Raw genomic sequence first — 72,089 nt, 5'->3', positions numbered from 1 at the left:
GCCCAGACTGAGACATTACATTAACCCTGAGAGATATACATCAGCTTGCGAGCCCCACTTCTCTAGTTTGATTTCAGTCAGGTTGGTGCCTCCCATCACAGGCAGTGCCTTCACTTGAGGCCACAGCTTGGGAACTGCTGCTCCAGGCCTCATAAAGGCTTGAATAAAGCGTATATAGTCTTTTCCGGATAAGACTACGTGGTGACATACTAATCTAGTTTCCTTCTGCAACAGGGTAACAGATGGGAGAAGCAGGAGGTGTCATAGCTTGACTGTTTTTGACACTGACATGTATTATTCTTCTACCTAAGACAGAGAAACACAGTTTAGCGGAAACTAGTATAGGATGAGTACAAACTGCCTGGGAAGTCATTCACTAGAAGCATTTACCAATGGTTAGTTATTGAAATGGAAGGATGTAGAGAGTGGGATTCCCCAGGAAACTGTGCTAAATTTGGGGCTTCTCAATATTTCCATTAACAACCTGAATGGGGGAAGATAAAATACACCTATTCATTACTGCAGATAATCCCATGCTAATAGAGGCGGCCAGCTCACTGGAAGATAGGACTGAAATTCAGATTACCTTGACAAATTGGAGAAATGGTCTTAAAAACAGGTGGCAAATCAATAAGGACATAGGCGAAGTCCTGCACTTTCACACTGCACAAATACAGGCTAGGCAAGAACTGGTAAGACAGCAGCCCCGTAGAAAGGAACTAGGGGAGCACAGCCAGCATACAACCAACTGCACTGCTGCAATTGAAAAAAAAAAAAAAAGAAAAGCAAACCCCATAGTGGGACATGTAAAGCGTAAGACAGCCTTTAGGAGACTTGAGTGGTCTGCTTCCTCAGCAGGGCAAGCTCTTAGGTGGAATACTGAGTCTAGTTTGAGATATGACAGAAGAGGAACTGGACAGAGTTCAGAAAAGAGAGAGGAGAATTGTCAGAGGTCAAAAAAAAAAAAAAAAAGACACCTATAAAGAAAAAGCAACAGGACTGTCATGGTTTAGATAACTACAGAAAACACGCCAAGAAAAGCCTTCCAACATTAAGGATGGTTAAACACTGGCATAGATTGCATGAGGGGTGTGTGAAATCTCCATCCCTGGATGTCTTTAGGAACAGGCTAGACAAATGGAAAAGACAGAGGGATAGCAGATCATCAGGGCATAGGGAGAGGTTCAATGATCTTTGAGGTCCCTTCTAACACTATTTTCTAGGATACAGTCATTCTGCATCTTCTAAACTTTTTGTTGTGAGTAGTTGTGTTTAGAGTAATTGTGCAAAGACCAGCATTTCTCATTCAGCACCCTTGGAGCTGAATGAACCTGAGCTTTTTACTTGTTACAAATTCAGTAAGTCCGCTAGTTCTGAGAGTTCACTGCACTGAAGCTGAGGCAGTTAGACAGCCTGCTTTTATAATGCTTTCATTGAAATTTGCAAAGCTGCTACCTAGAGTCTACATTATTGCTCAGCACCACTTTGTTAATTTGGAATCCAGATCTGGTGACTGATTTAGGAAAACAGTTCAGCTAATCCCTAGTGAATAGAAATCCTCAGCCTAAGATTGTATGGCTCACCAGATTCCCACACGCGCAAATGCAGCAGCTGCCTTGCAAAGGGAAGTTAAAACATCAAGTACAAACTTTAGGGGGTTTTCACATGACATGCTTATTTTCCTTCCTCGAAGATCTAGGGCTCGAAAAGGAAGAAGTAGAGACAATCACAAACTTTCCCAGTAGACGACTTTTGTAGCAAGGTGGCAAGTGCATGTATGTATTCCAGAAAGCTCTTTGAGGGCAGCAATTCTGGCAGGAGAATGTTCAGAGCTACTGTTAAAAAAACCTAGCTCTGCTAATTAGCCTTGCCTCGTTTCTTCAGTCGGCCAATACAATTAGCGTGCATACCCATGTGATATCAATAACCTATATATTTTAAACTATTTCCATGTAATTGCCTTCTGCATGATAAAACACATTCAGGCAGAGCACTACGAATTACAGTTCCTCAGTGAGAACTTCTGGGAAGGCATTCATTGTCATGGGAAGGTCCCTGTGCAGATTGCTTCCTGCCTGATAGGAAGCCCTTGATTGACCCACGATCTGTTGAGCTTTGGGAGACCACACAAGGCCCATTTCTTCACTCAAACTTGGCATGAGGTGGGCAAGGAGCTGATTTTCCTGGGATGGTGGGACAGGCCAGTCGGTCAGACATATGTTATATACTGTACCTGCTCCTGCAGTAGCCATCCAAATTTAGAAATAAATTAATAAATGTAACAATTATTTTAATTATTACAATAATGAAAAGTCATTTCTTCCTCAAAACTATTATGAAGACATAATAACTGCTCTCAGATAAGTCCTTCTGAGTGGCACTGCGTTAGTGAACGGGTCTAGTGCAGCTGAAACTAGTTTCTACTGAAGACAAGCACAAAACTTCCACCTACCCGTTCTTGTGAGACTATCCCGCAACTACGGTTCTTTCTATTGTCATATTATTTACAATATGAGTTTGTAAATATTTGTGAGCATTATGTAAGCTGCCCAGTTATGTGTTGATTTATATATGACCCTGGATATCTCAGACGCATGCCTCCCTCTTCTCATTCTTGCTGTGCCCTCCCACCCCACTTTTTTTCACTTTCCCCCCTCCCATACTTCCGCTGTTTCTGAGATTTCTTCTTTTTCCTTCCAAATGAAGTGGTATGGCGTTAAGCTTGGAGGCTTTAAGTACCTTTTCAACAGACTGATGCTTCTCTCTTATTCTCAAGAGCCAAGAGCCACTTCTACAATACCTTCACCTCCTGCCAATTACAAAATAGAGCTCAGTTCTCTAACAGTGCAGAGCAGGACATGAGACCAGAACAGCTGAAATCCCTTCATCAGAAGCAGGATATTCTTGTCCAGGGTTACTTTCTAGTAAATGTACATTTATGGATGCATGAGAGATCTTTGATATAATGCCTAAGAAAAAAATGAGGCTCAAAATCAAAAGCTACTCAGATACTTACCTCCCATGACCCAACAAGAAATATACTTAAACAGGAGTCAGATGCCCAAGGATCCCAGATGACATTTGAGGATCCAGGCCTATGGTCCCACCTGAGCTACCCAAGCACCAAATAATTCAAGATGCTCTCAGATGGATGAGAGTCTCATGTGGAAAATTTTGCCAAAGTTTCTGAACTAAACATACTTTTGGGCAGTGAATTAGGTGTTGCTGGTCTGTTTCCTGAAATCTGTATCAGAGACAGCCAATGTGTGCTAGAAATGCTTGTGTGTTACATGTGGACAGCAAGGGTCTACACAAAGATGTGTTGATTGTGTTAACTTAGTTACAGTTTTTGTAGTGTCACACGTAGCTGAGCCGCTCACTTGAGCTGTATTAAAAGGCAAGCTGCATTTACTAAAATAAGGGAACTATTTTGTGATGAGCAAATACTTTCTGAATGTCATTTTACACTGACATGCTTTTAATAACTAACAAGACTTCTTTTTCATATAATATTTTAGGATTTTTATCTGTCTTGCTTACATCTTTAGGCCATCGTGGCTATGACATGACTGTCACACTCTCACATTTTATAAGCATGCTACAACTCTCCATAATCACTGTAAGTCAGTATACAGAATTGCTATAATGAGTTAGATGGTTCCTGGACTCCCCAAAAATGATCCTACACAAGTAAGATTGTAAGCCAAGTAGGCAACATACAAACAAGAACAGGGTGTAACAGCTGATAAAATTTTTTTTTAAAAATACCTATTAAAGCGAAAAAATGCTAATCCTGAGGACACATTCTTCTTCAGATGTCTTCCCCAACACCCTTTTACTTCTTTGTGGGGAAGAATGACTGCAATATAAGGAAAAAAGAGACATAGCTGGTACAGTACCTGTAAGCTAGATGCTACCACATCCAAACTTCAGGGGCCTAGCCTCTAAGGTAGGATACTGTCCTGGTTTCGGCTGGGATAGAGTTAATTTTCTTCCTAGCAGCAGGCATAGTGCTGTGTTTTGGATTTAGTAGGAGAAGAATGTTGATAACATGCTGATGTTTTTAGTTGTTGCTGAGTACTGCTTATGCTAGTCAAGGACTTTTTCAGCTTCCCATGCTCTGCCAGGCGCACAAGAAACTGGGAGGGGGCACAGCCAGAATAGTTGATCCAAACTGACCAAAGGGCTATTCCATACCATATGACGTCATGCTCAGTATATAAACTGGAGGGGGGTGGCCGGGGAGCAGCGATCGCTGCTCGGGAACTGTCTGGGTATCGGTCGGTGGGTGGTGAGCAATTGCATTGTGCATCACTTGCTTCGTGTATCATTATTATTATTATCATTATTATACTGTTACTATTAGCATTACTATTTTACTTTATTTTCAATTATTAAACTGTTCTTATCTCAACCCAGGAGTGTTTCTCATTCTTACTCCTCCGATTCTCTCCCCCATCCCATCGGGGTAGGGGGAGTGAGCGAGCGGCTGCGTGGTGCTTAGTTGCTGGCTGGGGCTAAACCACGACAGATACAAAGTCCCAAATGAAGTGCTTCCATTTGCTGTGAAATACATGAGAAAATCTGACTCTCAGAAGAGTGACAAATACATAGTTGTACACTAAGTCACGCAGAGTTAGGTGATACAACAGGCCAGGCATGTGAAGCTTCTGAAACCTCATTTCTCTCCAGAGTTTGAATTCTAGGCTGGAACCTAGGATCGTCTTTAAGCACCGAGCATTGCTAGTATGAGTGAGCACTTCCGCAGGAGCAGTACTATTACATTTGCACATCGCAAATCTCCCCGGCCACAAACACATACATTTTGTTACCCAAACTACTTTCATTTCTATCTGTGCAGATGTACATTACAGATACTGAACAAGGTTTCTTCATACATTAGCCCTTTAGTACACAAATCACTTTGGTTACTCTTCCCTGAATTCCCTCTAGAGCACTTATTAATTTATGACTGAGAAGTAATATTAATTAATCTACTAAAATGAGGAAATACACATTCAGATGTATGCAGAGAAACATCTTTTTCCTCTATTTACTCTTCATTTACATCTCGATGAGTCAAATCCCCACTGTTACATTGCCAAGTCAAATAAAATTTCACCGGTGATTAAACTTGTCCTGTGGGATTGCACAAAACACACATCTTAATGAATTTGGTCCGCTAAATGCACACGGCCAAGAAAGAACTGTGTTTTGTATCTCTAAGCAACAGTAATAAAGAAAACATCTTTTCAGAGCCACAGGCATTTCAGAGTGCAGATAATTTGCAATTTCAATAGATGAATATTGGTATCTTTGATAAGGCTCTATAAATAACTCTATATAATAAGTCTAAATTATTTTCCTGGAACTGTTGTCCCATGCTCACAGATGCATAAGGCACTCCAGCAGCTTTCAGCTTGCTTGGGAGATCTAAAAGGCCACGGCCAAGATGCAAACATAACTCTAATTTTAATAATAGTTTTTTAAATAGGGTTTGTTTTTTTTTTTTAAAAAAAAAAAGCTTATGGCAGGTTTTTTTTTATTTTTGTCTTTTGCCCTTTAGTTTCCAGCTAACGGGCCCGATTCTGCCACCACAAAGGAGCGGGCAGAACGAGGTCTGTTCGCGGGAGCGTTTCTGGTGGCCATCGAGCTGGAGGGGGAACCACCGGTGGTGCCGCCCCGGGTTGGGGGGAGGCGGGGGGAAACAAACCAAAAACAAAAACGAGGGAGGAAACCACAAGGTGTATTGGGTGCAGCTGTAGAGAAGCCAGAAGGGGTTGATGTTATCAGCCGTCTTTCCGAGCTCTGGGCTAGGTACTGATTTTGACGTGGAAGGGATGCGGGATGCGGGATGCGGGATGCGGGATGCGGGATGCGGGATGCGGACACTGAGCGCGGCAGCACGGCCGCACGGCGGCCCCGTGTTACCGGAGGGCGCGGGGAGGGGCGGCGGCGGGGAGGAGCCCCGGGGGAGCTGCGGGGGGAGCCCGGGGCCAGCCCCGGCGGGACAGCCCCTCCCGCACCCACGGCCCGCAGCGGCTAGGACGGGGCCGGGGCCGGGGCCGGGGCAGCGGGCGGGGGTCCCCGGTGCGCTCTCCGCTGGCAGCCGGGGAAGCAGAGGCCGAGGCTCAGCCCCCCCGCGGCCCGGCCCCAGGTGCGGCGGCGGTGCCGCAGGCAGCTCCCTGCCCGCCCTGCCCGCCCTGCCCGCCCTGCCCGCCATGCCTCCCCGCTCGGCTGCTCGCTCCTCCCGGCGCTGCCCTCTCGCAGCCTGCCCAGCACCGCCCCAGCTGTCCCAGCACCGTCCCAGCATGTCCCAGCACTATCCTAACTCTCCCAGGACAGTCCCAGACCGTCCCAGCACCATCCCAGGATGTCCCAGGACAGTCCCAGACCGTCCCAGCACCGTCACAGGATGTCCCAGCACTATCCTAACTGTCCCAGCACTATCCCAGCACCGTCCCAGCACCGTCCCAGCACTATCCTAACTGTCCCAGCACTATGTCCCAGCACCGTCCCAGCACCGTCCCAGCACTATCCTAACTGTCCCAGGACAGTCCCAGACTGTCCCAGCACCATCCCAGGGTGTCCCAGCACTATCCTAACTGTCCCAGCACTATCCCAGCACCGTCCCAGCACCGTCCCAGGATGTCCCAGCACTATCCTAACTGTCCCAGCACTATCCCAGCACCGTCCCAGCACCATCCCAGGATGTCCCAGCACTATCCTAACTGTCCCAGCACTGTCCCAGCACTATCCCAGCACCGTCCCAGCACCATCCCAGGATGTCCCAGCACTATCCTAACTGTCCCAGCACTATCCCAGCACTGTCCCAACACCGTCCCAGGATGTCCCAGCACTATCCTAACTGTCCCAGCACTATCCCAGCACTGTCCCAGCACCGTCCCAGCACCGTCCCAGCACTATCCTAACTGTCCCAGGACAGTCCCAGACTGTCCCAGCACCATCCCAGGATGTCCCAACACTATCCTAACTGCCCCAGCACTATCCCAGCACCGTCCCAGGATGTCCCAGCACTATCCTAACTGTCCCAGCACTGTCCCAGCACCGTCCCAGGATGTCCCAGCACTATCCTAACTGCCCCAGCACTATCCTAACTGTTCCAGCATTATCCCAGCACTGTCCCAGCCTGCCCCAGCTTTGTCCCAGCACCATCCCGGGATGTCCCAGCACTATCTTAACTGTCCCAGCACTATCCTAACTGTTCCAGCATTATCCCAGCACTGTCCCAGCCTGCCCCAGCTTTGTCCCAGCACCATCCCGGGATGTCCCAGCACTATCTTAACTGTCCCAGCACTATCCTAGCTGTTCCAGCATTATCCCAGCACTGTCCCAGACTGTGCCAGGGCAGTCCCAGCACCATCCCAGGGTGTCCCAGCACTATCCTAACTGTCCCAGGACAGTCCCAGACTGTCCCAGCACTGCCCTAACTGTTCCAGCATTATCCCAGCCTGCTCCAGCTTTGTCCCAGCACCATCCCGGGGTGTCCCAGCACTATCCTAACTGTCCCAGGACGGTCCCAGCACTGTCCCAGGATGTCCCAGCACTATCCTAACTGTCCCAGGACAGTCCCAGACTGTCCCAGCACTATCCTAACTGTCCCAACACTGTCCCAGGATGTCCCAGCACTATCCTAACTGTCCCAGACTGTCCCAGCACTGTCCTAACTGTTCCAGCACTGTCCCAGACTGTGCCAGGACAGTCCCAGCACCATCCCGGGATGCACTATCCTAACTGTCCCAGGACAGCCCCAGACTCTCCCAGCACCGTCCCAGGATGTACCAGCACTATCCTAACTGTCCCAGCACTGTCCCAGGACAGTCCCAGACTGGCCCAGCACTGTCCCAGACTTTCCCAGCAGAGTCGTAGACTGCCCCAGCGTAGTACCAGCACTGCCACAGCTCCTCCGTGGGCACCCACCTTCCACGCGTCCCGCGGCTTGCCTTAGGGTGAGGCTCGCCCCCCGTGTACCAGCCAGGCGGCACCAAATGGAGGGACCCGGCGAGTGCACCCCTCGGTGACAGTCCCAGGGCCACGGGAAGGGTTAACCGTGCCCCGGGACAGCTCACGGCCACTGCCACAGAGACACAAGACGGGAAAAGGAGCCGGGGGCTCTGCCGATGGGACCCACAGTTGCTGTGCAGCCCAGCTGCGGTGTTTGCAGAGTTACCGTGCGCAGGGAAACGCCAGCAACCCTTCAGCTCCCCCAGGAAAGTCCGAGCGCGGACAAACCCGCGGTTTGGGGTGTCAAGTTTGCAGAAAATGGCCGAACACAAATTTCTTTTGCATCTTCCTCCCGGGAGGAAAAAAAAAAAAAAAAAAGGCAAAATAATAAGCTGAACCCAGGAGATAAATGACTGTCTGGTGGTAAATACTGACCAGCAGCAGCAGCTGGAGACGAGTCACCACACTGCCAGCATTTTAACTGCAGCGTTTAGAGGAGAGGGGGAGAAAAGCAAAACCTCCGGGCTGCTGCAACTGCCTGCACGCCCACTGGTTTCACTGGCTCGAGTGTCTGCGAGAAAAAGATAAGAGGCTGGTGTAAAGAAACAATTAAAAAAAAAATAATAACTAAGAAGGACTAATGACTTGAAAGTAGTTGCAACCCTGCCGAACCGCTCGTCCCGGCTGGGGAGCGCAGCGCGGGCGGCAGCGGGTGCAGCTCCCGGCGCCGGGGGTGCAGCGCCCGGCGGTCCCCGGTCCCTCTGCCCCGCTCCGGGCGGCTCGGGGGCACGGGGGGGAGCGGGGGGAAAACGAAATATCGGCCGCAGGGAGACCCCGCTGCCGGGAGGCTTGCCCGCTGCCCCGCGGGGAAACCTGCGGGCGATGGAGACGGCGCCTCAGCGGGGGCCGGGGACCACGGGGCGGGCGGTGGTTAACGGGGGGCTCCCCCGCTCCCCAAGGGTGACCGAAAAGGAAAGTCTGAAATTCCCCCCCAAACACACCCGGTTTGGCTTCAGCGGGGCGGGATGGAAATGGCTGTCGTTAACTACCAGGTCCTGAAAGTTTTTCTTGCTTTTCAGGGAGTCAGAAGTTAATTTGTCGAGGCTGGTGGCATTATCATTTCTGTCTTTACGTATTTCCAATACACCGGAAAGTTTCCATCCGAGCAATTTGAACATTTTACAGTAACCACTCATTTCCCCGGCAGCCAAAACTAGCCTGGGAAGCAGATCTGCAGCGGGCTGCCAGCGGCTCCCCACCCCGCTTCGCCTGAGCAAGAGCTGAGTGGTGACCCCGTTCCGGTGCCAGGACCCCCCCGCCGGCACCCGGCCCCGCCACTGGGAACCTCCCCGGGAGCAGAATCGGGCCCCTCGGTGTCTTCCCCGGGCGGGTCAATAACCGAGAAGAAGTAACCATCTCAAGTCCAAAAGGCGGTTACACTTGGGGGGGAAGAAAAAAAAAACAAAACCAGTTGTTGCTGCTTTTTTTACAGCGATATTCCAGCCTTTTCCGACTCCGAACTTTTTTGCTTAATTGTACCGTTTGACCTTCTGCTCAAAGGAGGTGATTCTTCGCTTCTTTCTATATGTTAAATAACTCCTTATGCGCCGGGAGAAATAAAAGTACCAACAGACACCCAAGGTGCCGGGCATTTGCATTTGGTATTTTTAACGACCAGATTTAAAATAGCTTAATTTAATTATGCCAAATAGGAAGATAACATAGGCGCCCGTAGAGCTCAAACTACCTGAATTTACACCCAAATCTACGCGAAGTTTGACAAGAAATGAATCCGGTAGCCCCGGTGCCCCTGGGGCGGGAGGGGGACGGGCAGGATATAAAAGTATGGGCTTGGGAACATCTCCGAGGAAAAGGGTGTCCGAAACCAGGACGCTCAGAAACCCGACATCCAGGGGATGAGCTGGATGTTGAGCCTGGCAGGAAAGCGAGCCGTCACACAGAGATTTAGTTATTATCAGCCAAATCTTTGGACTGGGGAACGAAAAGGGAAGAGATATTTAACATTTGCGGCTGGAAAGAAATGAGCTCCCCGTGCCCCCGGCCCCGGTGCCCGGCAGCCCCTCTCCGGCCAGGAGCGGTTTGGGGGCCACGGGGGGCATTGCTGAAATGACACCCCGTGCTCTTGGCCACAGCTCTGAAATAATTAAAGTTTAAAAAAAAAAAAAAACTAAAGAAGAAAAAAAAACTAAAAAAAGAAAAAAAAACACAGGAAAAGACAAGTCGTCGCTGGGACGCCGCTATCCAAACCCACGTTACTGTATTTTTTTCGCTAAGGGTTGTCATTATTTGCTGTATATATCCTCCCGCCAGTCATCCGTGACGAGCACATTTTAAAGCCTCCACTAATTTACACAGAACAAAGACACTTTCCAGCTACGCTAGGAAAGAAAAAAGAAAAAAGAAAGAAGGAAAAAAAAAAAAAACCAAAACCAAACCACCTCGGTTCAATTAAAAATAACGATTTTGTTCTTGGACAGCTACCAATTCTTTGCTCTTACCGTCCCGGGACTTTCATTTAACCTCGGTAACACCCTGAAGGGCGACAATCATTTTGCATACTTCGCATCGTACCTTTTCAGTCCTGCAATACAGAGCAGCACCGAGCTGACCGCAGGCTGCTCAGATAACTAGTTTGTTCGGTAAAAGAAACGTGATGAGGCGCACGGGGTTAATTAAATCTTGCAGAGATCCAGTTGGTATGAGCAAAAATCATCCAGTCTTTAACAACTCGGTCGCACACGCTGGATACAGACAACGATGTCTGAAAAGATAATTACGAAATTACGCAGCTCTAGATACACGCACACACACACACAAAAGTTTCCAGACCGAAAAAAAAAAAAAGAAAAAAAGAAAGCCCCAAAATCTCGGTAGAAGTGACTCGTGTTAACTGCGGCCGCTGATCCTTTGACGCGCAGATCACTTCCATTCCCTCCACAGGTTTCCCAAAATCCGGCTTTTCGCGCCTATTCTGCGGGCTTGACCGCAGGGAGAGCCATTTGGGGCAACGGAGGGGGCTCCGCCGCCCGCCCTCCACCCCCTGCGGGGCCGCCCCAGCCCTCCGAAGCGGTTTGAGCGCCGGGCAGGGGGAGGTCGGCAGCTCCCGGGGCCGCCCCGCAGAGCGCGGGGGGCTGCGGCAGGGCGGGAGCCGCGGGGCTCCCGCAGAAATCCCAAGCGAATCGCCGAGGAGGAGAGCGGGATGCCGGAGCCGCTCCCGCTTGGCTGCAAGTGGAGACGCACCGTGTCAGCCCCGGCACAGCCCAAACCCTTCTCACCCCCTCCTCCCTCGCACCCCTCTCCTCCCCAGCTATAGATGATTTTTCTTAACCCCCCCCCCCCCCCCCCCCCCAGCACAAATGCCTTCTCCCCTGCCTTTGACATTTGGCGCTTGCGAGCAAGGAGAGCTCTGAAGCGGCGGTTACCACCGCTCTCTTTCCGTTGACACCACGGGGGAATTTTGGGGGTTGTCTGAAAAAAAAAAAAAAAAAAAAAAAAAAAAAAAAAAAAAAATCAGGCGGGCGAAGGCGTTGACTTTATTTGGCGAGGGCTGGCAGCACCCGCCCAGCGGGACGCCCCCCCGCAAGCTCCCACCCAACGGGGCTGGGAGAGGTGCCGTTCCCCCGCCGAGAACCAGCCCTTCCCCGACCCCCAAAATCAGAGCCGGCGTTTTGCTGCTCCCCGCCCCCCCGCTGCTTAGGGGCACGGGGAGCCGCTTTCGATCGCCATCTCCAAATTTCGCTGGTTTCTTAAGAAGGGAGACCGAAACATCACCGTTGCAGGAAACGCACGGCTGCTAAAGTTGTTAGTAAAAAGCATCAAATCAACTCCCCCCGAAAGTTTCTTTTTTTTAAAAAAAAAAAACTAAAGGAAAGGAAACTGGATTTGATTTCTCCGTCCCATTTTCAAAGGCGGTGAGTTGCCGTACTTGGCCAACACAATCCTAAAAGTTTGCAAAAAAGCTATCACTAATAATGATAATAACAGCAAAAGCCGTGCTCGGAGCGGTGCGCAAACCCGGTAAACGCCTGACCGGCAAATCCAGGCATTTTGGAGCTGAGTTTTGTCGTTTCAGTTTGCCTGCTGATGTCAACGGCGTGTCGGTAAATAAAAAGTGAGAATTGAGGGGGAGCGGGGGGGGGGGGGGGCGAGGGAAAGGCAGCAAGCGCTTCTTTCCAACAGGCGGAGTTTTTTGAGGTCATCTCATCTCGATTCTTTCGTCATTTTGAATATAAAAGAAAGCTGGCTGCCTGATTTTTCCCAGTCCCTCGCCCGGCTGGGGTGATGCGGTAACTTCGCGCAGGGATTACTTTAATCAAGATGTTTAAAACACGCTCGGTTCTTCTGCTGATGCTGACCGCGCGTTTAATAAAAGGTCGGTGTAACTGTCGGAGGTCGCCGCAAACTGGATTAAACTATGAGTCGTGAGAATGTGGACATTTGGAGCTTAATCGTTGCTACTTTTATATGACATTACAGGAGGAATCCGGAAAGCTGTTTGGTAGGCTTTTGATAGGAACTTCAGACTTTCCTCGTCTATCTTAAGAGCAAAGCAGCGTGCAACACGTAGTAACTTTTTCCCTATAAGGCATCTATTGCCCAGTGCAGGAAACAATCGGTATCCCTTCGGAAAATAAAGTACAGCTTTTAAAACTTGGGGGGAAAAAAACCAAAAAAACCCACTTGGTCCTCCGCTTAAATTATCTTTCCCCCTCACAAACCAGCCGGTAAACCACCACCGAAGCAGGCACGCTGCTCCGTCCGCAAACCTGGAAAAAAAAAAAAAAAAAAAAAAAAAGCCAAACAAAAAAACCCAACCGAAAAAAAAAAAAAAAAACCAACCCCAAAAAAGCCAACAACCAAAACGCGGAGGCATTCCTGACGGCAGAAGTGAAACCGCCTCGACCCAGGCGAGTTTATTAGTAAACTCGGGGAGCAGCGAGCCCGGGCGGCCGCACGGGGGGGGGGGGGGGGGGGGGGGGCGGCTCCGCCCGCGGGGTGCGGGGTGCGGGGTGCGGGGTGCGGGGCGGCGGGAGGGCGGGCGGAGCGACCCGCCGGGGCTGCGGCTGCTGACTCAGCACAGCAATGTAGGTCAGGACGAGTTGCCTTAAGTTACCTAAGTCCGAACAATTCGGCTTTTCTTCAGAGACTTCCAAAGCGCTGTTGCAACACTGCTGAACGCCCGCGGCTCCCGCCGAAGCGCAGCCCCCTGCGCCCGCGGCAGGCGCGCCCGCTTTTCGGCTCTCACACCTTTCACCTCTCGCTTTTATCTTCCCTCGCCCATTTCCATCACAACGCTACTTTATTTATTTATTTTTCAAAAAAAAAAAAAAAAAAAAAAGATTTTGTGTCTCAGAGGAGGCGTGTTTAAAAAAAAAAATAAAAATTGTGCCAGCGCATCGCACTCCCATTTTCTTCTGCATTTTCAGAAAAGCAGCAAGCGAATTGCCTACCTACTCTCTATTCAGTTCGGTTCTTTCCAGGAAGGCTTATTCAGCGTTCATAGTTTGGATCTATTCTTTATTACAGCTATTTACTACTTTCCACCACCAGTCAATTTTTACACCGTCAGTTAAAGGGCTGGTAAAAGGAGTTCGCTTTTGCCACGGGTTTTGTACGCAAAAGACGGTCCGTCTTTTGAGCGACACTGAGCACTGTCCGTCTTCGAACTAGGTGATTTTCGTAATTTTCTTTTTTTTTTCCCTCCCTTTCTTTTTTCTTTTCTATTTTTTTTTTTTTTTCCCACCATAGCAGAGCAGGAAAAGAGTAGCCGCAGTCCCCACGGAGAGCTCACGGAGGACGAGCAAGCGTCGTGTTCCGTCGCAAGAGCAGCGAAGCGGGACGGAGCCCTCGCTGCGAAGCACAAGGTGGTAGAGGAGAGGAAAGCCCGGCATCAGGGGACGCTTGAAGAAAGGAACCACACGAACGGATTTGATTTTATTCACTGGGAGCTTTCCCCAACCATTACCTGCGCTCCCCGCTCCCCAGCGCCGCAGCAAGCAGGGGCCGTGCGTGGGCTGGGGCGGGGCGGGAGGGGGAAGATTTCCGAGGGATTCGCACTTTTCCCCAGAAAATCATCATCGGGAAGGCATCCGTTGTCACGAAGCATAACTAAGAGAGGAAATCATCCGCCCATCGATTTCACGAAAGCAAGGAGCGGGGGGGGAAAAAAAAGATCCAAACCTCGCCCGCTCCGACGGCTGCATTTCTGCTGGGCGCACGCATCGCCCGCGTGTCCTTCGCGGGTGTTTTTAGGGCGATCCCACAAACCGGTGTCACGGCCACGCACGCCTCCAGCCTTCCTCCTCCCCTCCAACTCCTCTCTAACCCCGCAGTGACACCCCGCCGGCCTTGGTGCTAGCAAGCCAGGATTTCCCCGTCTAAACACAGAAGGTTTTGCCAAGGGAGCAGGAGTCCCGTGAAGGTTTCCCCGAGCGTGGCACAAGCAGCAGCGCCAGCGGCTCCACGGAGCCCCGAGGCCGGAGCCGGGAGAGCCCGGCAGGCTCAGGCAAGCCCGGTCCCGGCCTCCGCCCGCCCGGGGCACGGCGGCTCTGCCTCCCGGGGCGGGAGGGGCGAGCCCTTGCTCTCCAAAAAAAAAAAACCAAAAAAAAAAAACCAAAAAACCCAGCAACAACAACAACAAAAAAGAGTTGAAAGCAAAAAAAAAAAAAAAAAAAAAGACGCTTTTTTGCTTGCTTTTTTTTTTTTTTTTTTTTTTTTTTGAGGCTTGCTACCCTGCGCCGTCCCCGCCGGCGGAAAGCTCCCCCCCCCCCCCCCCCCCCACCCGAGGGCGGTGGCCGGGGTGACCGTGGGCGCTGAAGCCGGGGGAGGAAAAAACGAAGGGTTGGGCAAAGCACGGCACCCGTTTGGGAACACGTTCCCCAGCCTCGGCGGCGGTGGAAGGCCCTCCTCTGGTGTTTGCCGTTTTCTTTGTTTACATTCAGTTTAGAAACATTGGCCTGCGGCCAGAAAAGCGCCGGTGTCGTGTGTGCGTGTGTCGTGTGTCGCCGTCGTCCGTCCCCCCCCCCCCCCCCATTCCGTCTCGGGTGGTGGAGGAGACTTCTAACTTTCACGACCCCCGAGTTTTTTTTTTTTTTTTTTTTTTTAAAAAAAAAAAACCACCATGTTTTTCCACTCTGCTCCCCAAAATTAACCCTTCGGCCACCGCGGAAAGAAAAACGGGGCTGCACGGTTGCGTGCACCTGCCCCTCGGAGCTTTTAACCCAAGGGTCGCAACAGGTTTTACCGGGAGATGGAGGCTGTAGCGGGGGATGGAGATGGAGGGTACCGGCGAGGCGAGGAGCGCCGAACCGAGCGGCGGGGCCCCCGGGGCCCCGCCGCTCGGTTCGGCGTTCCTCGCCTCGCCGCCCGCGGGGCGGTGCTGTGCGGCGGCAGCCGGGCGGGGAAGCAGCCCCGGTTCTCCCCGCCGCCCGCTTCCCCCCCCCGTGTTCGGGGCGGCGGGTGGGGAGAGCGCCGAGGTCGCTTGTGCACGCCGGGTTGTGTGTGTGCGTGTGCGTCCGTGTCCCCGCTCCTCCACCCCAATATCTCTCCCCCACCACCACCACCCCCCCACACCCACACACACACACCCCCGGCGAGGAGTAAGTGCCACCGCTCCGCCTTCTCCTTTTCGCAATGTTGACGCAATCTATAAATAGTGGAACAAAAGGACCAACTTCCTCGCAGCTTTGCTGAAACTGCACAAAAAAGGCAACCGGGGGGGGGGGTTGAGGTGGGGGGGGACGACACGGTTATTTTTTCATTTTATTTTTCTCCGGTTAAAAGGCGAATCCTCCCTCCTCCCACACACACACACGCTACTGGAAGATTATTTCTATTTCTTTTTTTTTTCCCTCGCTGTCTCCTATGCTGGCAACGTCCTGCGAGTGGCTATTTTGCTTTTGCACCGAGAGAAGGGCTTTCCCCCCCCCTCCTCTTCTGACAGTAAGTGCCATTTAGCTCCTGCCTTTGCTACGGGGGGGTGGGGGGGGGGGGGCTGCCTGCTCGCCCACCTGCCTGCAGCCCCAGGAGGGGCCAGGCGCTCCGGGGACGAGGGGGGGGGAGTGGATTTGGAGGCGCTTAGTGCGGGGGTGGGGGGGCAGCGCCACGGAGCGAGCGTGGATGCGCACACGAAAGACGGGGCGTGAGGGGACCGGCGGATTTCAGGAGGGAGGGAGGGAAGGAGGCGGCGGGGGGGGGGGGCACACACCGGTGAAATGAGGTGATCGGGAAAAGGGGCCGCTTGCCGCTGCCCGCCGAACAAAAGCTGACGCTGATATTAAACGGGCTTTTGTTAGGGGGAAGTGTGTGTGTGTGGGCGCGGGTGGGGGGGGGGGGGGGGGGCGGGGAAGGACGGACACACGGACACCCCGCCCGCAGCAAGTTGCCGTGCGGCGGAGGGCACCTTAGACTTGTTTACCGCTCGGCGCGGCGCTCACCGGCGTGTTTACCCTGCACACACGACGCGGGGCTACCCCCCCCCCCCCCGCCACCTCCTCTCCCCCCCTTTTCCCTTCCCTCCTCCGCGCCCCGGTGGGAGGCGGGGGGGGGGGGGGGGGGGGGAGATGCGCGGGGTTTAAAGGTGCCGGGGGGGTGCGCGGTCAGGAGATGCTGATACGATCACGCGTAAAACAAACACACAACCCGCACCCCCCCCCCCTCCCCGCACCCCGTTGCCAGTCGGATCGGTGCAGGCGCAGGCAGTTACTGGCCGGAGGGAGAATTACATCATCCCCTGCTCCAGTGATGCTACCTTTCGTGCCGCTACCATGCGCGCAGGGAAAGACGCGGGGACGCGCCTCGCACCCCCCCCCCCCCCCCGGCGGGGGGGGGGGGGGGTGCGAGGCGCGTCCCCGCGTCCCTCACACACACACACGCCCGCCCGAGTGTTTACAGCGCTCACACAGGCGTATTGTGACGTCGCCTGAGTGACAGCCCGCCGCGCCAACGGGGGGGGGGCGCGGCCCCCCGACGCCGAGGCAGAACGCGGCCGCCCCGCCCGCCTTCCCCCACCCCCCACCCCCCCCCCCCCACCCCACGGGGACCGCGGCCGTGAGCGGTTCCGCGGGTGGGGTGGGGGGTGGGGGGGAGGAGGAAAGCCGAGCCCCGAGCCTGAATACTTGCAAAAAGTTCCAACTTCCACGCTCTAGTATTAGGGTGGTTTACACGATGCCGATTATGACGTCCTATGACGTTTCAAGCGCACGCTACACCGCTCGGGGAGCGATTTCTCGGGAGAGAAAGCGAGGTGTATTTGCAAGCGGGGGACGCCCGTGGAATTAAACCGCGGTCTCGAGTCCTGCTGCATCCCCTTGGGAGCAAGCTGGGATGCGAGGGGCCGGTGCCCTGCTCGGCTTTGGCGCAGGGAAAACGTGAGCGTAGAAGCTGTCATAGTCGTGGCCTTGTACACGTCATTGTCCAGAGTGGACAACAAAAAGCTGGCTGTTTTTTTTTTTTGTGTGTGTTTGGTTTTTTTTTTTTTTTTTTTTTTTTTAAACGGGAAATAGATTTAAGCACCGAGGGCAAGGTCTAAATGTCACGCGTCTTACGCTCTCCCCAGTGTTACCCAGTGTAATGTTATACGGTTAGCAACTTGTTGCAATGCTCTACAGGGAGGGGAAAAAAAGTGGCAGAGGGGGGGGTTTTTACTCAGTCTGTGAAAATATTGAAGTAGTACTTACCCACTGCAAAGTCAATAAATCCGTATCACGCTAAAACCAACAAAAAGTGTTTTACAGACTGATACTTGTCAAGAATTGTTTGCCAGAATGCAGCGGTGTAAAATCATTACTAAAACACCAGCATTTTACTCACTGCAAAACTCAAGTAACCGTGAAGCCCTGTTTAGTAGCACACACAGTTTTTAATGTGTTAATGGTTTGGGTTTCTTCAAAGTGCATTACTTTTTGAAGTCTGGGTGTTTCTATTTGTGCAGAAAATAGACTGAGCAGCTTTGAGCTCCTACTGTTACAAAAGTTAAAAGGAAACAAAGTTGAGCTGCTAAGTCGGCAGTCTGGAATGAGTCAATAGTATCTCCTTTGTCCTGCTAGCTTTCTCTGCTGCGGTGTATCTTTGCTCTATTTCCTCTGCACAAGCAAATGAGCATTTCTACCCTCAGTATATTTAATAGACTTTATAGGGCTCCAGGCTTCTAAATATTCTGACCCACCCATAAAATGCAAATGCATCTGCCTTTCCAGGCTGTATGCAACAGTTGTGACACCGTCAATGACAGTAGGCTCACTCCTTTCTTGCACGCTCACTTCTTTAAATGCGTAGATAGTAACACATTTTCCATTATCTATAATTAATGGGGCCAATTATTCTTGCTTTGTTGTAATAAGCCTTCGTAAGGAAACAAATATGCCCTTTTAAGGTATTCCATCATCACTTGTTTTTAGAAAAAAGAAACCCCCCAAAAAGATTGGGACGGAGACACGAAGGAGATGTAAATAACTCCCCCTCTCGTTTACTTGGGGATTCCCTGGGAGTCTCAGAGGGCAAGGAGGTAACATAGCTGGCTTTTACAGCAGGATCACAGGTCCTGACACAGGGTCACAGTGAATCTGTGCTTGGCTAGCCCTGTGCTCCAGTTTTGTTTAGCTGGTAGCTAGTCCCTTGAGGGATCAATGTCAACTTAAGCATGCTAACTTCTACGAGCAACGGGTTGGCCAGTGACCGAGAGCTGTCGCTGGCTCCTGGAGGGCTCCCTAGTTCTGCTGCACTTGGAGCTCCAGCGCGGCTGCTCCCAGGCAGGCTGCTTCTGCGGCTCTGGAGCTTGTCACAGAAAGAAATCAAAGTGGCAACGGTATAAAGCAAACCCCAACACTGTCCGTTTTCTGAAAACAAAAGGTGGGTAGATGTATTGGGTGGATTGGAAAAGCGGTTTGGGTAGGCACGTGGCTTAAAGACTGAGGCACTGAAACTGGAGCCAACTCCCATCACCGTGAGCTAAGTTTCTGTGTACCTTAAACCCCCTTTGCTCTCAAATTCTGGCCTTGGGATCGGTATTAGTCATTCTGCAGATCTGTCACACTCCCAGAGATGATAAACAAAGGTTAACTCAATATCCCACATGTAAAGGTATTAGTGTTCAGCAAATAAAATAGGAGCATACTTTCTCTCCATTACATATGTCTTAAATTAATCCATTAAGGAAGGAGATACATATATATATATATATATATGCACACATACAAACATACATATCTCCTCACATTAATAGCCCCTGACGGTTTAACTATCAAAAAAAGCATTGCAGACTGGAGTTGCGTTACTAGAGTACAAAGCAAAGTGAAACTTTATTAACTCACTGGGAGGTTGAAACCTGTATTTTAATATATACAGTATGTAGTTTTTGCTTAATTTTATGTTACAGTTCAAAGGCTTTTTAGGTCTGCAAGATCAAGATAATACTTCTTTGGTTTTATAAAAATATACCTTGTTTATTATTAATTTATCTAGGCCTGCTTTTCTTTTGATTACCTGAATTACCTAAGTGAGTAATTTAGCATATGATTATCTGAATGACCATTCCTTTCCCTTTTTACTTTTGAAAAAGTTTATCAGTCAACTTCTGCTGTAGTGTTGCATCTGTGACCATTTTGACTGTACCATTTGGTGCCTGATACTTTTTAAATATAATTTTGTACTTCCCCTCGCCCCAGTTCTTTTAAAAAATGTAGCCTCGTAATTCCTAATGATAACAAGCCATTTTCTCTGGTGACCATAAAGGCCTATTTCTACAGTTTCCCTTTAAAACTCTAAACACATTTCTAGCTTTTCGTTCTAAAGGGTGTTACTAACTTACATTTGGAAATTTGACTGATACAGACAGCATAGTCTTCCTGGTTCTGCAGGCAGGCAGTTCCAGTGTTTCAGCTTTTGCACAGTAGCACTTTAACAAGCAGCAGCCATGCATAACTAACAAGACTGCAAGTCCAGTCACTGCTTTTTAGAAGCCTGTACCCAGCTCTCAAGTTATCTGAAATGTCCATTTTATATTGTTGCAGCCATATGACAAAAGTATTAACGGCAGGAAAGTGCAATAGTTACTAACAATGGGTAAGATACAGGGGGAGAAAAAAAGTTTTAAAAAATGGAGCCAGAGGTGCAGGAAGAAAGCAGCATAGCTCCAGCTATCCTTTTATAGTAAGTGGTGTTTTATGGAAAGTGGGAAAGAAAAGAAAACTCTCTCTTCCTTCCAGCAGCTAGCCAGTGATGGCATGACCCTTTTAACTGAAGACTGATAGCATTCTTGGAGAAATCTTTATGCAGGTTTCATTTCTAGTATCTGGAAATGAGAAGTATTGCTTTCGCCAGTTCCTTCTCTTGAACCTACTTCTGGGTTCTGGGTCTTATCCTCTAGCTATACTGATAGGTGTCTAATAAAACAGTTTTCAAGTTTGGCATTAATGCTTCATAAAAAGTAATATATTTTTTCAGAATATTTTTAAGTACTGTAGTAGTTGTCGTGAATATTTTCTACATGTACGGTTAACGTTCTGAATGCTACATACTGGGCACACATAATGTGTACACAGGATACACCTAGCACAGACTAAAAAAGTGCTCTCAGCATGGATTACAGCTACTAATAAATCTTCTGTAAAAGATGAATGGAAATTAGGAAATCAGTAGTAGTTCATTAGATGAGAAATATGCCCTTTAGACTGCACAAAGAAGTAAAAAATAAATATGACGAAAACTAGGCAACACTAGCTGGCAAAACAGAATATTGAAACCACTCTACTTTTTCAGGACGCTTAGTATCCTTGTTTCTGGCTGAATGTGGTATGTGCATGAACATCCTTTCTTATAAAATAATAAATTTCACAAAGATTCCACTGTATGACAGTGTACTGATTGGCTGTCACAACTACTGACTAAATATTAATTTTGGTAGTTGTTCCAAGTTAAATCTATGAACTACTATATCTGGATAACTTCTAAATCCCTACCCACAAGTGAAACTCCAACAGACCGATTTCCTGACTTGCATATTGTCTGTCCTTGTTTGTACAGATTTGTTTAGTAATTTACTTTAGTTCCTCAATTTTACTTTTATTAGTTGGTTAGAGAAAGATTAGATAGTCTCTCTTGATTTGGAGTTTGTTTAATTTTAGTTTTACAACACTAAACAGTGCGATAAACACTGCAGACTAACTAGAAGGAGCTCCACATTAGCGCAATCGCTTCAGTTTCGTAACTCCTACAGATTTTTATCCCTTACAAGCAATGATTTACATACCAGCGAGGGAAAATGAAAACGAGGGGGAAGCTCACTATAACACTGTAAGTGTACTTAGTTTCTCCTAACACGGACTAGATTAAACCCGGCCTGTGTCACAAGAACTGTGAAGAACTGAGAGCAAAGGGTCCCTTCTCATCATGGTCATGAACAATTAATGCTCTCTTCACTCAACAGAGCAAACCAGACCCAAAATGGGAAGGAGGATCTGGGCTACTATTCTTTCACCTTCGCTCCCCACCCCCACCCTTTGAGCTGTAAAGAAAGGATCAGGTTGCACTATTTTAAAAGCTGGTGCAGTACGCACACTTCCTCAGTGTATTGGAGAGCACTGGGAGAAAATCTCTCTCAGAGCTCCCTGCAGGAGCGCATACTGCTTCACCACATCCTTTACTCAGGGCTGTGACTTATCAACAGAGCCGAGCCCTCAATTAAGTGATGAAAACTTCCCCTGTAAACGAACGATGTTTTCAGGGACGCATACAAGTAAGAATATTAGTGAACTAACTTACCTTTGACACAGGGTTTTGAAAGCTTCACACCTGACGCAAGTCATAAAAAACAAACTATCCCAATAGGTCAGCACTACAGGTAAAGTAGACCTGTAAATAAATGAAAAAAGAAATTAAGCGACTTAGCATCATTTCCTGAACACGCCTAAATAAACTGGATTGATTAACACATTAAAGAATATAATTGCTCTCTCTTTCATCCCACCATCTGAGTGCAGATTGCTAGTTACTGTTCCTACAGACATTTCAAGTTAAATCATACTGCTGATGTTAAATCTATATGAAGGTGGAAGATGGATGGTGTTTTGGCCAAGGTTTGGAATGGGAGTTCAAACAAGGGCCATAATCCTGTCCCTGACTCAGAATGTCACCAATGGCTTTTCGATTCTAAGACAGGGACAATTAAAACTGTCCTACCTCTCACTAAATCTAAGAGACAAAATAATGCTTACAGGATGTCCCAAGGCTACATATACTAGGGTTATAAAAATAACCTAAGATCTAAAATAACCTAAAATCTGAAATAAGTGTTTAGCAACGTTTTGTTTACCTGTGTATTTGTCTTTTCAAAATATAAAAGTCCTAGTTCCAGAGGCAAGGCGTCTAGGTAGCAGTGCCTACTGAATGTCAAAAGGCTAATCCAGCTAGGAAGATCTCCCTTAAAGGAGTTCTCATGCTGTACTGTATCTCCAATAAAAGAAGCGAAAATTAGTGTGATTGAAATCCTCACCAGTCTTTCACACTCTTCACATTAGATATGAAGACCTGACTGGGAAAGGGCACTAAAAGCCTCATTATCTCACCCAGGGAAGGATCCTTCTGTAGGAACTGTGGAAGGAAGACATCAGCCTCCTCCTGTTGGAACAGGGGAAGTTTTGGGTCCAGTGGGAGAGCCTGCACCTAGCACTGCATAGGGGCTGGGCTGTGAGTCAGGGGCACTCAGGGGCAAGAAGAGCTGTATCATCATGCTAGGTGTATCATCATGACAGGTGATAGATAACCTGTCAAGCGGCCCAACAGTGAGAAGGTGTAAGTGCTGTTCAGTCTTGGCTCAGCCACTTCTACCTGAGCTCTGTGAGTTTTAAAAGGAACAAAATCTCATTCCAGGCTTAAAAAAGGTTGAGATCTATAGATAAAAAGCTGTATATTAGATCTAGGTATTACTATTGTAGTTGTTTATAATACACGATTTTGACATACAGACTAGCAGACATTTCATTTGAAAGCAAGAATTAAAATAATGACAGGTTGTGTCATACGACAACAAGTTTACAAGTAGTCGCAAAACTGTCCTTTTCTCATGCATAAGATTCATCATTCTAGAGGAGAGCCTGCTGGAAATATGCAAGAGGGACATGAAAATGGAGAGAAAGATAAGAAAAGAAGTTTAATGGAAGATGCTCAGTTGGATGACTGAAGTCTTCATCAAATAAGCAAGCAGTATCTTATTTACTTTCTGATGCTGTGCAAATGAATGAATCAGAGCCCACACATTCTCTTGCAAATCATGTCACAAGGATTCTACCTCTATGCCCCTGAGGCCATGAGTGACCATGTACTGACCCCTGACAGACTCCTGCTGCCTTTTCTTTAATACAGTAAGCATACACCTCTCTAACCACTTGAGCCTGTATGAGTGCTATATATTGCATGCTGCCACCCCTTTTTTTAATTTTAGCAATCTATACCCTCCAAAAAAATTTCCTATGATCTTTTATGTGCCTCTACAGCCTTTTTTGCACTGAGAAGTTTCTCGATACTTAAGCGGACACGTGTTAAGGTATAAGGAAAAATATAAAATGACAAGATTATTTCAGGGAGAGACTCGGCAGCTTTTCAGAAAAAGGAGTACTTTATTTCAAATAAAATGAAATATTTTTCAACTGAAAGAGGCTCATGTTTATATTATTACTAAAACTTTTGCCGAAAGGGGAGGAAACAGTAACTGTAGACAGTAGTTCAAAAGGAAGCTCTGTTACAGTACAGACCAAAAAAATTTAAGTTCTTACAGTGTATAAAATATGTAATCAATGCTGAACTTCTGCATATGCCTTAAATACCGAGCTGTTAGTGTGGACTACTCTTTAATGTGTTCAACAGCCTTAATGCTGAAATCTATACAAGGAGATAATTAATACAATAGCATTCACCAAGCACAAAACTGAGATATTATTTCATTGAAACTTCTCCAGCCCTAACAAAGACACCATTCAAAAAAAAAAAAAGGCATTTCAAAGACCACTGTAGATGCTGGACATAGACTGATTCTTGAGTTAAAGACAGACATCCGTTAGCTGAAAGGAATAACTCGAACAAATCAAGTTTCACACTTTCAAGCTTGAGACTTCTAGTTTGAACTTATCTATGTTTTCACACATCAGTAGGTTCAGTGGAGTTAGAAATATCCAGTATGTGTAATGAAAACAACCTCTATCAGTGGATACAGCATGAACATGATAACATATGTTTTCCAAGCCTAGAGCAATTGTCAAGCAATTACTATTTGTCAAGGCAACACTCTTGATAGTCAGGGTCATCTAACCTAGGTCATCTCCTTCTACCTTATTCCGAGGCAGGTCTCAGTAACTCAGCTGCCCAACTTTCTTTAGCTTGATCTGAACGCAAGTTGCAGACGCAGGTTTCTCTCGCTGCACGCAGCGAGAAAGCCGAGGGAGGCAGAGGCAGTGGCAAGGGGTGCAGTTACGCACGGCGATGGCTCATGTAAGCAACAGCTGCTGGGGTTTTGTTCCAAGACGAAGGAGGGCCGCGCAGGTCAGAGGGGACTCCTGGACAACTGATTATTAACCAGGGCTTTCTAAAGCACTTGCAAGGCCCATATTGTGTTTGTTTAGGACCCAGAACTACAAGTACATGTTATCAGCAGACTGGGCGGATTGGTTTGTGTCTCTTGACTTACAATTATCAATTCTAGCTATCTTTTAAAACAGAAAAGAGAAAGACCTTGTCTCATGCAGTCTATTCTGGTCCAGTTTTACATTTGCTTTTCCCCCCACCCCCATTTTAAAGGCCCTTATTCAACTAAATATACTTCCTTTACAAAATAGGATTCTTTTTGCTATCCAGATTGTTATTTCATGCCTGTACAATTTTTATTTAATCATCTATAAAACTAACCTCTGATTCTTAGTTTTTACATTTTATGATAGAAAATTTAATGACTTTTCTTTACCACATGATTCAGTCTTCCAATTATAATTTGTAAACTGTGTGTAGATGGAAAATGGAATTCAATTAAAATGTAGCAAGAGAGCACTTCATTTTTTTTATCAGTTATATTAAATAACCATAGATGTACATAACATGTAAGAAAAAACGATTATCAGAACATACTGCACTGAAAACCGATTTATTCAACAAGGACTAATCACTGCTAGTTGGTGAACTTAAGTGATTGTTTCTGGTCAGCATGACCTTCAAGACTTTAGAACTAGTACATCTCATCCTCATACAGTTTTCATTCATGGACCTGATGAGAAAAAATGAAATTGCCTGCTTTTTCATCTCCCAGTGGATTTTTCAATTTTGAACATACTAGGCATTAATATAAAGTAGATGAGTACATTAAAAGAGGAATAAAAAAACCTATCAGAAGCAGGTTCAGCATTCTGTAGGTTATAGTTCCAACTGCTCTGCCAGTGACTTCCACCCCTTCGGTGGTTTGACTTTCTCTAAAACTGTGGCACCAAAAACCGTGTTGCATAGCATTTTTATTGTGTTATTTTAAAACACTATAGTAAATTTAATACCAGCTGCCCTACTTGCACACTTAATTTTAAGTGGTCTTGTTAAAAAGAAACATTTAATTTAGATAAAGCATGCATACAGAACTCATTAAACATATATTAATCATTCCAGGAGGCCAAACAAGTAATAGAAAATGTGGATTCCTTCCTTTCTGATTTATCAGCCATTTATGCTATAGTATGTTCAAAACAGAACGGGTTCCTACTGTGCCTGCTGGTGTACATACAAAGTTAAAGAGACAGAGCCCTGGCACAGAGGTTTGCCTTCATTTGCTCAACACCTGAGGTGTTAAAAGTAAAAAGCCAAACAGGAGAGGCTTTTTTTTTTTTTTTTTAAAGCACTGGCTGTTCAGGTGCAGATTTACCAGCAGCAGGAGGCAGAGGGTGAAAGGATGCTATGAAGGGCTCTAGATCCTCCCCTGTTCTTCCATCCCTTCCTATTCCCCTCCTCCTCCGGCTCTAGCTGTGTTCACCTATGCTTATCTACTGAAAATTGGAAGGGCTTTAAGCTAACCAGGGAACTGAACATAAGCATCAACCACCTTAATCTCGGCTAAATATAGAGACTTCCCATTGAATTTCCTTGTCCTTGCTAAGTGACTTAGGAGGATAAACCTACTACCAGGACAACTCCCCAGGTTGAAAGGAAGAGAAGGAAAGTTATTCCTGAAAACGTCCAAAGGTTGTGAACCTGGCTTTCTGCATTTTGGAACATGACTTACAGATGTGGCATTACAGATCTATGGATTTGATTTATTCACTTAACAAGGATCAGAATGAAACTCCTGCTCCCAAATTACTGTGATGGAAACAACACTATCCCATGGATTTTCTATTAATTTTCTTGCTCTCTTCTTTGGCAGGCTCAAAGATTTCCTCTCTGTAGTAGAGAGAATCTGAAGGCCAGCATAGGAAACAAGAAAAGTCATTACTCGAAATTACAATGGTAGCAACAAGTTTCTAAAGTGATAAAGATGAATAAAGTTTGGTTTAGGTAAGGGCATGATTAAGTGAGGGGAGAGAGGCAAGGTAGAGGCATTTCATTAACATGTCATAAAATCTTTGAAATACCACAGACTATGTAGTTAGCAAAGCTGACAGTGCAGTAAAAGGAACAAGAATGACTAAGGTTGGCTCTAGTTGGTTGAATTTAAAGAGGGGAAGGTCCTGAAATTATTTGTTTCATTTTTGCAAAGACTGCAAGTAGGCCAAGATTCATAAATAAACCTTATTTTAAGAATACAAGAGAGGTCAGACCCGTTCAGGCCAGGCATACGCTTGGCCCATTTACCTATCTCCAACAGTGGACATAAGCCAATTCTTACCCAAGTACTCTCTCAAAGAACAGAAGGACCAGTACAAGCACATTTGATAATGCCCATGGGTTCCAGCATCCAACTTTGTTTTAGCTCACAGGGTTTCCTGAGCCTGATGCAGTTTGTCTACTCAGTGACCTTTACTAGATCTCTCTTCCAAGGTCTTGTGCAGTCTTTCCTTACACCCATGTGAAATTCTTCCATCCATACTGTCTTTAGGCAAAGAATGTCATGAGTGTATTACCCATGAACATACAAACCAATATAATTTATTGTATTATTTGCTTCGAACCTGCCTACTGCCAGCTTCATCTGATGCACCCTAATTTTTTTGTTGATAGAGAAGGTGAAAAGTTGATCCCTGTCCATCCTTTTCATGTGTGAGTTTAAAACATTTATTGCTGTTTTGAAGAAGTGTTAGAGGGGTGCTGTAATTAAAGTCTCTGAAGAGTTGTCCATTGCCCCTGTGCTGGAAATCTATTTCTTCTTAGCTCTGCCAATCAACCACCAGTTTGCCTGCTATCTGTGGCAGATGCTGAAGCTGCTATTGCACAGAAGTCCTTCCAAGATCCTGGGGAACTGGAAGCTTAGATGAGCACATTCTGAGAGAGCCATTCTTTCCCACTGTTAGGGAAGATGCATTAGAGGAAAAGATGCAGTCATGCATATTGTGCTCTTAAAACCCTGCTGGTCTTTCTGCAAGCAGAATCTAAAAGAATGGTAGGGAGTGGAAATGAAGAGAAGAAAATTTGCCAATCCACAGAAATCAGCCCCATTCTAAGAAAATTACTCGCTAAGAGCTAAAGCTCAAGGAATCAATGTAAACTTTATCTAAAGAATGAAGTAGAAAACTGCAGATAAAGTAGTTCAAGCTTCCTCTAAAGGAGGAGGGCATTGTTTCTAGAGTTTGGCAGTAGTCCTTAAGTGGGCACAGTTAACATCATAATTAAAACAGCAAAAGATTGTGAGAGTTTCCTATTATTTCAGTAAGAGATTCATAACCCATGCAGAATACTCTCATTTTCCCTGCTATGTGTTTTACAAGGTACAGGAATATTTCTCAAGCAGACAGGAAAGCCCAGTTTCTATTAGTAAAAAATTATACGGATAGGTAAGACAGGTCTCCATTCCTAGGTAAAAATATAAACAAAGGCCTTTCAGAAATCTTACTACAAGGTAAGGTATATTGTATCCCTATACAGAAGAAGATAAGCAGCTACTGCAGAAAAAAGCACTTTTAGAGAAATTATGTAAACTCCAGTTAGTGTCAAAGCTATTAAACAGTCCCGTACTATTGAAGTAGAAGAGGTTAAAGGAGACTGACGATGCTAGGATACTCAAACAGAAAGTCTTTTCATTTAGGTTTGTGAGTAACTCTAATTAAAGTGACCCTATTTGACACAAAATGATCTGTACTGTTGCGAAATAGTCTCTGTCAGCAGATTTCACCTAGGCAACGCCCAGTCTATCAGCTATAATCACACTGGGTTTGTCTGCAGGATCTGATTATTATTTAGGAAGAGTATGTTTGACTAAACAGGTGAAGAGACTGTACTGAAAGTTTCACAAGACAGAAAGAAAGGTTAAAAAAAAAAAAAGGCAAACAAACCCCATGTTATTAAACAGGTAAACGAAACATTTTTTCAGGAGCTCTCAGCATCCCTGTAGTTAGAACAGGACACCTATTTGTGTCTGTTATGAACAAGCACACATTTAGGAGTCCCCATTTGAAAAAGGTAACTCTGGAAGACAGGTCATTGCTGTTGACTCCCTGCTATGATGGTTAGATATGCTGAAGGTTAGAAAGGCTCAGAGCCTCTAACATTACCAAATCCGACCCCAAATGTTGCCTGGTTCTGACTGGCTTAATTCAGAGCCATATGCCACATAAAAGTTCCTGAAGATGGTCTTGCCCCTCACTGGCTTGTTGACAAAACATATAATTAATTATCCCATTGACTATCAGCACTTGTTTGGTAAGTCCCTGGAAACCAAAACCAAAGGTACTTTTTGTTCAAGGCAGGAGGTCCTGACTCTGAGATATTTAGATGGAGACAAAGCATCCCCTGAGCATCACAGAGATTTTGAATGCAAGCAAATCCCTGTCTCTGAATAGGCCTGTCTGTCACCCAGACCCTTGGTACATCAAGGTATGAAGACGACACTGTACTGAGTATCATTTGTTCAAAGTTTAATGAGGAGAGGACTTCTTTGTGTGCCACAGACATCTGACGTGGCATGTACCAGGTAGTTACAAGGCTGGGGTTTCAGTCAACTTTGTGCACAATGTAGATAAAGTACAGAATGTTTTGTGAGAGACTATAAATGCCGAGATGTTTTCACTGATCTTAAAAGATGACCTAGAAGCTGATTTAATTGACCTGTTACTGTCTAGGATCTCCCCTCTGGGAAGTAAAAAGCTCTTGATAATATGATGTATAACAGCAAAACCATAACCAAGTGTTTCAAATCAATGTTGCTGTTTTTGCAAGTCTGAGAACTATCGATCATATAGTTTGAGACCTGTGTGAACTGAATCAATCATCTGTTGTGGTACTACGCTTCAGTCCTTTATCTTCTGAGACAGGCTGTGATGACAGCTACGTTTTCTGGGAGGAGGCAGGGGGAACACAAAACCAACAGAAAATTCCTGCTTGATTCACGAGAAAGACTGAAGCGTAGCAGCACTCTGTTTAAGTAGTCTAGTGTTCCTATGAGGAATCTAATGTCTTTTCTCTGCTGCATGGACCCCTATGTAAAAATAGACATCTTGCAGGCTGGCAGTTCAAAATCCCTGAGGATTAGTGATTGGTTAGGAGATTATGGATACTACTCCAGCCTGAATTTGAAATAGCAAATGAAAGTGCTGAGGCACTGATAGCTGACACTGAACTGCTAGCCCCCTCACCCTTTCTGTAAAGTTGGAGATACAGAAGGCTGTCACTGATTTGTAACGGTGCATTTGTTTCTGCAATCAGTCGTAGAAGGGAATCCATTTGTGGTGTTTATTGTTTCTAATAAGCCAGATAGCTTGTTAGAGAATAAGAGAGAAAAGCCATGAGACCAACAAGTCACTCAGCACTATGTACAACACAGTACTTAAAATACAAAGACGATCACTACTATTGGGGCTATAAATACATAAGGCACTCAACACAAAGCCAGTCACTATCAAGGTCCCTGCAGGGAGCATGCAAGTAATAAAATAGTTCTTTTCAGGCTCCGGACTTTAAAATACATGAATCAAAGGCGTGCCGTATTGCTGATGAACCTTTTATCCCTTGCTATGTGCATGGGCAGCAACTTGTGCTGGGAATCACGCTCCTCTTGCCTCCATCAGACTTCCCTGCAAATACAAGTGGAACCCGGTAATGGATACGTCCCAGAAGCTCAGAATCATAGCTTTTAGGACACTGAGTAAGAGACACTGTCTTAAATCATAACTACAGCTTTACTTGTGGAATTTAGAAATAAATTGACTTCTGTTCAAGGGAAGTCTTCTCCCTCCCTCCCCTGCTGTACGTTTCCTCTTGGAAAAAGGAAATGTTATGACGGGACATGTTGCGCTCTGAAGAATCACACTAAGGAAAATCTTAAATCCCAGTAACTTATGACTCCTTTATCATTATATAAAGAGATATATCTAGTATGTCAACTCAAACTGTATTTTGCTTATGGTCATAAGGAGACTTAATTTACTGCATGAAATTAACTATACGATTACATATGAATTTAAATGACTCAGAACATATACTGCATTATTTCTATCTTTGTGGTAAGATGGAAATAATGAAATCATGAATGTTTGTACTTACGCCATTATTTAATGCCCTGAGGATAGTGGACATGAGGGTGCTTCAAGTAGTAGTCTGCTGATACCATCGAATGGACTCTGCTTGTCCAAATAACTTGTCCTTGCACTCACGGGGCACATACACACCAGCAATGAAATCCAGCTACACAACCACTCAAAGAAGCAGCCAAAAGCATCCCAGATGAGTTATTCATGCTCTTTGTAAAAATTGAGCAATTAAAAGAACTCTCTGTGCTTTGGCCAACTTAGATGGAAAACTGGGCTATACAAATTAACACACACACACACACAAACTGCATTAAGAAAGCAACCACCCTTTTATACTATTACTGTACATCACAATATTAGTCTGGAGAGCCCAAAACTACATACAAATACACTTTCTAGTACTCCAGAGAAAATATTTTCTTAATTCTGATATTTTCTTATTTATTTCTCAACATTGGCCAGAAAACTTCCACACTCTTAAACGCTAACACTTATACTTTCCAACCTATATCCAACCATAGGATTGTCTTTCTGAAGTACAGTTTCTACTACTTTGTCCAGTGCGATTGCAGTTATGTTAAATAAGCAGATTACCACCATTTAAAAACATTATTAAATCTGCTAAAATAGAACAACTCAGAATAACTGTATACCATGTTTTCCCAATTCTACCTCCAATTAAACATTCTCCTGCCAACTTAAATAAATATTATATAATTCCGTTTTCCTTGTATATGGTTGTTTACCTCACTTAATCAAACTGCATATATTTTTCTTCTTTCTAACCACTCACTGTTTCTGAATGTCATTTAATTTATAAGTAATATTTTCAAAATTATTAAATGATAAATTCATTGGCACCTTTGAAAATGGGGGTTAGATCCTTCTATATTATTAGCTCTATATTTTTCTGAGTATCATACTATCCAAAATAGACACAGGCACCTTGCTGGGGGTTGATTTATGTAGTAGCTGCATTGGGCCTCTGAAGATATGCAGGAAAACTACATTTCTAATCATAATAAACCCCCTCTGGTTAAGTAAATATTTTGTTTAGTCAGCAAAAATTATTTTTAAACTGTGCAATAAAATATTAAATGGGAAAGCTGAAAATATAGTTTGTATTTCGTAACTTTAACCGATAAATATAAATGTGAATGTTCCAATTACAAAAATTATTAAATTAATATACATGTTGAAAAGCAAGTTCTGACAAGTAAAACCAGACAACCTTAGATTTCAATTGTAAGTAAAAAGAGCCTTAGTAGTTTTTTCATTTTTCTCAATTTGTTCAGTTCATTAAGGCATCTCACAATTCAGAACCATTATTCTCTCTTCATGAAACATCTTGGATCATAAGCTACTTCTTTGACTTTCATGAGAAGTCAAGTCACTCAACTTTCAGAGGCCTTTTTAAAGCAGTATGTCACTTCTATCCAGGAATTGTATTTTCCTATCCTTGCAAAAAAGTGCAAGTTAAACATTCTAAAGTTATTTGCTAGACATGTTCCTCCAAAAGCTTCTCTGACCTATACTGTTTTTCTTCTATATCAACTGTATTAATATAAAGGTGCAGTTGTATGTAATTCATATTCTTGAATAATTCTATTCAAGTTGACAACAATCTTTCTCCAGATTGGCTTGTATTATAAAGGTTTTAAGACTTTGGTGGTCTCTTTCTAAGTTAATTCTCAAATAGCACAAGTATATGTCTCCTACTTTAAAAAAAAAAAAAAAAAAACAACCATAAACCAAAGCCAGGCAAATCTGGATGATTCAAGTGCAGTATTAAACAGAAAAGTTATACTGGAACCCCTTGGTTCTATACCAAGATAACAAGACAGAGCAAGCTACAAAAATGAAGGGATGCTACTTCTCTTACTTAGATCTTCCTCTCCGTAAGGTTAACTGACTGAAAGCCACTTGATTCTCTGTACACTATTCACATTTGTAATACAGCTGCTTCTAATAATTGAAATGTTTCTAACACAATTTGAGGGAAGAAGGTAGAATAAAATGTCCATTTGCCAACGTTCACAGCCTTTCCTGTTGCAGACCTAATACAAGAAAAAACACTGGAAGATAAACACTTTAATTTAAAGACTTTAATTATTGTTTGATATGAACACGCAAGTCCTTAAGCAGCTAACATTATCACAGTAATAAATATAAACGGCTTGCTCATCATCCTTCAAATTGAATTTCTTAGAAAGAACAGACATACTAGCCAGTATTCTGAATAGACTGAATTCTGTCAGTATTCTGAATAGGCAAATGATCTTCATTCCTTCAGTATCCTTGCTCTCTTATGTTACATATTTTATGCTCTAACAAAAGCATATACACGAACGATTCACATTATAATCAAGGCCATGAACATCGCTAACATGAACCATACATATTCTTTAATGTTGTTTTTGAGTACAGGAAAATAAAATATCTTGAGGTTTGGAGCAGAAATACAAGTGATACTTTCTAATATCACTAACTAATTTCACTTTAGGGTTCCATTATCACAGCATAGATACTAGGTTTCATTTTTATTACTAACAGGCTTTACTTATCACAGTAAAAATAGGCTGTTAACCACAGAAAGTAAAATTCATCATCAAAGTTCTGGTTTTGTTTAGGAATCAGACTTTTTCAGATATTCTGTCAAATAATAAACTCTAGTTATCTATATGTGACTTAAAAGAAACTACATGTGTTTTGAATGCAGAATATCTCCCCATAATATCTACAAAGCTATACATACCTGAAGAGCATGTGCTAGATAGAATTAGAAGCCAAGGAAAAAGGGTATTGACAATGCTGAAAGCTTCCTGCCCGGAGGATCAAGTAGTGTAAGCAGAGTAATAGCACTGCTTGCATGAACAGGTAACATGCTTTATCCTTATCGACGATCTGTAAATAGAAATTATACGTATATGAACTTTAAAATTAAGTGAAAATTAAAATATATAAAGGCATACAAAATACAAGAATACATCTATTGACCAAAAAATGATACCTGCATTTTTGATGATTTATCATGTGTTCAGACTATCCAATTTCATCTCCACATTCCGAATTTATTTTTCAAATTACTTCTCAATGTTCCAGATTATTTACTGAGTGGAGCCAACAACTATGAAAGAAGATGTAAGAGCACTGTGATGACAGCAACTTCTTGTCTAAGCTGTTCTAAATTGCCAGCGAGGAAGATGCTCCAGCATCGCCAGATAGCTTGGTTCCAGTCTTTTTCCAAATATGTAGCCTGTTCTACTTCACTGTAAATTAAGATAATTTTTTCTTGTCCTTCCACAACTGGGTACAAAAGACAGTTGATGACCATCTTCTTCACAATAGTCTTTAGCTGTCAGATTATTTTCCCCAGTCTTCACAAGACTAAACAAGCACAACTCTTTTGAAATGTGCCTGATAAATCCTGCTTTCCAAAAACCTTTTCAATCATGTGCTCTCCTATGGATTCATCTTTACCTGGACATCAAAATAATTTTCCTTTTCTAGATTTTATTTTAACACAGAGATACAACAATTTTATTCACTGACTTTTATTCTGGCCATTTTGCATTAGCGTTCTTTGATTTTGCTTCATCTGTAAAACTAGGTAGTATCAATGTTACTTGGAATTTTGTGGTACTGCAGAGCAGTAGGCCCCACAGGCCCTTGGAACAAAATGCATCTGTCCATCTCTTCAGTAACTTTTTTGGAAATTAGTAATGATACTTAATTTTCTTTGAATTGTTCTTGGTTTTATTTTTTTTCTTCTCTTCAAAGAACTGGATAAAACAGGGATTTTGTATGCCTTCTACTTAGTAATACTGTAACTTTTATTTTTACGTTTAACAGCTAAACCAAGAATTATAATATTCTTAATAAGTAAGCAGACAGATAGATGGATGGACAGGAAGGCATAAATCTAGTTTTCTTTGAGAATCAAGCATAACAGAAGGAAGATTTGACTCCAAGCCTGTATCTTTCTCTATTGTCTCAAAATAAATAACGTCTGCTGAAATGGGGGCAGAAGGATGTTGCTAGTTGAAGTATACTGTGGAGTCCCTTTTTGATGATTACACAATTATTAGTTCGTGGTAAAAGCATGTCACATTCTGCATTGTTTTCAATGAGCTTCGTCTGAATAAAGCAGAAATATTCTGGACCAAGAAAAGTAAAACAAAGGATGTAAGATAACAACAGATCAAAGAAGTGCTCTAAATGCTGCAGTGGCTGGCTGTCTTCACATTTATTTCCAGATGCCTGCCTCTAGAGAATCTAGTCTCTTTACTTTTTTTAACCAGAGATAGTTTATCCCAGGAATCTCCAATTTATTTTGTTGGAAAGAAGGAAAAAAAAAAAAAGTTAAAAACTGGGCAGTGGTTTATGACATCTAGCCCAGATTTTCTGCTTCTTTGCTCTACTTCACTTGCACAGACTATGCAACTATACCACAATCACATATGAAAGTTCTTCTAAGAAGTGGTTTCTATGGTTTGGTTTTGCTTTTTAATATTCATACAGTTTATTCATAGGGTACTTTCATAATGAATTCCTGAAATTTAGTAGTTGTTCTTTGTAATCTAGTTAATCTATCCAACTGCAAAACAACCAAATCCCATGATAACTAGGTGTGCTCTCAATATACTAAATGAGTAAATAGGCTTAAGGGCTCCCAGCAGCCTTACACTCCTGCTCAGAGCCACTCATTCCTCATCTCCGGAAAAGCCTTTTTACAATTCCTCTACCCTTCAGCCAAAATTCTGATGTAGGCATCTCCTCCTTGCCATACTCCAACATAGTTTCCAGCAGCTCCTAAATACTATGTCCCCCCACTTCCTCGGGAAACACAGAGAGGCAAACCCCCAACAAGTGATTATTTAAGCAGGAGCAATGGGCACAGAATGTATTTGCAATGAAGAGAGGAGAAGTTTATGAACACTTCTGTAGCAGAGTTGTACCTGCACTACCTGCCATAATATTTTTCAGAATCTCTTTTCATAGAAGTCTTAAAACGACTTTTTTCCTCAAAACAGGAACTACCAGTTCCAGCAGTTCAGATATTAGCTTTAGAATATGCACTGTATTCAAAGAGAAGTGGACAACTTCAAATATTTTGTTTGGTTGTTTCATGTCATTTTCTAAAACTATGCTCGAGGGGATCACAGTGTTAGAATTTTATATAATGCATTTGCATTTCAAAATTACAAGGTCATTATAAGAAAGAACACTTTTTTTTTTTTTCAGACGGGTATGTAATATATGTGACAGATTTGCTTTATGTTCTTCTCCATCTATGTGTATATAATTCTACTTTCTTACATTTTTTGTTGATGTTCTCCTGCTTTTTTTTTTTATGTAGTTTCTCTTATTTGTAAGAACATATTTCTATTATTTGCAAGAACATTAACTCTGCTGAAGCCAAAGCAAGCCAAAGGTACAGAATCGTACATTCATATTACAGAAGCGATTTCTCCCAACATAGTTCCCCATTGTGTTGCACATACAGTTGATGGCAATGCAGTAAAGCCAGAATAGCCAGTTAGTTCCTCCAGAAAAGCTGCCTGCATTTCTGCAGGACAGATTCTCCAGATAAATTATGCTACTTAATCTATAAGTAAATTTCTTGCCGAATAGTTGTTATGATGGTCTATTTGCTTCCCAGTGTTGCATTAAGAATCATTTCCTCTTAAGAATTGTTTCCAAACACCTACTCCCAACCTTCCTTCTCAACTTCTGGCCATTTTCCTTTGATCTATAGCATCCTAAAAATTAGCCCAATTTATTTATTTCATTTATGTCCTTTATATACTGACTAAATTTAAAATTAGTCAGTATTGTATATATAAATATTTTCATCACCCCAAATCACTTTGGTTGTGGATTACATACATTTAGTAAATTTATCACGTTTTCATGAGAGTGGTTACCTTGTTTTACATTGATCTATTTTCTTTTAAACTACCTGTGACACTATACCAAAATGCCTTGAGCATCATAGGTGTGGTTATAACAGCACTATATATAACAGATCTAGTAGCTCCTTAATTTTATATTTTTACATGTAACATAGAAACAAAAATAGTGACAGCTTTCTTTGCATAAACCCAATGGCATTGTGATACCTTTCTTGAGTTTACCACACTTCAGACAGATATTTCAAGCGCTGATTTTGCAAAGTAGGAAGTAGAGATCCTCAACACTCACCAGAGGAGCTGACCCCTTTCAGAATCTGCATATATTTTTATTTGAGCACTTTATTTCCTCTCTTTACCTCTGAGTAACTTAAAAGACAATACTCAACTAACACATTATTTTCCAACATCGTCTGACTTGCCACATTTTCCCTTCCCTTTTTATTTTCTGTCTTCAGACTTCAGCAGTTAATCCCAGGTCACAAAGTAGTTTATTAATGTAATTTTATGTGCATCCTTTTTGTACATCCTGCACATAGTTTTCTACAACCTGTAAAATTAGAAATTATCGTGAAAATAACTGGTGGCCTCACTAGGTCAAAATACGACCTGGAACCTAATAGTAATTACATCACATACTGGAAAACTGTCCAAGTAATACAGAGATTATGTTACTCCCAAGATATTATTGAATATCCCTTTTTGAAATCTGTATAAATATGCAGCAAAGCACTTATCCCATCATGTGCATGATGAGGTCACTACTTTATATTGAAGTGTGACCACTTCAGCATCAAGTCCTTCTCAAAAGTCTCAGAATAAAACACCATAAGCAAATGCATTATATACTCAGGCTTTTATCCTACAAGGACGTCCACATAGGTGGGACCCAAACGGCATTTTAATAATGAACTAAATCTATTTACCCAAATGGTCATATACTGACTTTTTTATTGTAACCTTGCTTATTTTGAAAAGAATATTCACTCATCTAACTGGCTTTCCAGTTTCCATTTAAAAATACTCCCACATCAGCTAAGTACTGTTTTGCCTTTTATTGTCCTCCTCTGACTTTCTTGATTTACCGACTTTTCAGATTTTCTATGCTTTCTTTCCTTTTTATTATGTCACACATTACATCCAAATTTATACATTCATTGACATTTCTGTTCAAGAAACAGTAGTCTGAAAGATACCTATAGATTACTGGGTTTTGTGCCATTGCGATTTTAATTTAAAGCAGGCTAGTACAGTTGTAATTACTGCCAACTGGATGTAGTTCATAAGGTTACATCTGGTTTACTGAGCTAAACAGGGCCCAGGCGCACGCTTGAGCTCTACCATGTGATAATCCATGCCACTTAACTGGTAGCATGCTCTTTGGTATGCTTTTCGCTGAGGCCAACGAGCACTCAGGTACGACACAGCAGGATTTGGGGAATAGCGTGGGTTAGGGATTGTTCTTAGTAGGCAGTACGAACGAGGGAGGCCACCCTGCTTCAGGAGAGCAGACGGACTAGCCATGTGAATGTGCACTGTAATTTGCTACCAGCTCTTGACTGGGCTGTGGCCCGTTTTGTTTTCTAGTACAGATGTCATCGAAGAAATTAAATGCAGTTGAAAATTGGTAGAGAGTAGGCGTACCTTGTCATGCTCCCATTGCCACACCTGTGTGAAGGATGGGAGCTGTTGGCATGGGAGAGGGATGGACCAGTGTTAGGCTGACTGTGACTTCCCCATGGCAGGAGTTTTTCCAGTCTGGGAGTAGGAATGGATCTTGGCTACCTTGTGCTACCTCCAGTGGGCAGAACAGGGGTACAGAATCTGGACCCCTTCATATTTTCAGGTACTCTTCTGTATTTTCAATTACCATTTTTGTTTGTTGTCTCTTCAACTATCTTTTCAAATAAGTGATCTGATTTGTAGATAGGGGTCTTGGATTTCCTTTATTCAGTATTATTCTATTGGAAACAAAGATAAAAATTAAAAGCTGAAGAAATTTGAAAAAAAATCTGCTTTCTAGTATTTGTTTAACAGTTTCATACATTTTCAGATTATATTAGCAAAACTATACTAACTAAGCAGCTAATTAGGCTTTCTCAGATAGCATCACATGGTCTGAGCTTTCTTTCCATTTTATTTTATCTTTGCATGATGGCAAGATTAAAGTTCCCATTTCCAGTTCTGTTTTCTTTTCTCCTACTTTATACTTCTCTAAGCATTTATTTACAGTGGAATCTTGCTCTTGCTCTATTGCAATGCTATTGATCCAGCTTTCTGCTATTACTCTTCAAACTCTTTACATTTCTGTCAGTGATTTTCGCAGTATGTTTACCTTTTTTCTGGTCTCTGTATTAAACTAGAAGTATTGTATGTTCATAAGGTCTTCATTTTAGATCTAGCTTTTTTTTTTTTTTTTCTGATCATTGTCAGATCCAGGACTGAATTAACTCTCATTACTTCTCCAGTTGTTTTAAGTACTATACAAAAATATCCTCCTGTAGCCTATTTTGAAACATTTCTTGCACGTAACTCAAATTCCTCTTTTACAGCTTTTCACACATTTATTTTCATGCATGTAGCAATATATGTTATGTATAACATACATATAACGTGTGTATATATATTGTAATTGTAGAGATCCTCATAATCCTAGAGAAAGTCAAATGAAACAAACCTTCAACACAATCTTCATGGATTTTGCATCTTCCATTTTCATTTGTGAAATTATTTCTGTGTCTGCCAGCCATGTGAATTGCAGGATCCGCAAGCAGGGTGGTTATTTTATAAATTATGCTTCCCTCACCTTATTGTCCTTATATAGCAACAGATAGTTATAGTCTATTTATGTCTTAGCCAGACTTGTTTGTAATGCGATCAAAGAACATTTCATGGAATTTGTAGTGGTGCTGCACCTCTCAAGACCACATGTACCTGTTTATGAACAGAAAGACCTAATTTTTCATGATTATTTCCTGCAGGACTTTATAGATTAAGTATGTTTCCACATCTCAGTGTAGCAATATTCACTCAACTTTATTCTCCTCTTGCAAGTGTTTCCCTATGGTTACACTTACATGCTGAAAAAAATGTTTCCTGTTTTGTTAGTATTTCCAGCTTTCCCCACTGTCGTCATATATTAAAAAGATGGACACTTTAACTGGTTGTTTTAACTGAGTCATTATCACCCAAAAATTGCAAATCAAAAATACATAAACTTGAGTGTAAAAATAATTTTGTCTTCAAACTACGACTCTAAATTTTACATTAGTAGTACCATTAAACAAGCAATAGTTTTATAACTTAACAAGTGATATCAATACAGTACTCTCAAAACCAAAGTAATTTTCTAAAACTATGCTAATTCAAGTCAGTTTGATGTACTTCCTTCTAACAATAATATGCCATTGTTAGAATTGTATTATTTCTCATGATGAGTAAGACCTTATTCCATAACAACTCTACTGTAAAATGAATACAGGTATTAAGTAAGGGACTATTTCAGGATCTGTATTGTATTATACAGTTAATAGAAAGGACAAATCTTCAGTAAGCAGTGGTGACTTAACTTTAAGCATGACAATTTATACCATTTGAGGATATACCTCAGCAAATCCTAACAGGTTTTACATAGTTTTTAGTAGTCTGTCTTTCTTTTTCTATGGATAATTTTCATATGGTTCATTTTTACAAAATTAGTTGCAGTTGATTCATTCTAACAAAAAACTCACTGCTACTACTGTACATCACAAAACCTCACCATCAGCATAGAGATTCCAAATTTCCTCTGCTTTCTAATCCTTGTCTGTAATGCGATCCTCATGCTCAATAAATGAATCTGGCAAAGGTGGTGCTTTTTTAATGGGCTCAAAATTATGCAAAGTCCTGCTTATAACTACACTAGTTAAAAACTTTTAGGGACCATAAATGACACTCAGCCACACTTCCAATCATTTTCTAGTAAGTTGTTGCTATTACTGTAATTGCAAATTACTGTAAGTGTCAGAAGAGGCTTCAGAATCGTATTTTACACATCTAAACCAAAAACTTCTGAATTTCACTATTTATGTTTTATCATGTACTTGGCATTCCTTTTATTGCAATCCAAAGAATTCGTATTATCTAAAGAACATTTAGTATAGGTAATAAAATATGCAGGTACCTACCCCTCAGAAAACATTAACTTTTATTTAATATTTCTGCTTTAACAAGCATGATTTGCAAAAATTCTCCTGATTTTATGGATGTACATCTTTTAGGTGTCTTAAAAACTTTAACTGCTTATATTACTATCAATACAAAGCACTGTTTCCATTAGCATTCCTCTTTATCTGCAAATAAAATCTGAAAACTTCTGCCATACCATTTATGAATGCAGCACGTTTGCTTTCATTCAGATGCTTTTTTTTAAGTTAGCATTCCTATATTGAACAAGCACCATAAGTCTGTATTTTTACAGAAATGTTTATCTCTGTCCATAATTATTATTCCATAGATGTAGTAGGCAAGGTACTTTGATCCTATGAAGGCACATATGTCATAAAAAACTTAAAATGCTGTCACTGAATTGTTAAGTTTCTTATCTGGTTTACTGGAAGTCCTAAAATAGCAGATCCATCCAGTGTTTAGAAGTAAATATATTCTTGAATGTGTATGATGGTGCTTAAGGTAGTATTTTAGGCAAATGGATGCATACATGAGAGGAATATGGATCAGTATTGAACCAAAAGAGTTAGGAGAGTCCAGTGCAGAAAGGAACAGGAAACTTAGGTTAACAAAAGGAACAAAAAAAGGGAGAAGACAGAGAACAAGAGAAGTGGAGATCTTTAACAGGTATAAATCAAGAAAATATTACCATAGGGAGGAAGAAAGTAATTTCACCTTTTAATAAGTCAGACTTCACCAGTATACAACTTTTAAAATCTACCCCACTTTTTGCAAGTGAGCCATGTAGGACTCAATTTTTAAAATAAAGACTAATGCTATATTTTGTTAAATTTAAATGTCTTTAATATGGATTTTATATTCTTCACATTTGATTTTACATTTCTACAAACATCTTTAAATCACAAGTACATTAGGAAACCAGCACATTTTATATGAAGGCAGAACAACAATACTTCTTGACTATTCAAAACCATAAAAAATTCATGAGTGCCATATTCTTCTTTTTCTATGTCTTCACTACAGCATTATCTCTCTCGGAAAATACTGGTATCACCTTCAGAGGAAAGGGTCAGCAATCTTCCACATCATAAGTTAGGACAATACTCTCAACACAGAAGGTAGGATGGTCAGAGAGGTAGCAAGTGAAAAGCTTCAGAAGAGATGGTAGCTAAAAAGAGTCAGGAAAAAGAAAAAAATAACACGAAAAGATAAGATAACAAGATTGAAAAGGACAGGAAAAAACAAAATACACAGGAAATAGCAACAGCAACAATTGTGCTTATTCATTTTAGAAACAATACAAGAAGAACACTGACAGAAAAGGTGAGGATTAAGGCAGCCATTTTTAAAAAGAAAGAGGTCTACAGAAAAGACCTAGTATGGTATGAAATGCTCAGTTATTCCTCTCTTAAGGCGACAGGCCACTCACTTAACTTTGAGTTAGTTCAAAGCAGGATTCCTGTGAAGTCAGTAGACTGAAACGGGCACCTCCAGAGGGCGATTCATCCCATTCTAAGGTCCGAATCTTAGACTCTGAATCACATATTTGAAGTGTAATTAATTCTGTGAAGTTCACTACGTATTTGTGAGCCTAGCAACGTATCTTTAAGCTGAATACTTATGGATAACAACATTTGGATTAAAATAATATGAGAAACAGCATATTCGCAACTTCCTTTACTCTGAACAAAGAAAATTTACTAATTACTTTCATCTGCACAGAACATGCAACAGGTTTGTGCTGCATAATATTTTTTTATTACTGAATATTACTCATGTTCACTATGCTGAGCACAAAAATGAAGTCTGACCCAAATAAAAGAAAGTTTGTTTTTCTACTAGGACTAATTATGTACTACTGGGGCTTTAAGCTTATTGGCTGTAAGTAAAAAATCAAAGCTTGACATCATTGGGATTCTATATTCCCAACATTAAGACCTGATTCAGGAAATATCACATTTAACTGATACTTAAAATGGCACTGCTGATATTTCAGTAACTTGTTACTAAATACAGTAAACATTGCTGTGAAAAAATGCTGAAATCCTATGTCATGGTCATGGATACTTACATTATAAAGGTTATTTTGAATGAACTATAATTAAATACAAGAGTCATGGGTGAAGGGCTGGTTTTAAAGTTGGTATATAGCCCAGTCTCTGTGCAGGAAGCTTCAGTGTGGAGCAGGTCTGTGGGGACAACCTCTTCATACCACCTTCACCAGCTTGCCAGCCCAGATGCAAAACCAAGACTCTGCTCTTACAGAACTGCGGTACCGAAGCTTAAATAACCAGAGAAGAGGATGGGAAAGGGAGCTTTTCTCCTGGGCACTGATCTGGGGGCTGGAATATACGCAAAAGGGACAGTTCACAGTCTGCACTTTCTCGTTAGTACAGAAAGTCTGACAGACGTAATCCTGGGACTGTGCAATTCATACCTCATTGGAAACCGATGCATACAATGGTCTTCCATTAATGACTATTTCAGAATACAGTCATCCTCATACTATTACATGAGGACAATACAGAGTTGTCAGTTACAATGCAATTAAAAAGACGTCTTTAAAATCTAAATACTGGTCCACTTGAAATGGGATTTTGCACTGAAGAATTTATATGATCTAAACAATTCTAGAGTCATGTAACATAAAATAGTGTAACACTAACGCAAAACAACGTAACAGTAAGGGCTACTTATACAGCATGGAGTCTCTTATTTAGAACTTCTAAAAGCTGTATCTGCGTTTAATTTCATCTTCCTTTTAGAATGAACATAAAGAGTACAGCTATGTCAGTTTTTCAGTATTTGTATCTTCACTGGGAGCCCTTAAAAACTGCTGCCCAGTGACACAGACACTGCACAGGAAAGGGAACCCTATCACACAGCAATTTATAGCATAATTCTTATGCAGACCTACCTACCTCTATCAGCAGAAATGAATACACTACCTTGCCTACCAGTCCAAAATTATTTGTGAATTGGCACCATAAGGCCTCTCCCTGCTCCACCCATTTTAACTCTTTCTGTCCCCAGTCAGCAATGGGGCAGCTTTAGAGGGGATACTACTCTGCTGTACATCAGCTCAGGGCTTGATTACACTAAAAGTGTTGCTCAGGTGGACAGTTAAGGTGTTTTATACATACCACCAAGTGAATATAAGAAAATGGGAGGTCCCTATCCCTGTATTTAAAAATAAACAAGTTTTTAGCACGGTAATTCATGAAGACCAGTTATAGTCACTATATAAATATTAGTTAATCGCTCAGTTTAAAAAGTACATAATTTCCCTAAACACTTACTCTGCTATAATACAATATATACTCATGGGAATCAGCAGTAACTAAGCACATAAATGAACAAATTACTGAATTAAACTTTTTTGCCAATTTCCTAACTTACTTTATTTTATTACAGCTTAATGGATGAAATCCACACTGATGTCTAATCTGTAATGAAAGCCAATGTAAGTAATCCATCGTTCTACAGCTACATTTGGTTATGAATTAATCGACTTTGCCTAGTCCTGTTGAATAATGATTAATTAGCAATTTCAATTTCAGCATTATTACAATTAAGTTTTGCACCCGAATTTTGCCACTTAAGTGTTATTGCCTGCCTGCCTGTGCCCTACCCCAAATGCTAGTGACTAGAATTAACAACAGAAATATATATAAAAAACTGGCTTTGATTTTTTGATGTCTAATAGTGGTTTTCTTAACAGCTAACTTAGGAAGACAGAACATTGGGACAGTCATCATTTTCTAGTAGGATAATGCATTTTGTGATTCAGGTTGGCTCCAAAAGTCAATTTAAAGCCTTCCATAGAAGCAACCGTGCTAAAGCAAAAATGCACAGAAAGTACAGTACGGCTCAGCACAGCAGCTAGTCAGAAAGCTGAAGTCTCAAACTGTTTTCCATGCAAGCAGAAAGCATAACATGTCTGACCACTAAATACAAAATATTAGTGTAAATACTTACCTGACTCCTCTCTTTTCACCCTATTATTTCTCCTATGCTAATCACATTGGTTTTCATCTTTCCCTTCCTTCTGTAAAGGAAAATAATTTCCTCCTCTCCATCTCAGTTTCTTACTTTCACATTTGCTTTTTCCTACTCACCTGCACAATTTCTGAAAATCCAAAATTTAAAAGGGCTATGGATCCAATCCTGGGGTGAAATACCAAGTCCCAAAAGCTTTTAGCATGGCTGAAGATCAATGACTTAAAACTTAATTGTTTGTGTTCTCTCATTTCCAACAAGATGTAAAATCACCAGAATAAAGTTTAGCAATGAAAATCTATTTAGATAACTGTAATCTTAAAATGAGATCACCACTCTGTGAAGAGTTCTGCTCATACAGCAAAACATAACAACGATTTTTACTTATTTGGAACTGTTATCTCTGATACCTTATTATTATGCTTAGCTGTTACAAGAAGCACACGTCCGCTTCTCTCCTTTAGTAACCATTTTAAATTATGCACTGAATGCTTCAACAAATGAAATGATTCATGTCTTTAAATGCTTTATAGCCAGCTTATGATATTTAGGAGATAAAAATAGCTAGAGTTAAGACTAGCATATTGTACACAAATGTAAGTATTTTTTCTCCTGTAGCAACTCGTAAACAACATTTATTACCTGTATCCACGACATATATTTTTAGATGCCAGCTCTTCTAAACACAAAATCCATCTTTACAAGATTTTTTCCAAGTAACTTAATAGCCATTATATCAAATGTTGTTTCACACATAGTATCAACACTTGATGTTTCACTGACATGATAACAAAAAGTCAGCTCAGTATAAGTTACTTTGTAGAGGATAGTACCAAAACTACAAGGTGTTACCTCTCAGTAATCATGAACTCCTGCAGTCTTTAAAGATAAAATGACATATGACAAGCAACAAGAGTAGAGCCAATTTTTAGGGACCAACATTGACTAACTAAAAGAGTGATCTCTATATCCACTATAAAAATCTGCCCAAGAAAGAAATACCAAAATAGTTTTCCATTAAAATGTTCCCTCTAACAAAAACAAAAGTATGCTTTATTTTATTATTGTTACAGTGATCTTGCTACCTAACCTATTTGTATTGTCAGGTGCTGAAGGGCTTATTAATTAATTACTGAATTTGAAACTTTTACAGAAATCATGCTTCTGGCTGGCTAAGTTTAGTCATAGACAGAAGTATGCAATCATATATTAAGAAGGAAAACTGTTAAATAAAAGCTTAAGACTTATGAAAAGATCTGTGCCAAAAAAACCCCTGCATTTAAAAAAAACCTTGCATTTAGGGGGATGCCCTAAGACATCCCCCTAAGATGCTTTCAATCTTTCTGCAGACTCTTCAGTCTTTGTGAACAACTTTTAAGGGAACTGCAAAACAATAATAAAGAAAAGCAACCATCCTGTCAGTAAGCTTCAACTTATCACCAGTAGGTGCAATCATCCACTGGATTAATAAATTATTTATTTTTAGGTCATAGATCACAGAAAAATGCAAATCAAAGGGACCAGGCTTTAGAAATCCAAGATTTTTTCTGCTGTTTAGCAAGACAAACATTATCTAAAAAAACCAGTAATTCATCATATGGAAAAAATCATCACATTCTAATGAGTACTACATGAAAGAAAAAAAGAATTCATCTGTGATCAGCAGATTTCAAATGATGGGACATGTCCCACTTGGAGAAGACGTAAACTGTATGTTGGAAAGAAGAGGCATTATTATTTTGCACCCAGCCACTGGTGAGGCTGCACCTTCAATACAGTGTTCAGTTTTGGGCCCCTCAGTACAAGAAAGACATTGAGGTGCTGGAGCGTGTCCAGAGAAGGGCAACCAGGCTGGTGAAGGTTCTAGAGAGCAAGTGTCATGAGGAGCAGCTGAGGGAACTGGGGTGTTTAGCCTGGAGAAAAGGAGGTTCAGGGGAGACCTTATCACTCTCTACAACTGCCTGAAAGGAGGCTGTAGCAAGGTGGGTGTCAGTCTCTTTTCCCAAGTAACAAGCGATAGGACGAGAGGAAATGGCCTCAAGTTGCGCCAGGGGAAGTTTAGATTGGATATTAGGAAAAATTTCTTCATGGAAAGGGTTGTCAGGCACTGGAACAGGCTGCCCAGGGTATTTAAAAGACATGTAGACGTGCTTGGGGACATGGTTTAGTTGTGGACTTGGTAGTGTTAGGTGTACAGCTGGACACTATCTTAAGGGTCTTTTCCAAACTAAACGATTATATGATTCTATTCTATGATTCATTTGTCTGTCTGCACCTGCAGTGAAAGTATAGTGCGACAGAAGAGAAGCGTTAGATGGGAGGGATTTGCGGGACCATTTGTACCTTTGCATGTAACTGTTCCTGGAGGAAGCAGGAAAGTAGGTTTTCCACTTAAAAGGGTCACGTGCAGGAACTGGAGAAGAAGCTGGGGTTCCAGAAGACACAAGGAAGGGCGTAGCTCAGGCAAGTGCGGAGTGAGGTAGATTCAGATAGAGAGCTGTAGCCATGTTCTGTGGTAAAGTGACTTCCAACTGATCCCAATGTATTTATCCAACTGTGATCTCTTCAACCCTTACAGAAACCCCGTTCTGATCCCTATGCCAAATCCTTCGTTCACATACACTCATTCCCAGTCCTACCCATACACCCCATCACTGCTTCTGTACCTACATGCCTTGCCTAGACTTGTGAACTCCTTTCTCCTGTCACTCGCAGATGACACCAGGAAATAACCTTTTTCCACGCTACAGCAGAAGTCACTCTCTCCTCCCTTATGTGTTCCTTTCTGATACAAGGCAAAGATTCCCCTTGATCTCATATTCAGCTAGTAGCTTAAGCCTGAGCAAAGACAACTTCAGAATCATATACGTTAGCAACAGGTATTTAGCAAGATAATATAAAAACATGCACAAACCCCCTCATTGTCCATATATGTATCAAAATACACAAGTAAAAAATATGGAACAAAAAAAGGTTACACAGAGCATGCTCGCCTGCCAACTTCTGTTAGTTCCTTTCAAAACACTATTGTCAATAACATTTGTTTCCAGTATTTTGTTTAAATTTCACAAAATACACTACAGTAATTTTAGAGTAGACAACAGATTTCTTCAGGATAAACATATTTATGCCATTTGAATAAGGCTTATAATTTGGCATTTCTCAAATTCAACACCACCATAATTCCTAACATAAAGATGCGTGGTATGTTGGAAAAGACAACATGTCTACAAATTACTTACGGATGTGCTTGTATGGTACTCAGGACAATGGGAAGTAACCTTTGTCAAGGGCAACTAAAGGCACTGATAATACAAATATTTTATGATTCTGGAAAATTTTCAGTAGGGGAAAAAAAAAGTAGTAAGAGACCTGATATAAGGACAAAGACGATTTTTACAACGTAAAATTACCATTCAGGGAGCTTACATAAATTAAAAGAAGTTGGTCAAGTAGAATTGTGTTTTTATCAACATTAATTGTTGTAATAAGACATGCTAATACTTGTAAGGAAAGTTTACGTTTGTTAATAATGACAGAATAGAAAATTTTAAAATCTGTTTTTCTGGCAATGAGAAACCAGGTATTAATTCAAAGACAGATATATATTTTAATCTAGTGGAGTTGACAAATTTAATCTTTGTCTGATGAGGACCCAGGACTTGAAAAATTATACTCACTTCTCAGAAAACTAAATCTACTAGTCACAGTATATACGAAAAGTAGGGGTAGTGAAGACTTCTAGTGTTACTTAAGGACAATGCAATGATTAAGAACCCCAGGATTCTGTTACTGAGGAGGGTGTGGTGGGGACAGAAGGGTTAATCCCACCAGACTGTTCTTCCTGGCTCCTTTCTGGGAACCTCTCGCTGTTGCTTCTGGTGGAGAGGCATGCAACCTGTCTAAAGCTGAGAAAGTGGGGAGTGCTCTCTACCTTTTCATACACTCCAGAACAGCGGTTCCCATATTTTTTTGAACAACAGATCGTTATCAGCCCTTAACATTTTTCAAAAACCACCACACACCCATCTGATCAAGCTTTTAATTGGAAACACTATTTGAAACACTGTTAACTATGGTTTAGCCAAACAGCTGTTCAACTTATCATAGCCTTGTAGTCCACCAGGGGTTTGTGGACCACAGCTTGGAAACCATTCCAGCTGTTTCAAAGGCACAGTGATGTCTCCTACTCCATCCCTCCCTCCAGACCCTCTTCTGGTTGCTGTGTGAAACATTTCTGCTTCTTTATCTGATTTCCCCTGGGATTAATTTTAGGGTGTGCTACTGCTTTCAGCTTTCTGAAGTAGCAGCAAACTGGCATTGTCCATTGCCCACAGGTTTGTAAACAACAGAAGTAAAACTGATCTGCCCATTCATAATATTGCTACTGTCAGATAAAGGAAAAAACAGAAGCAGAGGGCAAAAAAAAAATCTGCAGATTTAGGAAAATGGGACCAGGTTACATTTAATACATGTTTGAAAATTTATCGTCGGTCAATGAGGACTACAAACTTTTATTTACAGAAAAGCTATAATTCCACACATATTTTGGCAGATTTTGGCCACAGCTGGTTCAGGACAAGTGGTTTTCAAGACCAGTAAACAGTTGGGTTTTGTGCACTAGAAAAGATGTAGGCACAAAAATATGGCAGATAAAACTGGTGCTAAGTAGCCTTTTGCCATCTTAAAGATCACCTAAATTAAACAAAACAGTGACCAAACGCCCCTTGTTCTTCTTATGAGAAACAGGGAGTTATAGTCCCCTATTAAACACTTCCACATATTGACAGTTTTACAGACCTTTCTCGAATTACCTACTCCTCAGTCAACAGTCTTCCAAACTGAGAAATCCTGATCCATTTACTGTCCCTGCAGAAGAGCTATGCCATACCTCTTAGTCACCCTTTTCTATATCGTATACAGTTCTCGTCAATGTTCAAAACTGACCAGCATGCCAGTGCTACTTCTCTGTTTCAAATACCATTTTGCCACTTTTTGCTAGCATGAACTCCATCCAGAATGATTTCAGGAAATTAGCAGGAGCTGCTAAAAATCCATGCAAACACCAGCAAGATGGCTTGAGAGCCCTGGCTTCTCACAGCAGCAAGATACTACCTACCAGTTTAATGGTGATATTCTACCCCTGTGACAGGCAGGAACTCCAGGATCAAAACCTGTACTTTAAGCTCATCGGGGCTGTGAAACCCTGAGACATAGGGAGGAAGAATCTTCCCTTCAACGTTCAGCCCCTGCTGTGGTTAGAAAGAACAGCTACAAGTCCTTGCCTTCCTGAGCGGCAGGGCTGGTCACAGCCTGCTGAGCTCGCAGCTTACGGGGTGATGGCTGCTGTAATCCAACAGCCACTGCCTCTCTCTGCTGACAGATAAGGCTGAACAGCGGGGTCAGCGAGATCTGGCCTCTGTGACAGCCATGGCTCCTGGATCACCACAGGTCCTGCTGTGAGATCCTTCTGCAACTCTTCAGTGTCAACATTAGGTCTGACTCCAACAGAATATTTTCCTTTTATCATCTGCAATCTTTATCACTGTGTTTTTTCAGCTCGTGTAGGAACAGGTGGACCAGCAAAGGTGCCAGTACAAATCTTTGTGAGGTGGCATTGTTAAAACTGCCCATTGGTTCCTATACTGTTCCTTATCTTGTAACTATCTTTACTAATCTACAAAGAATTTTAAGTAACTAAATATTTCATTTTGTTAACAGTCTTTGTTCACAGACCTTTTTCAAAGTTTCTGGGTCACCCTTTCCTGTGTATCTGTTGACTACTTCAAATAACTAGCAAAGCTCTAAGACAAAACTATCTTGTACAAAAGCCAAGATAATGGTTGCCTATTACACCTACCCATGTTCCTATTAATTATATTCTTTACCACATTCACTGGCATTTTGTCTGTCATGGTAGTCAGACTTATTAGTCCATTAGTCCATGATCATCCCCAGAGCCCTTTTTAAAACTAGTGTTGCATTTGTTACTTTCCATTCCTCTGTTATCAAGGCCAATTTAAGTGATAGATTATACAACACAGTTCATGGCTCACCAATTTAATTTCTGAATTTCTCTAGGACTACTGAATGAACAACATGCTATCTGGCAAATCTGTTAATGTTTATTCAATAAATTCGTTAAAAAGATCTTTTATTGCTATTTCAAAGCTGAAATATTCCCTATAAAGAACAATTTTTATGTGGGGATCTCCCTCTAATAAACCTTGCCAATGCAAAGAGTTCATTTGTTTCTTTCTGCAATGGCTTTGTCTTTAAATATTCTCTTTATCCGCAATTACCTACTGAACTCACCCCCCTACTAGCAAAATTTACACTTGAAAAAAAAAAAAAAAGGGTTTGGCTTTTAGGATTTTAGCCTGTTGCATTTCAAAATCTTTTTGTTCTGCCTTATAATAGGTCTACATTTAACTTGCCAGAATTGTGCTCTCTTCTGCTTTGCTTGCTTGGATTTCACTTCTTGAAAAACCTCTATTTCTAGTAACTTCCTTTAATGTTCAGTTGTGTTGGACAATTCTTACTCAGTTGGGTTGGAATCAGAAAGCGAAGTCCCCATGTCTTTTTTAACATTTAAACTGTATTTTCATTTGTATGTAATCCTTCTTTTTTTAAACAATACTGGACTTAATTTAAATCTTTTTTTCTCCTACAAGTATGAGAAACTTGAGTTTGATATGAGGTATCACTACTGAATGGCTCTTCTACAGTCACTTCTTGTGTGCTAGTCTAGACTAAATCAAGGGCTGTCCCCCCTCTTTTGGATTCTCTACCTGGTTTGCTCAAAAAGTAGTTTTTGATGATACCTAAAAATACAGCCTGTGCATGATGGCCTAATGTGGCCTAATGTTAAGTTTATCCAGCCTATATACAGATAGCTGAGAAATCTTGTTATGATCAAGCTTTTGGGTTTTACAGCCTCTCCAGTCTCCCACAGTATTTTATAGTCACTGTCTCCATCCCATCAACTAGTCCAGAGCTCTCACTAGACTTCTCCTATTCAGATATAGAAGCATTTGTAATTATGTTTTGTGGTTTATTCTGATAAGATTAACTTATTTGACTGTATTTTCTTTGGTATATGCAGTGCCATTTGTCTGCATAGTCCAATCTACCATCTCTGTATCAGCTAGGCACTAAACATTCTATCATCTCTGTATAATCTATACACCAATATTTCAGCGTCCCTTTGAAAGAAAGAACAGGGATACATGCAGACCCACTTCCAGAAAGAGGGTGACATACCTGGGGAATTCCTGATGGAATTCATGCTTACCACTCTTCTGAAGAATCGTTACCTTCAAGGCACAATGGAAACGGAGCGCTACGAGATAGCAATGTACCAAGATACCAAATCAAAACTAGCGTAGGTTCCTTCTCAACAGAGATCAGATGGCATTTGAAAAAGGACTGACCAACAGGATGGCTGGAACAACTGCTTGTGGTTATTCAAGATTTCTGCGCCAAGAGATGCTGTATCAGGAAGGGAATGCACTAAGGAGCAGAAGGACACACTATGGAAGTATAAAAAGTCCTTTAACCTTTTGCACACACTGCAGAACTTTGTAATATTTGCATTTATGTCCTTCCATGAGAAGGGAGAGTCTGTTCTTAACTGCTGTGGAGAAGAGAAGAAAGGGATGCTTTCAGGACACAATGCCAGTAGCTATTGACTTGAGTTTCACAGTTGAGAAGGCCTCTGGGGCTAGCATTTTATCTGTTGGCTGCAACTCACTTCTTTCCCTTTTGTGAGGCCTCTACCTTCTTTCTCCATTAAATATGATGTGACATCATGCACAGCAGAATCCAACAGCTACACTGCAGTATCCAGTGGGTATTCATTATTATTTATTTGTATTACCATAAATCTTGGGAGCCCTCACCCTTGACCACTTCTCATTACGCTGGGCCACGAATAAACACACAACAAAAAGTAGATGTGCTTGAATTCTACATAGACAACAGAGAAATTATGGCAGAGTACAAATGCAATGACACAGTACTGCTGTGATAACCGTTGGCATTAATATACCTGCAGTATAACTGTTGTCTAGTTGGATTGTTTTAAGCTTTGCAGTACATAAAACTTTTAAGAAGATATTTAAAGGAAGACAGTAAACAGTTCTGTTTATGAAGAAGTCAACCAATACGTGAGAGGCAGCTGAGGAAAAAATACCCAGTGTAGTCTGAAAATTTAATGACTGAATGATGGAAGCTGGCATCATATGTTGATCAAAACCAGAGTCAACCTCTTGATACTGAAGGAGAGGTATCAGGTAGAAGTAGTCTTGATGGGCCTTGAAAATAAAGACAGATAGCTTATCTTTATTGCTTTAATCTGAAGGCGGAAAGTGAAAATACTAAAGGAGTAAGTTTGGAAACTGATATTTACAGTAGAGTAGCACTTTGACTAGATAACGAGCATGGCAAGACTGCATTTGTCAAGGCAAAAGAAAAAGATTTTCTAATAAAGGAATGATCCATGGAAAACCTGGATGAAAAATATAATCGTCTGACAGAGAAGAAAGACCACCCTTAAAGGGTTGGAAAGAGATCTGTAAAACTCAGATTTAGCCTAGATTTGATGACTTAAAAAAAATGACAGCATGATGGTGTCATTCATAGAGGATGCAGAGAGGCCTCAACCTAAATATGAAAAATACTACTAACAAAAGACCAATAGTTGTCACTGGAAATAAAGAACTGAGGGCACTACTGAAGAAAATTTTCATGCATTAGATCTGCTTAGGAGTGGAAAAGAAGATGGGAGGAAGTATATAAAACATATAAAACATTGTTTTTCCTATAAATACTGTGAAATGAGAAAATTCTTTTATGTCACATTTATTACTAACTTATTACAGCTATCTATGCTACCACGTTTTGACTTTCAAGAGTTGAAGAAAAACAATGTTTGTGACGTTATAATATGATGGGTGCCTCATTCGACATAAACAAAAACATGCTACATCCAGCTTGAAGACAGGACAGTCATGATACAAGCCAAGCGCAAACAGCAGCAGAGAAAAAGATCTTGCAACTTAAACTTACAACAACTAATATGCTGAATGTTCAGGCACATTCCTTTGCTCTTCCTTCTTAGTGCACAGAACCAGGGCTATCACCTCAGTTTGCCACTAAAGGAAACTTACTGTCTGTTGCTGCAGTTTGGTATTCCAGCTCTTGAAGTATTCCCAAGCCCACACAATGTGTAGCTGTGTAGCAAATGCCCACTCCCTACATTCCACAACATCAACTCCTCTTGATATCTGCTTTCTTGCTGTTCTCCTAGTTTCAGTCATTTACAGCATCACAGCATGGGTTAAACCAAAGAAACAATCAGATCAGGTGCTCAACAATGGGGGTTAGCAGCAGTGAGTAGTGGAGAGCTGGTTACAGCAGGAGACAATTCAGAGTTCCTTTTCTTCCAAATAGTATTTGTAGCAGCACTACCGCAGGCAGAACAGAGCAGTGCCCTGACATTATCTCCCTCAAAGTACTGGGAAGTTGCCATCACAGGGAGGAGAAGCAGTCACACCTAGGTGACCTGCCTCTCAGTGGTGAGGAGTGAAAATATTGGGATACATATGAAACATCCAGGGCATTCCTCATACTCCACTCACTAGCATGTCACTTTTCTCCCTTTCGTCCTCTGAAACGAGATCTATTCCGAGGCACTTCTTTTGATCTGGTTCAGGGCGGGGCGGGCACAGCCAGAGGGCCATGTTTGAGGGTTTTTTGCAATCACCTAACCTCCCTCTCCTTTTCTTTCTTTTACCTAACTCAGTGCAAGTAAGAATAAATATGGCCAATAGGATTAAGAGGCGAAAACAGTAAACCATTTGGTCTAAACCTTTTAAAAACAAAATATGCTGATCAAGATTTTTTTTTTAATGCAAAATTAAATATCTGGTGTTCTCAAGTACTGATTTCATTTCATATTGAAAAATCTCAATTTCATCTTATACTGCAAAATCTCAAAAGAATCACTGTTAAGTTTTTAAACTAGAACTTTGAAAATTCCCATCCTGTAATGAACATAATGAAATTGTGTTTTGAGCTCTGTGGAAGATGATACATTTCAAAATTATTAAGTTCTGTGTTTGAACAAGAAATTATGGCTTCTGCTTAGCACTAATTGTAGTTTAGCAAACATAACCCATTGTCCTCTGTTCTTAGTTGTAACTGCCATGTTGAATCCCCAATTTACACAGGAAATTCATAACTAGTCACTGAGTCTTCTTCAAAGCCCATATACTCCCCTCCAATCGGAAAAAAAAATTTAGAGAAAAACACTTACTGAAAGTTTTAAACTTAAATCTATCATATATTCAGTGCAATGAGAAATACCAGTAACTAAGCATTTAGTTCTCCTTTCAGGCATATTTTTGCCATCCATTTTCTGGTTTTTGGTTTTGTTTGTTTTGGTTGGTTTTGTTGGTGGTTTTTTTTTTTAAATTGGACTCTCTAGTCTGCTTTTGATCTGAGTTTATGATTTCTTCCTTGGTCTTGCTCTTTCTTCGAATTACTTTCATTTCATGCTGCTCTTGTGCCCAGCAAAAAAAATAATCCTGTCCTCCTTAATCTTTACTCACCAATTACTATCTGTGTCCTTGCTCCATGGGAAAGAATCTCTAAGTGTCCTTACATACAACTCCTCTACACCTTTACAGCCCCTTAATAATTATGCACAAATTCAGTAACATTTCCAGTTCTTCCATTTTTCAGATACTAAGACCCCACTGAAAACATTCTTGTATTTGAATACCAGAAAGGAAACATGGCATCATAAAAAAGGGCATGGAGTTTATAATACCCCTTTTGTTATACAGGGAAAACACCTACATGTAGTTTTTGCTCACTTGTATATAAAAATAGGAGTCATAGCAGTGACTGTACCCATAGCTACAGGAAAAGAACTTCCTCTTTAATCCAAGCATAGATAGTTATTTTGGGTGAATCCACTGACATACGATATGGGTAATTATTATTGATTAAGCACAAAGTACTTAGGTACAATAAAATATGTAGTTCCTGCCTAAGACCATAGCTAATCAGCATGCATGATCAAATTCACTCATAATGCCAGCTCAGTTTAGTTTAATTTAACCAAGTTACATTGACACAAATATAAGTGTATATTTATTAACATTTCAATGTTCAACTCAGCAAGACAATTATGTTAGTAAATCGTTTTGCAGCATCTACACAAATATTGGTGGTATAAACAGTTTTTATAGATCTATAAATTTCAGAAAGTTTATGGTTGAAAATACAGAGCAATTCAGAGACACACTATCCTGAAAATAAAGAAAATAAACAAATTAAAACTCCCTACCTAATAGCAGTATGGAAGGACTCCAAGTTCACATGGTGAATTACCCAAGAATAATGAAATCCTTCATGGATATATTGTATATATTTTCTAAAAAGAACTGAAGTCAGTTGACGTAAGTCAAACCTCTTGATTCACCTTTTTTATCATTATTAGTCTGTCAACATCAGTAAAGACTAACTATTGAAAAAATCAATCATTTCAATGTACTTACAGCTGAATTTTCTCATCATGTGACCAACTATCCACAAAGCCTCAGTGCCATTAAGAAGTTTTGAGGAATATATTATTTGGTACTGCCAAAAAAACATAATTAAAAGAATGCATGTAAATGATACTAATTTTCTAATTAGAAATGTTTTATGATTATTTCATGTCTAAAGTACATTTGGGGGAAAAGCAGGACTTACATTATCCCAAAAGGCAGGTTCCAGCACAATCAATGATACACTGACAGAATTCACAGTAAGGAGTCACAGTAGGGTCCTGATCTTGCAACTGAACTTTCACAAAAAGAACCCTGCACTATTGCAGAATCTCCTTAATTTCAATAGGGCCCTACCCACACATAATCAATTACAGAGTCCGCCTATGTGGGAGTAACAACAGCGAGAACAGGACCTGTTCCTCCACACACCTGCAAAAATATCAGGATAAAGAAAAATAAAATTAGTAATATGCAGCAAAACCTACTGATAGCCTGTTTTATTACAGCATTTAGCACATAATAAAGGAGTTCCACGCATCTTTAAGTTGCATATTATTTACAGGAATTTTTAGCTCCTTTAAAGCATGTTGGCTTAAAATTGCTTCTGGATTTTACATGTCATGACAGCACATTATGGGACCTTTCACTGATATGTATTTGAAATATAAATGTTTAATTATTATTTTCTAAAAATTCATTATCCTAGTTTCTTTGGTCTATGATGCAAGTTGCTTTTTAGTGCTTAAGCCTTCTTAAAATCTGTCCCACAACACCCATTTTGGGGACACAGCATAGGCCTGTGAATTTATTGAGGTCTTCATAACTGTGAAAGTATCTGACCACATATAGCAGCATCCAAGGTCTTCGAAAATACATGATAAAAAGTAGTTTAGTATTAGTCATTTTTAGACTAAAAAGGGTCAGCTTTTTTAAACAAAAAATCCTTATGAAAATCAACTACAACTAATTATTTGTCAAGTTTAAGCTCTTAGTGAACATTTAAAACACAAGAAGCACACAGCATAATGTTAAACAAGAATATACCACCACTTTGCTGTTCACACAAAACTTAACATTCATGATTTGACCTTACTGTTCTTATTAAAAGCACATCTATGTTGATCTTTAAAAGGAAAATACTGTAAGTTACAATGTTTTTATATATTATAAACCATTTAAAAACAGGTTAGCCATAGGTTCCATGAAATAATATTGAACTGGTGACACTATGCAAGAGTACTGGCGATAAAGGCTGTAAGAGCAACCACTAGATCCTAGAAACATGCAGAAGACATTTCTTCATTCCTTTAATACAGACAGCATTAGGGAAACAACGATATTTTTCTAAAAAAAAGCTGGGACAAAATGAAAGGATTTGAGAATCTAACACAAGAACCAAAAGTTCCATATAAATGGAATGCAGTCTTTTTTTTTTTTTTTTTTTTTTTAATGACCAGTTGTTCTCTTACTGGCTTTGATTTTGTGAAACAACAGACATGAAAATAAACAGAAAATGGAGAAGAGTATCACAGTTTTTCGTTCCTCACTGCCAGGTTGATGGTTTTCAACTGGGCAGGAGGACAAACAAAAAAATTTAAAATACATATTTCAGACTTTGTGACAAATTTCAAGGCAGTTGTCTTACAATATTGAATTGGAAGTGTTTCTTCTCATGTTACTGCTTTTAAATTTAAATGTTTAAATTTTTTAAATTTAAATATGCATGACTCTTAGGCTTCTGTTATTCTGAGAAATTCAACTGTTTCTAAAGAACAGTGCTACAGTGCTAAGTTCTGTTTAAAAAGTGTTATAAGATATCTTGACCCCTGTCTAACATTACGCAGAAGAATTAAAAATATCAGACATCTGCCAAGTTAGTGCTGCCTACCTGAGCCTGCAGAGTGAGTGAACCAGTACCTCTGGCAAGTGTAATCTGCCCATTTCTCACTGACTGAGAAGAATGGACAGACCATACCTTTCAGGACAATCATGGTGCCCATAATCATGCAGCTACAGATTTAGCATTTCCCAAGCTGCAATGCAATGTGGTAACTTGATGCAGCCAGATCCTAATATTGTTTTCTGTCCCTTTGCCTATCTCCACATCTTTCTTCACAAAGGAAGTTAATTGGAATACAATGCATGTTTCCTGCACTGCTCCAAGAGTGTTGTAGGTTGTAGGATGGGTCAGGGACACATAGCTGCCGTCTAAATTACAGTCAGTTTCTGGGGAGAGCTGAAAACACAGTTTTACAATTTTGACAGCCTAAGGAATAGCTCAGAGCTGACATCCAAACAGTCAAAGAAATGAAATACTGAAGCTGTCTCAACAGTTCCCTTCTCTGACGTGGACAGGAAAAACATGCATCTAATCCAGGTATAGAAACTACCATAAAATGGAATGATTCACAAGTGGTTTGGGAGACTAGAAGGCCCTGGCAAAAACAAGGTTTTTTTCATGACTAGCAGAAGTAATGAAGTCTGGTTACCTATCAGCGTGCTTGTATGTGCCACTAACACACTTGTGCAGTAATCCCACGCTGACGCTAACATGGTTGGTTTCCCATTCCCTTCTAAATAGATTCCCCTAAGTTCCTGCAGAAAACACCAGTTTCTGACCTCTAGGAGAACAAGAGGCAGCTCACATTGTGGCTAGGTCTGAGCTACACATGCGTTGACTGGCAGGCCAACCAAGCATGCTGACTGACAAGTCAACAGGTTGAACAGAACAGCAAATTTCTGAGTCCATGGTGCAGCTTTTTCTACCCCGGGGGCACTAATTTGAGTCCCTTCTCTACTCCCAGCTGCTAAGTTTCACTCAAATTGTAGAAACTTGACTTTGTGACCTCTGTCTCTATATCAAATGCAGCTGAAATTAAGCAGTGGATTCAAAAGTTATTAGGAGACAACAAAATCCTATATATCTTGTTTTGTTCAGAAACTGGGCACGAAAACACTGTAGCACAATCACTGTGAAAATAACTAATGAATTTTATGTCACTTATTGTTTTCATTCAGGAGTTACACCACAAGCTCAGCTATAACAGAACACAGATTTTTACGTGGTGATAGCATAAATGAATCCAGAGAATGTAGGGACTGTTTCAATAAAACTGGCTTTGTTTTGCCACTGTGAACAGGGCCCTAAATATATGTCACTTCATAAAGGTGAAAATTTAACAGAAATAAAATTTTATATATATTTTTTGAACTTACCAACACTGTAGTTGACTGCCCTTCATGGAGATCCCCGCTTCTCCTCCAATTCCATGCTGTCTCTCCTAAGGCTTTAAAGAAGTTCAGTGATACATAGCTTAATAAAAGAACAGTGACATTAAGTCTAATGCATCTATTCAGTATACCTGAACTTTTGTGGGGTTTTTGGTTGGGTTTTCCTTTTTTTTTTTTTTTTTTTTTTAGAATAAGCATAGTGATTTTTAAAGAATCACCTTAAAATCCTGATCCTACCACCTGGATCCAGATCCTGATACCCCAATTTTGGCAACAATTTTTAATAATATGCAACTCCCAGTTCCCTTTTTTATAAATGGCATCCACAGTGCTCTGCTTACCTTTTCTATCGATCTAGCACTAAATTTTGACTTGTGTGTTTCTCACCAAGAAGGCATAGTTGAAATCAGAGGGTTTTATTTGTCATTGGATTCCAGGAACTGATGAAAGAAGGAAAGAAACTCAAAAAGTATAATGACCTCTCCAAAACTCTAGTGAAAAGAAGAGAGACAAAGAATAGTCAGTGTGGAAAAGTTAATAGAAAACTGGACATTACAGGAAAGGTTAGCAGGAAACAATGGGTATAAGAAGAGTCAGGGAAGTGAAAGCGATTTAACTAAAAAGGGGATGGAATAAAAGAAACAAAATTATCTTGCAGAGCAATGAGAATGGGCTTTTCAAAATTGTTTGACACTGGCCTATCTCTTCTTCTATTAAAGTAGAAGAATTACATCAATTCCAAAAATGCTTCAGGAAAACCTTTAAGCCACTTAACTTGAACCATTTATCTTTAAGCATATGGAGTATCTAAACTCTGCTCAGCTAAACAACTAAAGTGCTTAAATTTGAAAGTAAATGTAAATCATCTTGTAATCATTCGCTATGTCTGTGGTATCAAGCATGCATTCAAATCTGAGCCCCAACTCCTTACCCTGCTAACATGCAGACTCACACTTTGGCACTAGCCTGGATCCAGCCTAGTGGTTATCAGATAGGCAAAGTCAAGTACAAGACGCAAGGGACTAATACGGATTCAAACTCTTCTCTCAAAAGCCATACTCATGCAAGTATTGTGACTTAAGTACAAGACTAATTGTTTGATCAAGCAGAATGCAAATAATTATGTGCTTAAAGTTAATTCAAGAATCAGGTCTCAAAAGTAAAACTAAAGAAAAAATGGCTGAGAAAGAAAAAAGAAACAGACTGTTGAATTTGTATTAAAAATAAATGACCTCTGGGTTATATATCAATGCACTCTGCCTGAAAACTACTCCTTCTTTCTGGCCTAAGTATTAAATCTTATTTTCAATACACAAAATGGTAAATAACCCTGGCAAAAGTTAAATTAATTCAGTGGTTGATAACAGTACTACTAAAGCAATTCTTAACACAGGGTGTAGTTCAGTTATTGGTATAAAGGCCTCATCATCTCTGCTGCCTATTTAAACACAGTTACACTTCCAAACCCAGTTTGGTAAATAGCTGGGAGAGGGTTAACATCCCATTTTCCAATCTCTGTGGTAACAACCATAGAGATAGAAGAAAATGTGGAAATCATAAACCACTAGTAGGGTTCTGTCTCTTTTACTCCTTACTCTGCAATACAGTTACTAAAGGAAAACAGGAATTGAGCCACTTTTTGAGATACCAAAACAGGTCTGGGGCATCTCATCATCCTGTGAACTTCTGATCATTGTGATCTGTATCCTGAACTATGGATCATTCTGTGCACCATTATTTTAAGCTGTCACCTATCTAAATGACCAGGAAGCCAGTATCAATGCTCAACAACTATATTCTTACACACACACACCCTGCTACCAATATTCCATCCTTTATGTATAGCTGTAAAAAAGGAAGCTCCCTGTTTTTAAGATATATGCTTAATAAATCCATACATATAAGATCAATACTTAATGAAGGTAGAGCGCTAGAGTAAGATTAAAGACCTGATTAAGGTAGTGAGTTAGAGAGAGAATTAGTTCCTCTATAGATTGTCACCTTTTCATCAAATGGTTAAATAAAATAATGTTTTGTTCTTCTCAGGAGAATTATGAGCATTACTAAAATTTTATAAATGTTCTGAAGCTCAGATTTCAAAATTTCCCAGAAATGGGGAAACCAGAGAAGCAAATGAACAACTTGCATCAAGCTGTCTTAGAAGAAATAAATTGAACAGCATAAAAGCAAACAAATTAGTACTAGCTAAAGCATTTCCAGATCCCTCACTCCTGCATTCATTTCAGTAGCATTTCATTTAAATGCAGGCATACATATCTGCAAAGTTTAAGCTTCATTCTTTCAAACAATTCCACATATCTGAACTTCACTCCTCTAAGTAGTGCTACTGATAAAACTACTCATGTGAACAGAGTTAAGCACATGTACAGGACTAAGGCTAAAGCAAGTAATAAAGAAATTAGCTAATGAATTCAGTGCATCACTAACAATTATTTTTGAAAAGTCAAGGACAACTAAGAAGATAACAAAGCTTGAGAAATTAACAGCTGAAATACTGGGGGAGGGGAAGAAATTAGATTATGGTCCCAGCAATCACCCTACAAAAATCCAACTTCAATACCTATTAAATAACAGAATCAATGCTAGAAAGAAAAAAAAAAAAATAGAGCATCCCCTAAATAACTTATTAGTCACAACCACCACACTATTTTCTCACCGTTTGATGAGTCCTGTTCAGTTCAAGGCTGAAGTTCATGGGTGCTGTGGAGAAGATCACTTGGCAACTGCTGTGCTGTAATTAATCCATGAATAAAGAACGGGCTTCAGTTTTCACAGATACCAAGCCAGCACTTTTCACAACCATTAAATCCACAAAAGTATTAAAACATTTAGAAGTTACAGTGAGGCCATTTTAGCAAAACTTTACCACAGAACCTAAGTTTAGTGACAAATCTTTCTTAAATCCTCAGGGATATGTTCATTATTATGAGTCAGGCCTATAGCTGTGTTAAAGTCAGTATTATAAGATCTGAATGAAATACAGTAAATTCAACCTTTCGGCTACACCATTAGTCTTTATGCTACGTTGAGCATTTTAGAGGATGAAAAAAAAATTAAATTGAAAGTTGGCTATTGAAAAATCAGGAGACGGTCCACAGTTAAAAAAAAAAAAAAAAAAAGAAAAAATGCTAGGGTTTTTTTTTTTCATCTGGAGGTTTATAGGAAATCTAATAAAGTAGATGCAAGTCCTAAGCCAGCACATACTTCTTGCAGTCCTTACTGCCTACAGAAGCATCCCTAGATCAGATCTGTATTGGCAAATTCAGAACTCTGTTTTCACTGTACAATAGCAAATACTGTCCACTTCAGTCCCTTCTAGACTACAACCTCTACCACTGCTAGCAGACTGAGATTGCAAAAGTAATGAATTCCAAATCCTGTATTTGTCAGGGTAAATCAGAGACTGAATGGCTACAGAAGGAAGTAGAAAACTCATACATGAAAGAGGACGTTCAGTTACCATTACTAGGTTATTCAACTGAAACTTTAAACTTCAACTGATATCAAATTTACAGCAGAGGTCTGAAGGGAGGCTTACATGAATTTATAACAGGGATTTAGAAGGCTGGATGAGCATCAGGAGCGAGGCAGGGCTCAAATTAGAAAAATAAATAGAAAAAAAATTTTAATTTCCGCTGGCTGTATGTCCATATGCCATATGAACACAGAATACCAAAATAATATGTAGATGTGCAATTATTGAAAAGATTATTATAATTAGTACATGTGGGTGTATCTTGGTGCCCTCCAACTGGTCTAACTTACCTAGGAACTGGACCAGGTGAAGGTAAGGGAATAACATGCAAGCCAAAGAATCTAACTAAAAAGTTACACGGTAATGACACAATGCCAGTTTTCATTACAACAAATTCCTCTAATCCTCATAGTTGTAAAATAAATCTTAGAAACGCATAGCAAGGTAATTTGTAAAGTAACGTGTGCCTGAGTCAGAAGACAGCCTCCAGCTTTCTAATCATCCCTGACTAGCTATGAGCTTCTGTGCCATTTTGGCAGCTAAGCACCTTGCTTTGGTTTTGCCACCTCTCAACTGGACCTGGGCAATTCAGTATATCCAAGCATGCAGTCTGCTGCATATAGGAAACACCAAGTACAGGAAGCTGGGGGGATGTCATCTCAGCAATGTGGGTTATGGTAAGTCCCTCTCTTCCACTCTTTACTGATTTTCTCTAGAGTTTTAAATTACAAATTCATGGTCTCAAGATCCTTCAGGGCCTAAATCCAGGATTCCTAAAGAAATGCCGATTAGGTCTCTAGACTGGATCCAGTTGTCAATAGTTTCCCTCTTCTGACGTAAGAGAACTTGTGCAACAAGGGGGAAAAAGCTATCATTTCTAGAGACAGAACTTTCTCGGGGCTGGTGCAAGTCTATGGAATGGAAGTGCCTAGGAGCTACGGGCCATCAGAAACCTAACTGCATTTTGCTTGAAGAACAAAACACATTGCTTTGACCTTGCCTCCCTAACAAATACATAACACGTATATGGAAGAAAAGACAGATAAAATGAACTGAAAACATTCAACTGCACATGCTCCTTCCCCTGGCAACAAGAGAACAGATAACATGACAAATGCTGGTCATGTCACTTATTACAGTATGAGGAGATTCTCTGACAATATAATGACATTCTCTGAAGAGAGGAATCTGTAACAGAGGACAGGCACCACTAGAAGGTGTTCAGGTAGTGCTGTGAGGAGAACTGTATGAGGGAAGCAGTCCCTCAGAGAAACTGCAGCTTAACCTCATATTTGCTACCTCAGCCGATAAGACTTCCACCATTCTGATGAGCCCAAGTTGTTTGGAATGGAAATTTGATCTAAAGAATTGACATCACTTTTGGTGAGGCTCAAAATCCCTTTCTCTCCCTTCTGTCCTCAGCTGTGTTCCTGCTGTGACTTTCTGGCTTCACTAGTCACTGAGGAAACAAACTGATGATCCTCTCCCAGATGCTACAGCCAGAGAATGCAATACCCACCTCGTATTACATGGATTTTTAGACTATAGCAATTGCCTTTCTCACTTGTTCTGATACTCAGTTAAATATTTCCCCATTCTCATCCTTAAACTATTATAATTGTGCATTATTTAACTTAAGAGATATGAATGGAAGATGTAAATCAAGACTATTACATAAGGTTTATGTTTCATGCAGTCCTAAGTAATACTGAGAATAACGATTGTGTAGTATCACTATTAGCTTCTTAAGTCCGAAATACAAGAGCCTAATAACGAAGAGAACTACTCAGTGTGCTTACACATGATAATATACCTTTCAGTCTGTTCAGGATCGGGGCCTATGTGCATCAAGTATGGAATCTGAGAGCAAGTATTACACATTAGGGGATGTAAAAATTTCACTTTCATTAAAAATCTTAATGAAACCTTAGGAATGACATCTGAAAGGACAATAGTGTGATTCGTATAAGAGAACACCACGTCCTGTTAAACAGAATGACATACTATCTTCTATATCTCAGTCTTGTATTACGGTTGGAAAAATGGGTGAAAAATAATAACTAGAATTATTTTAGGGCAAAACTATACATAATCTAAGTACAGAGAAGTGGTATCAGCAACATCATAATTTTATATTTTTCTTTACTGTTTTCACTACTATTTCTACTGCAAAGTCCTCTTTTCACAGGCACATAACCTTCAGAAAAAAAAAATTAGAAGACATTTGCTATCATTCTTTTCAGCTGAAAGGCACCCTTTTTGAAAATTCCACTCACGGTAATTTTAATAAAATAAGAGCAAAAATGTAAATACACTGCAAACCATTTATACTCCCTCCTTTTTAACAGAAAGGTTTTGCGAACTTAAGTTTTTTCATCCGGCTAATTTTCACTGAGAACTTGGTTTAAAAAATCAGGAATCAGTTTCTTTAGCAATACCAAACTTCAAATCCGAGGAAAATATAATAACATAAATGCATATTATTAGCTATGTGATTACTTACATGTTGCCTCGCACTACTTTTTCACTAAGGAGCTCCAGAATTACGTATTTTCTGAGCAGCAGCAGTTTTCGTAGCCATGATGGTCTCAGCTTTTTGAGCCCAAAAGCTTGCTGTTTTCAACTGTCAGTTGGTTTTTTAAAAAAAAAAAAAAAAAAAAAAAAAAAGAGAGAAATTACCTCTCCCTTCAAAACTTGTTCTGCTTATATTTTTGTCAGTGCAGCTCTAGAAGGGAGCAGTGGAATCGTGAGAAGCATTAGGCCCTGAGCCTGCTAACGTTCGCCTGCAAGTAGTCCAACTGAGTTTTAAGAGGACTAGCTCACAGACGCGAAGGGAAGATTTTGAAAGGCAGTGGGAACAGAGCTCCCAAACTCTCATTATGTACTTTTGAAAATCTTCCCCCAAAGTCATGGGAACAACAGCTTGCGGGTCTGAGGCCTCTGCTTTTGACTGCTTTCCTTTCCCTTTTTACAAGCGTATCGGATAAAAAAAAAAAAAAAACAAAAAAAAAAAACCACCACCCCACTGAAGTCAAAAATCCTGAGGAGCCGCTCGCAGGGATGCGTTGGGTCTCGCTACAAAGGCAGGGGTCCGCGCAGCCCGAGGAGAGCTCACAGGAAAGAATCCTTCAGCAGTCAAAAGTCAAGTGCAGGCTAGTGTTTCGGGCGGCACTGTAGCCTGCCTTCCCTCCGTGGCTTTCGGCAGCTCGCAACCTCCATCTCGGTCTCCCCATCTGTGAAACGGGGATAGGAGCACTAACCCGACCATCAGGTACCTTATGATCAGTCACAACTTGGGGCGGGGGGTGGGGGGTGCCGGCGGTGTGCGGCGTGAAAATGAAAGTTCACGTTCCCCCCCCCCCCCCCCCCCCCCCCCCCGAGCACTGCGAGCAGCCGAGGCGGGAGCGCTCTCAGAGTTGAACCTCGCTCCGTCAAGTTCCTCGGAGAGATTTATTTTTTTTCAAATGACCAGCGTACGGCACTCCGGGCCCCAATCTGCCCCGAGATGCGCCCACACAGCACCGCTCGGCTTCGCTCCGCCACAGGCTGTTCGCAAGCCCGGGCGGGGGCGGGGAGGGGTGGTGGTTGGCGGTGGGGGGGGGGGGGGGGGGGGGGGGGTCGCCGGGCCGCTGCCGCGGAGCCGGTGCGGCGGAGCGCGTGAGGGCGGCGGGAGGGGGAGGGGGAGCGGCGGCTGCCAGGGCGGGATCGGGCCCGCGGGGCTGCCGCCGCCGCGCTGTGGGCAAGCGCCGAGCGCTTCAAACCCTCCGGCTTTCGGCGGGGGTGCGCGGCTTTTTTTTTTTTTTTTTTTTTTTTTGGGGGGGGGGGGGGTGGCTGCAACCTGAGCGCCGCGGGAGCCGCGGGGGTCCTCGGAAGCGCGGGGGGGGGGGGGGGGGGAGGCGCTCTTCATATTTTCCTCAGGTCCTCTGGCGCACATCCCCCTCCCCCCGCCGGCTTCCTTTCCCTACCTTCCCAAAACGCGCTGCCCCCCCCCCTTCCCCCCCCCCCCCCCCCCCGGCGCCTTTACCTTGACAAGTCCGCGGGGCCGGCGGAGGTCTCGCTCCCCCTCTCTCCCCCACACACATCTCTAACGCGCCACCTCTCCCCCACGGGCCGGGACTCCGGGTGACATTTCTCCCTCTCTCTTCCTCCCCCCCCCCCCCTTCTTCTCCTCCTCCTCCTCCTCCTCCCCCCCCCCTCCCCATTAGTGGCGGTTGGGTTGGTAGCGCGGGAGCGCGCGCTAGCGGGGAGGGCGTGGAGCGCGCGCTGAGCCGCGAGCGGGGGGGGGGGGGAGAGGAGGAGAGGAGGAGGAGGAGGAGGAGGAGGAGGAGGGGGGGGGGAGGGGGCGGCATTGACAGCGAGCGCCGTGTCCGCAGCGCTGCCTCAGCCCGCTCCCCCCGCGCGCCCCCCCCCCTCCCTTCCCGGCATGCCCCAGGGCGGCGGGGCTGGCTCTAACGAATTTGAATGAAGAGCCCTGCTCTTTCGGCGCCATTTTCGAGTGATGCCCGATCGCATCGCTGCCGCGGGGGAGCCGCGGCTCGCGGGGCCGCCCGCCGCCAAAAAGTCACCTTCCTCCCCCCACTCCGCCCCCCCCACACCTCCTCTCCCCCCTCGCCGCCGGTACCGCCGCCACCACCGCCGTGCTTCGGAGCGGCTGCCGCCACCGGCATAGGCGGTAAGAGCCGGAGGGAGCGGGCGCGGCTGGGGCAGAGGGAACTGGGCGGGCGGGGGAAGCCCGTCTTCGGGAAAACGGGGGCAACCTGTACCCCGTCGCCGCCCGCCGCCGGGAAAAGTCGCCTCAGGAGCCCGGCGGGCAGCGGGCGGGAGGCTCCCCGAGGCGGCGGCGGCGGCAGGTCTCGCCGCTGGCTCCTGGGCGGATCTGTCACTCGCTTCCCTCAGCCTCAGAGGGTGGGAGCGGGCGGGAGCGGCTGCCTCCTCCGGCAGGTAACCCCGCTTCCCCGGGGCGGCGGCGGGCAGCATCTCGCCCGGGCGGGGATCCCGGGAGCCCCGCTTCCCACCCCCGGCGGCCCGCCCCGGGGGAGAGCGGCGCGGAGGCGGGCGGGGGGAGCTCGGGGCGGGCGGGAGGCGCGGGACAGCGGGGCGGAGGGTCGCGCCGCGGCCCCGGTGTGCGCCCCGCTCTCCCGTGACATGACATGACAGGCTTTCCTCTGATCCCCCCCCGCTCCTTACCACCCCCACCCCCCCGCGGATCCCTCCCTCCCGCCTTCTCCCCCGCCTCTCCGCCGTGGAAATTTCGGGGCAGCGCTCGGGACACGGCGGCTCCTGCTTCCCGGCTCCGCAGCAGCGGCCAGGATGACTTCCCCACTTACATGCACATCTCCCTTTCTCGCCCCTCGCCCCCCCCCCCCCCGCCTCCTCCTTCCTCTCTCCCCGTGTTTTCGTAACCCGGATTAATGCCCCTTCGCTCTTTCTCTTCCCCCTCCCTTCTCCCCCCCCTCCCCAAAATAAGAGGACAACCTTCGCTTTTTTTCTCCGCTTGTTTCCTTTCCATGTTAGCAGATGAACTTCTCTGTTTAAGCGCTTTCTCCACCTCCCACTTAAGCGCTTAATTTCCCGTGTCACGATATCGGAGCCGCCTTTAGCAGAAACCTGGGTGACGGTTATGCTGCCACATGCTATCACATTTATCATCTCTGTCCCTTTGGGTATTAACGAAGGACCAAAGTGCTGTTCATCGCGTACTGCACAGGGCTATTCCCCCCCCCCCCCCCCCCCCCCTTAGCGTTAAAACGCGAGTTTCCTTCCTGAACTAGAGGGGGGGGGGGGAACATAATCCGAGGCTATTTGATTCGTGCCAGCTATTTGTAGGTGTTTTTCCTCTCCTCCCACACACCCCAAAACCGAGTAAATACCCTCCCCAGAGATAGCCTAGCCTAATACTGTGATCGGAGCCGGCCATTCACCTCCTCTTCTCCGCCTACAAAATTCTCTGTCTCTGTCACCCGGGTCGCTATTTGTCATTGGCTTAGCTATTTTTTGGTGGCTGTTTCTATGTCATTTCTCGGTGGCCAGCAGCTCTCGGTCTCCCGTAGCTGTAAACGAGCGCGATCGTGCTTATTGTGATAGGCGCCGAAATCGCTCTCGCCGTCGTATCTGCCGAGCGATTCCCCCGCCGCGCACACGCATAATCTGTGACACGGTGCCTTTTTCCTCCACGACGCCGTTTAACCCTCTCGGGGCCGGCTTTGGCGTGGGCGCTCGGGCTGGGGAGCTGGGCGCCGGCAGCCGGGACCTCGCTGGGGCGCGGCGGTCCCTGGGTGGGAGCGCGGGCGGGGACCGCGCCGCGGGGCCGGCGGCTCCGCAGCAGCGCCGAGCCCGGGCGCTGGCAGGCCAGCGGGCTCCTTCCCAGCCACAATTTCTAGCGTTACTTTTTTTTTTTTTTTTAATTCCTCTTCCTACTTCCCTCTTCGCTGTCGGCCGCCCGACCTTTTTTTTTTTTTTTTTTTTTTTTTTGGTGTGTGTTGTGTGGTGGTTGTTTTTTTTTTTTTTTTAATTATTTTTTTCCGGAGGCAGGAAGGCGTATGGATATTTTCCCCGATGCCGTGTGATCGGCGGGCGCTCGGGGGCTGCCGTCGAGCTGGCGGGCGCGCAGGATGCGCAGCGAAGGCAGCATCGGGCCCCCGTTAAGGCGCCCGTTCAGCAGAGACTGGACCGGCTGCTGCCCCCCCTGGTTGGCTGCGGGGACGCGGTGCTGGGGCTGGGAGGTTGGACCGGGTCACAGCCTTTCCCCGCTCCTCTCCCCCCCCCCCCACCCCCCCAACCCCCCCCCACCTTCCCCCTGCACATCCCTCCGCGGCGTTCAAAGCCAGAACCGGCCGCCTTGCGCTTAGCACCCTCGCCACCGAAAATAACGAGTTAACCGAAGAACGTAGGAGGGACGTAGAGAAGAGTTGGGGTGCAGAAGTGCTGTACAAAAGATTTCTGTGTACATGGCTGAGAGCGTGTAGTCTTAAAGTGAAATGCAAAACTTAGCGTTTCCAGCATGGCAACTGGATTGTGATTCAAGGTATTTTCTGTGTAACGCAGGAATACAATAGTTCAAGGAGGTTTTTCTGCCTCGAATCCTTAGTTTCCCTGGATTCTTTTAATCCAGTACACAAATTACACTCTTTCAGTCCTTTTTTCCTGGGAATAGCTGCTTCATTTGTCTCCACAATTTATACCTTTATGCCCTGATAGCTAGAAAATTCAGTTTAATCTCTGAAATTGCGATACTAGTAAGATCCTACTGAAATTTAGTACTTATTTCTTCAGATTTGCATCATTACTTTCGGAGTGTTTTCAGGAACGTTTTTAACACTTAGTATGGGAATGTGCACAAAGCTGTTCCATGGTAGCTGTGTATACTTCGAAATATCAGGATTTGAAGAGATTTACACTATTCAACAGTGGAAGTGCACTCACAGACACTGACTTTCACTTTCAAGGAAATAACTGTCCTGACTTATAGCTAATTTAGAAAATAAAATTTGATAATTCAGTATTGTACAGGTGCGTATGCATTTTTTTCCCACTATTTGACAGTCATGTTCAATAACATGCAATTTATATCTGTTTTTCATTTTAATTAAAATCTGTGCTTAGCACATGTTTGACTACATAAAGAACTGTTCTTTTCAGCTTTTTTATTTCTCAGCTGCACCATTCCCATATTTTACAATTACATAAAGGTGGGTGTGGCTAAAATGAAAGCAGTAAGCTATCTAATATCAATATATAGCATATGTTAAGTAGGTTTTCCTTTCTGATATTTGATGTACTCCTTATTTTAAGATATTTGGGGGGGGGGAAATCATGTAGCTTAAATAGACCCTTGTAGAACTGCTTGCATTTTTCACCTTAGTTAAAATGTCAAACATTAACTGGGATTACTTGGCCCTGGAAAAGTTACATTCGGAGGAAATATCAAACGAACTTAAAGATCTAAACATATATATTTATATTATATTGATAAGTGAAAGTTAAAGTAGTTCTATGCTTAATAGAATATTGTGTAGGTATACCATCTAGCATAGCGTGTGTATATTTTTAAAATTTTTTTAATTTTTTTTTTTTTTAAATTTTGTTTCTTTTCAGCCTAATCCTTTATCTTGATCCTTAGGAAAAACAAGTTTCAGTTGTCTTTTTTTTTTTTTTTTTTTTTTTAAGCCCACTAAGTTGTACTGAAAGTTTCAAAGAGGTACCCTTTCATTTTATAGGTATAAATCTACTGAAGCTTGGAGTAACTCTGAGATTTTTAATTTTCAGAAATAACAGTAATTTGAAAGTGTGACTGTGTATTTATGTGACTTTTTCATGTGTTAGGGTAGTATTACATACGAAGTTTATTGTAGTAACATTTTAAAGGCAGACTATATATACGATAACAAGGTGTCATGGGGTTCTTTTTCTGTTTGTTTGTTTGGTTGGTTTTTTTGCTTAGCTTCTGGAATTCTGAACTTCTTACTATTCCATCCAAAATGTAATGTCATGGAAGGAATTTTCCTGCTAAATTGTAGTCTTTATTTCCGTAATTATCCTTATGACTAATAAGTCAGATTCTGTAGTGAAGTACAACTGCAACTGCATACACACTACCTGTCTGTGTACACTCTGCCTGTCAACACTGTAGGGAAGGTGCACATCTCATCCATCTTGAATGTCAAAAGCCATCCTAACAGGTGTATCAATGCTTTTCTGTAACATTTTTACGTATGTACAAGCACACGACCTTTCTTTACATAAAAAGTAGCCAAGCAACAGTTAGCATTTCTTTTATAGGACCTTACTGGTTTTTGTTATTTGCATTGGGAAGCAGTTAACTACTGAATATATAAGGGAGAACAGAGAAGCTTATCACTATATTCTACGAATATGCTGCAGGTATTGTTTTGTAGATACAGTCATCCACCCACACCCAAAGGCCCACTGCAAGTCATTCCAGTAATTTACATTCATTACAAACTGTCAAAGGTAGAGCGCATCTTGGACTAGTTTTGACTGTCTGTGAAAGAAACAGGGAATGAAATTGTAGGCTTTTGTGTACAAACAGGAGAATATTTTTATGATAAAGTTTTTAAAACTAAAAATAACTTTATGT

At 42.3% G+C, this 72,089-nt stretch overlaps 1 long non-coding RNA gene across 1 annotated transcript; it reads left to right on the top strand.

The window, feature by feature from the left end:
• Nucleotides 1-15,732: 15,732 nt before the first annotated feature.
• On the top strand, nt 15,733-64,917 carry LOC142597150 (uncharacterized). Its single transcript, XR_012831978.1, has 3 exons — nt 15,733-15,927; nt 44,120-44,168; nt 64,415-64,917. It is a non-coding gene; the product is annotated as an uncharacterized LOC142597150 (long non-coding RNA).
• The last annotated feature ends 7,172 nt before the right edge of the window (nt 64,918-72,089 follow it).

This window comes from Pelecanus crispus, chromosome 1 (assembly GCF_030463565.1).
Source record: "Pelecanus crispus isolate bPelCri1 chromosome 1, bPelCri1.pri, whole genome shotgun sequence".
In the NCBI taxonomy this organism is placed as follows: Eukaryota; Metazoa; Chordata; class Aves; order Pelecaniformes; family Pelecanidae; genus Pelecanus; species Pelecanus crispus.
Note: the sequence above shows the minus strand (reverse complement) of the source record. Positions and strands in the feature narration are given on the sequence as shown.